The sequence below is a fragment of the Oncorhynchus mykiss genome, chromosome 30 (genome assembly GCF_013265735.2).
Source record: "Oncorhynchus mykiss isolate Arlee chromosome 30, USDA_OmykA_1.1, whole genome shotgun sequence".
NCBI lineage: Eukaryota > Metazoa > Chordata > Actinopteri > Salmoniformes > Salmonidae > Oncorhynchus > Oncorhynchus mykiss.
Genome location: NC_050570.1, coordinates 46154480 through 46226568, shown reverse-complemented (window position 1 = coordinate 46226568; position 72089 = coordinate 46154480). Strand labels below are relative to the sequence as shown.

At 43.4% G+C, this 72089-nt stretch overlaps 2 protein-coding genes and 1 pseudogene across 8 annotated transcripts in view; all 3 read right to left on the bottom strand.

Annotated features, from left to right (window-relative positions):
- Nucleotides 1-11802: 11802 nt before the first annotated feature.
- Nucleotides 11803-40106, bottom strand: LOC110521021 (annotated as a pseudogene).
- Nucleotides 35914-65397, bottom strand: LOC110521020 (serine/threonine-protein kinase BRSK2). Of its 7 annotated transcripts, none has more exons than XM_036968883.1 (19): nucleotides 63978-65397; nucleotides 62568-62662; nucleotides 61936-62021; nucleotides 59030-59170; nucleotides 52636-52752; nucleotides 52504-52537; nucleotides 52298-52366; nucleotides 52068-52214; nucleotides 51769-51800; nucleotides 51213-51377; nucleotides 50214-50311; nucleotides 49564-49726; nucleotides 45479-45539; nucleotides 44239-44851; nucleotides 41688-41736; nucleotides 41376-41499; nucleotides 40930-41143; nucleotides 40442-40531; nucleotides 35914-40361 (listed from the first exon to the last, which is right to left on the bottom strand). In XM_036968883.1, exons 1-19 carry the CDS (start codon nucleotides 64063-64065, stop codon nucleotides 40153-40155), a joined length of 2595 nt encoding a protein of 864 aa, XP_036824778.1. In that variant the 5' UTR covers nucleotides 64066-65397; the 3' UTR covers nucleotides 35914-40152. The 7 variants fall into 7 exon arrangements, with proteins under 7 accessions (XP_036824778.1, XP_036824779.1, XP_036824782.1 ...); XM_036968884.1 differs by having other exon boundaries at nucleotides 40933-41143; XM_036968887.1 differs by having other exon boundaries at nucleotides 44239-44527.
- A 3814-nt stretch (nucleotides 65398-69211) lies between these two features.
- The window catches only part of LOC118945812, a 3976-nt gene continuing 1098 nt past the window's right edge, over nucleotides 69212-72089 (bottom strand). Inside the window, exons 1-2 of the mRNA XM_036969312.1 lie at nucleotides 69753-72089; nucleotides 69212-69338 (exon numbers count right to left, since the gene is read on the bottom strand). The exon at nucleotides 69753-72089 is cut by the window's right edge and continues 1098 nt beyond it. Of these exons, the coding sequence (XP_036825207.1) occupies nucleotides 70561-72089 (1529 nt within the window). The 3' untranslated portion in view covers nucleotides 69212-69338; nucleotides 69753-70560. The remainder of the gene's footprint in view (nucleotides 69339-69752) is intronic.

Genomic DNA, 72089 nt, shown 5'->3' with positions numbered 1-72089 from the left:
AGTCGATTATGCCATCACTGACATTGACCCCTCCTCCATTAGTGCATTCACTGTCAGACCACAGACACCATTGTCAGATCACAGTCAGATCAACGTGTTTCTGAAGAAATTAACCAGCAATATTCATTAAAAAAACAGCCCAATAAACTTTACAACATAAACCAATCGTACAGATGGGCTCCAAACAGTGCAGAGAGATTCATTGAAACATTGAACTCAAATGAAATGATGAACTCTATTCAGTTTTTCAATAACTCACGGTAGCAAAACAATAAAGATGGTGTCAATTCAGCTACTCAAAACATCAACTGCATATTCCAAAAAGCAGCATCGAAAGCAAATTTGAGAAAACCAAAGAAATGCAACATCAGAAGCAAAAATCAAAATGTTTCTGACAAATGGTTTGATAATGAATGTAAAACAATTAGAAAACACTTAATTAAAACAATGAGGATGTTTTTTTTTGTCTTGGATGAATTTACTGTATGCTGTGGCCTCGTGTATGGTGAAGGTGGGTGGTGGTTTGAGTTGCCCTATCCCTATCCAAACGGGCATCAAGCATGGATGCCCAATTTCAGGGCAGTTATATAGTCTGGCGATTGAACCAATGCTTTGTTTTTTAAGAGCGAAGCTTACTGGTTTCTCTGTGCCAGGTGTAATGAAGGGTCCCACAATAGCACTGTCTGCGTATGCAGATGATGTGACAGTTTTATTACAGAGGGTGAGGATGTTAAGGTTCTCTCAAACGCTTTTAAGGTTTATGAGGGGGCCTCCTCAGCTAGAGTAAATTGGGGAAAGAGTGGAGCGCTGTGGGCAGGTCGGCTTCAAACGGGGTCCGCTCCATGGTTACCAGGGGGGCTTCAGTGGGGCAGAGATGGGATGAAGACTTTGTTTTTTTTCTAGGCTCCGATGTCTTTCAGAAAAAGAACTGGGAGGGTGTAGCAGAGAAAGTGTGTGCCAGACTGTCAAGGTGGAAATGGGTGGAAATGGGTGCTGCCCCAGCTGTCTGGTAGCTAATAATCTTGCTGCCTCTATCCTGTGGCACAGAATAATGATTTTGCAGCCACAAAAGGGTCTGATACAAGAGCTTCAGAGGACCCTTGTTAATTTCTTCTGGTCTGGACAACACTGGATTAAAGCTACAGCCCTGTACCTGCCACTGCACGAGGGTGGGCAAGGCCTGGTGGACATTTCCTCTCGAATCATGGCTTTCCAGCTCCGAGCAGCCCAGAGATTGTTGTACAGAAGCAGCCTACAATTTGATGAGGAGAGCGGGCTGTTTGGGCTTAGACAAGCACCTTTTCCTCTTAAATCTGGACGGGGGTGATTTGCCTGGCCTGACTCCATTTTATGAGTCTGCTATGCAGGCTTGGAGAGTCCTTGTCAAGTCCCGTAAGGCCAGCACGCCACTAGGGATGTGGCTTTTTGAAGAGCCTCTTTTTCACAACACTGCCATCCAGTCCCGTGTTCTGGGTTCAGCCAGCCTACGTTCATGCCTGTTAGGCGTGGGGTGTACAAAGCTGGGTCATCTGATGCAGAGCAGGAACAGATCGTTGGAGGAGCTGGGAGAAAGAGCGGGGATCCGTCTACTGAGGAAGGTCGTCGCTGAGGTCTGCGACTCCTTGCCAGTGCTTCATCTGCAGTATGTGACTGACACTTCCAATTCTGATCGGTGAAAGGAGGGTCTGGATTATGTGTTCCCTGCACTGATTGTTAGTGCTGCGATGGGGGCATTCGAGGAGGATGTGGGGATGCTGCTTTCCTTCGATACCCCGGAGCTGGGGGAGTTCAAGGAGGTGGGAAAGAAGGCCATGTACAGAATATGTGTAAAGGTGTCCCATGCCTCTTCCCTGGAAGGGGTAAAATCGACGAGGTGGGCGGGTGTGCTTGGTCTCTCCAAAAGGCTGTTGGCGATCATTATACAAACTGCCTATTGATAAGAGGACAGCTGACCTCCAATGGAGGATACATGGAGCTATAGCCACCAACATGCATCTGGTACACCTGGATCCTACTGTTGGGGAGGGGTGTCCATTCTGTGCTGAGTCTGAATCTGTTTTTACTGTGTCCCAGGTTGGTTGGGATGATTGAACTGATCACTGATTGGTTCTCAACGTTGGGAGAGGTTTTCTCTTCCCAACTGTATATATTTGGGCCAAAGTACAGGTTCAGTCAAAAGGGTGTAGTTGTGTTGCTTAATTTTGTGTTAGGGGCAGCAAAATTAGTGATATGGAAGACCCGAAAGAACAGTATTCGGGGACAGGGGTCTGTGGATGTGGTGGGAATGCTGGAGGGAATGTTGGCAGCGAGACTAAGGGTTGAGTTTGCCTATTATAAACTTGTCAACAATATCGATCTGTTTTTGAGTATATGGGGTATTCAGAGGCTGTTGGGTGTAGTTACTGTGGAGGAGGAATTGGAGTTGTGTTTTTAATTGATGTGTAACTGTGGTTTTGTAGATACACTTCCGGCGCCGACAGAGATGGCCGCCTCGCTTCGCGTTCCTAGGAAACTATGCAGTTTTTTGTTTTTTTACGTGTTATTTCTTACATTAGTACCCCAGCTCATCTTAGGTTTCATTACATACAGTCGAGAAGAACTACTGAATATAAGATCAGCATCAACTCACCATCAGTACTACCATCAGTACTACCAAGAATATGTTTTTCGCAACGCGGATCCTGTGTTCTGCCTTACAAACAGGACAACTGAGTGGATTCCATGCAGCGACCCAAAAAAAAAACAACTCCGAAAAAGAGGGAAACGAGGCGGTCTTCTGGTCAGACTCCGGAGACGGGCACATCGTGCACCACTCCCTAGCATTCTTCTTGCCAATGTCCAGTCTCTTGACAACAAGGTTGATGAAATCCGAGCAAGGGTAGCATTCCAGAGGGACATCAGAGACTGTAACGTTCTTTGCTTCACGGAAACGTGGCTCACTGGAGAGACTCTATCCGAAGCGGTGCAGCCAACGGGTTTCTCCACACATCGCGCAGACAGAAACAAACAACTTTCTGGTAAGAAGAGGGGCGGGGGCGTATGCCTTATGACTAACGTGACATGGTGTGATGAAAGAAACATACAGGAACTCAAATCCTTCTGTTCACCTGATTTAGAATTCCTCACAATCAAATGTAGACCGCATTATCTACCAAGAGAATTCTCTTCGATTATAATCACAGCCGTATATATCCCCCCCCAAGCAGACACATCGATGGCTCTGAACGAACTTTATTTAACTCTTTGCAAACTGGAAACCATTCATCCGGAGGAACCGAGAGACTGAAAAACAGCTTCTATCTCAAGGCCATCAGACTGTTAAACAGCCACCACTAACATTGAGTGGCTGCTGCCAACACACTGACACTGACTCAACTCCAGCCACTTTAATAATGGGAATTGATGGGAAATGATGTAAATATATCACTAGCCACTTTAAACAATGCTACCTTATATAATGTTACTTACCCTACATTATTCATCTCATATGCATACGTATATACTGTACTCTATATCATCGACTGTATCCTTATGTAATACATGTATCACTAGCCACTTTAAACTATGCCACTTTGTTTACATACTCATCTCATTTGTACATACTGTACTCGATACCATCTACTGTATCTTGCCTATGCTGCTCTGTACCATCACTCATTCATATATCCTTATGTACATATTCTTTATCCCCTTACACTGTGTACAAGACAGTAGTTTTGGAATTGTTAGTTAGATTACTTGTTGGTTATTACTGCATTGTCGGAACTAGAAGCACAAGCATTTCGCTACACTCGCATTAACATCTGCTAACCATGTGTATGTGACAAATAAAATTTGATTTGATTTGATTTGATTTATTTATTGTGTGATGGGCCCCCAGACCCAATAAAGAGTATTTAAAACTCAAACTCTCTCGCTCTCTCTCTCGCTCTCTCTTTCACTAAATTAAATACAAAAATAATAACAATAAAATGGGAACAGTCAATAGTAGAAATGTAATAAATATAAAATCAAATTATGGAAAATGGAACTATAACTAACTTATAACTAAATAATGGTCATCTTCTTCTTTATATCAGTACTACAACTACAATCATCATTACTACGACTACTACTACCATCACTAAACTGTTATCACTACCATTACCACCCATATTTGGAATGATAAACATGAATAATAAGTAAGTTACTGTTTACGATGCAGATGTTATCATTCAGTGTCCCTCAGGCTATGGCAGGAAAATACATATTTGGCTGCAAGAGGAGCCATTGCTCCTTCGCCCATGAGTATTCTTAGTTTTTCCCCTGGGTTCAATTTGTAAAAATGTGGAATATATGTAGTCATTTCTGTGAATAATGAATCTCTTTGTGAGGAATATTTATCACAGTAAAGTAAAATATCTTTCTCTCTTCCACTCTTTCGCTCTCTTTCTCACTCTTTCACTCGTTTTCTTTCTCTCTCTTTTTCTTTCACTGTCTCGCTCTCTTTCTCTCTGTCTTTCTCTCTCTTTTTATTTCTCTCTCTCTTTCTCTCTCTCGCTCTCTCTCGCTTTCTCGCTCTCTCGCTGTCTCGCTCTCTTTCTCGCTCTCTCGCTCTTTCTCACTCTCTTGCTCTTTCTTTCTCTTTTTTGTTCACTCTCTCTCTTTTTTGTTCACCCACTCTCTCTCACTCTTTCTCTCGCTCTTTCTCTTTCACTCTCTTTTGCTCTTTCACTCTTTCAGTCTTTCTCTCGTTCTCTCTCCTTTTTTCATACTCTTTCTTGCTCTCTCTAGCTCTCATTCTTTCTCCATTTTTCTCTTTCTCCTTTTTTGTCTCTTTCTTTCACTCTTTCTCTTTTTCTTTCTTTCACTCTCGCCCACTCTCTTTCGTTCTTTCGCTCTTTCTCTCCTTTTCTCTCATTCGCTCTCTTTCCTTTTCTCTTTCTTTCTTTCTTTCTTTCTTTCTTTCTTTCTCACTCGCTCTCTCGCGCTTTCTCTCGTTCTCTCTCTTTCCCTTGCTCTCTTTCACTCTCTCTTTTTCTTTCTTTCTCTCTTTCTTTCTCTCTCTCATTATCTCTCTTTTGCTCTTTCTCCCTCTTTTGCTCTCTTTCACTCTCAACTCTCTCTCTCGCTCTTTCTCTCGCTCTCTTTCGCTGTCTCTCTCTCTCTCTCTCTCTCTCGCTTTTTCTCTTTCACTCGTTCTCTCTTTCCTTTTCTCGTTCTTTCTTTTTTCTCTTTCTCCTTTTTTCTCTCTTTCTCCTCTTTCTTTCACTCTTCTTTCTCTCACTCTCGCCCACTCTCTTTCGTTCTTTCTCTCTCCTTTGTTCTCTTTCCTTTTCTCTCTTTCTTTCACACTTTTTCACTCGTTCTCTCTCGCTTTCTCTCGTTCTTTCTTTCTCTTGCTCTCTTTCACTCCTTCTTTCTCTCTTTTTCTCTCGCTCGCTCTCTTTCTCACTTTTTCTTTCTCTCGCTCTCTTTCTCTCTATTTTTCTTTCTCTCTCTTTCTCTTTCGCTCTCTTTCTCTCTCTTTTTCTTTCTTTCTCTCTCTCGCTCTCTCACTCTTTCTCTCTTTCTTTCACTCTCTCTCTTTCGCTCTCTCTCGCTGTCTCTCACTTTCTCTCGCTCTCTCTCTTGCTCTCTTTTGCTTTCTCTCGCTCTTTCACTCTCTCTCACTTTCGCTCTTTCTTTTTTACTTTCTCTTTCTCTCCTATCCTTCTCTTTCTTTTCGTTATCTCTCTTTTGCTCTTTCTCTCTCTCGCGTTTGCTTTCACTCTTTCCTTTTCTCTTTCTTTCTCTCTCTTTCACTCTTTCTCTCGTTTTCTCTCTTTCAGTCTTTCTCTAATTCTCTTTTTCTCTTTCCTTCTCTCGCCCTTTCACCTTTTTCTTTCTCACTCTCGCTCACACTTTCGTTCTTTAGCTCTTTTTTTTCTCTCTTTTTCTCTCCTTCACTCTCTTTCCTTTTCTCTTTCTTGCTTTCTCTCGCTCTCTTTCTCTCTTTTTCTTTCACTCTCTCTCTATCGCCGTCTTTCGCTTTGTGTCGCTCTCTCTTGCTTTCTCTCGCCCTCTTTCGCTCTCTCTCGCACTTTCGCTCTCTCCTTATTTCTCTTTCTTTTCACTTTCTCTTTCTCGCTTTTTCCTTCTCTCATTCATTTTCTCTTCTCTCTCTCATTATCTCTCTTTTGCTCTTTCTCCCTCTTTCGCTCTCTTTTACTCTTTCTCTCTCTTGCTCGCTCTTTCTCTCTCTCGCTCTCTCTCGCTTTCTCGCTCTCTCGTTGTCTCGCTGTCTCGCTCTTTCTCACTCTCTCGCTCTTTCTCTCTCTTTTTTGTTCACTCTCTCTTTTTTGTTCACACACTCTCTTTCACTCTCACTCTCTCCCACGCTTTCTCCCGCTCTCTCTTGCTTTCTCTCGCCCTTTTACGCTCTCTTTTTCTTTCTCTCTTTCCTTTTCTCTTTCTTTCTCTCTCTCGTTATCCCTCTTTCGCTCTCTCTCACGCTTTCTCTCTCTCTCTCTTTCTCTTTCACTCTCTCTTTTGCTCTTTCACTCTTTCAGTGTTTCTCTCGTTCTCTCTCCTTTTCTCATACTCTTTCTTGCTCTCTCTCGCTCTCTCATTCTTTCTCCTTTTTCTATTTCTCCATTTTTCTCTCTTTCTTTCACTCTTTCTCTTTTTCTTTCTCTCACTCTCGCCCACTCTCTTTCGTTCTTTCGCTCTTTCTCTCTTTTTCTCTCATTCGCTCTCTTTACTTTTCTATTTCTTTCTTTCTTTCTTACTCTTTCACTCGCTCTCTCTCGCTTTCTCTCGTTCTCTCTCGCTCTTTCTCTCGTTCTCTTTCGCTGTCTCTCTCTCGCTCTTTCTCTTTCGCTCTCTTTCACTCTCTTTCTCTCTCTCTCTCGCTCTTTCTCTCGCTCTCTTTCGCTGTCTCTCTCTCGCTCTTTCTCTTTCACTCTCTCTTTCGCTCTTTCAGTCTTTCTCTCGTTCTCTCTTTCCTTTTCTCGTTCTCTTTCTTGCTCTCTCTCGCTCTCTCGTTCTTTCTCCTCTTTCTTTCACTCTTTCTCTTTTTTCTTTCTCTCACTCTCGCCCACTTTCGTTCTTTCTCTCTTTCTCTCTTTTTCTCTCCTTCGCTCTCTTTCCTTTTCTCTCTTTCTTTCTCACTTTTTCACTCGCTCTCTCTCGCTTTCTTTCGCTTTCTCTCTCTCGCTCTCTCTTGCTCTCTTTCGCTTTCTCTCGCTCTTTCACTCTCTCTCTCTTTCGCTCTTTATTTTTCACTTTCGCTTTCTCTTCTATCCTTCTCTCTCTCTTTCTCCCTCTTTCGCTCTTTCTCTCTCTTGCTCACTCTCTCTCGCTCTCTCTTTTGCTTTCACTCTTTTCACTCAGGATACAGGAAGAGAACCCTCATGAAAAGATTCACACACCACTTCATAAAAATCCTCCCCAATAGACCCCCAAAAGTGCTTATAAAACTCAGATGGTAAACCATCGATGCCAGGGGCTTGGCCTGTTGAGACCTGCATAACTGCTGTGGACAGCTCTTGCAGTGTAATGTCAGAGTCCAATGCGACTCTCTGCTCAGGTCCCAATTGAGGAAGACCGTGTAACAACTGTTCAGTACACAGAGAGTCACAATCCTCCGCCTTATAGAGGGCCGAGTAGAAATCCACGGCATGTTGACGCATTTCAAAGTCATCCGTGGTCACCTTCCCATCAGGGAGACGAAGGCAGACCATCTGTTTACGTTTAAATGTCGACTGTCCTAGGTTTTTAAAAAAGTGCTAGGAGCATCCATATCCTTGAGGGAAGCGAAACAAGACCTAATCAAGGCACCCTTCACTCTTTCATGCAGAAACGACCTCAGTTCATGTCTCTTGTCCTGTAAGTTCATGACTAGTCCAGGGTCGTTCTGAGTGAGCAGCTTCAATTCAATAGATTTGATGTCCTGTTCAAGGGCCTTGATAGTCTCTTTAACTTCAATTTGAGACAGATCAGTATACTGTTGACAAAATACTCGTATTTGGGCCTTCCCAACCTCACACCATTGTCCCAAGGACTCGAAATTCCCTTTTATAACCCTCCATTTTTCCCAAAACAACAAAAACCTGTCACAAAACATGACATCATGTAACAATTTAACATTAAAATACCAGTAAGGTGATGACCTTCGTGGACAGGACAAGTGAATATCAACAGTAACAATATGATGATCAGAGAAACCCACAGGAGTAATGGCACACTTTCCAACCCTACTACAGTATTGCTCAGATACATACAACCTGTCTAACCTTGCTGCACTGACACGACCTTCATTAATTTTTAGCCATGTGTACTGCCTAACTTTTGCATTCCTTACTCTCCACACATCAGAAAGCTCAAACTCAGTTAATAGGCCAGACAGGCAAGTGGCTGACGGCAGGTGAGGTTCTTCAGCGGTGCGATCAACAGTAAAATCCACAGTACTGTTCCAGTCACCCCCTAAAACCATACACCCCTCTTGATCACACTGTCTTAAGGTTTCCTTTATTTGATCAAACATAGCAATACGCTCTGTACTCTCATTAGGAGCATAAACATTCAAAAAAACAAACAAAAACCCAATAACATCCACCTTGACCAATAAAACCTGACCCTTGACAATCTCTGTTGTAGATACCACAGTCACCCCTAAGCCTGAGGAAAACAAGATTGCCACCCCAGCACAGAAATTAGTACCATGACTGAGTACATGCTGCCCCTTTCACCACATACCCCAGTCAACCTCATTTTCCTCATCACTATGTGTCTCCTGTAGGAAAACTACATTAAGCCTTTTCTGTTTTATTACTTCTAATACCCAAGCCCTCTTATTCCTGTCCCTTCCTCCATTAATATTGAGAGAACCTACCCCTAGTACCTCCATATAGAAAAGAGAAAAGAAAAGCAGAACAAACCACAGAGAAACCAAGGAGAAAAATGACACCCTATGAAGCATGGTCATCATCATTTTTTTTCTTCTCTTAACCTGACCACGTTTCCCACCACCTTTTGCTGCTGCAACAGCAGTAATACATTTCCTCAAGCGAAACCGCTTCTTCTCACTGAATTGGTCTAACCCCACCGTCTTCTGTAACATCACAGCTGACCTAACAAACTTATCAACATCAATATAATCTGCCAATTTGACAGATTTCCCAAAAGTCTCATCCAGAAACTCATTTACCTCCTCTAGATCATAAACTGAGTCCTCACCAGCAGCTGTCATATCAAAAGAGATATCCATATCCTTCTCCTGATCCTCAGCTGAGACCACAGACAACTGACTCCCCTCTACCACATCCCTTTCAACACTCCCCACTTGCACCTCATCACTCGTACCAGGCATCTCCTCCACTACCTGGGAGACTATCCCCACCTGAACATCATTACTCATAGTGGGCATCTCCTCCACTAACTGGGAGCCTAGCTCCACATGAACCCCAGCACTCGTAGTGGGCATCTCCTCCACTACCTGGGAGCCTAGCTCCAAATGAAAACCCTCCTGTACCTCATTACTTGTAGGGGGCATCTCCTCCACTACCTGGGAGCCTAGCTCCACATGAACCCTAGCACTCGTAGTGGGCATCTCCTCCAGTCCCTGGGAGTCTAGCTCCACACGAACCCCCTCCTGTACCCCGTTACCCGTAGTGGGCATCTCCTCCACTACCTGGGAGCCTAGCTCCACATGAACCCCCTCCTTTACCCCAGCATTCGTAGTGGGCACCTCCTCCACTACCTGGGAGCCTAGCTCCACATGAACCACCTCCTTTACCCCAGCACTCGTACTGAGGAACTGGTTCTTCAGATACATCCTTACCTTCTACAACAATACTTTTCTGTAGCATAACATTTCCCTCTAATACAAGTTGCAACTCCGTGCCCTCAACACGGATAACTTGTTCATCAGCAACAGGTGCTTTTGGCTGCTCTACCGCTGTCGGTCCACCTCTCCCTACATCAGTGGGCCCAGGCGTTACGAGGACCACCTGCGCCCCTCCCTCGGCCTTCTCCCTTTTCGGGCAAGCATGTCGCTTATGACCAACATCCCCACACTCAAAACACCATTGACTACCCGTACTAGCATAAGCCATATACATTCTATTGTCATACTTGATTTTAAACGATAACTCTAAAGTCTGCTCCGGTGAGTCCAAAAACATAAACACCTGTCGCCGAAATGACATTACCTGTTTCAACGCCGGGTGTTTGCAACCCAACGGGACAACCTTAATCGAACTGGCGAACTTCCCAAAGCGCAATAACTCGCGCTCCAATAGCTCATTTGGAATAAACGGCGGTACATTTGAAATCGTTACCCTTGTTGACGGAGAAAAAAGCGGCGTAACTTGAATAAACATTCCTTTAAGAAGTATGCCATATTCAACCATCTGATCAACAAGACACTCTTCTTTTAGAAATACCACCACCGCTCTATTCATCCTGGATGCATAAGCTACATTCTCATAGCCTACCTTCTCACCAGCGACCAGAAACTCCTCCACCGTGACAGTAGCTTCAGTAACACACCTAAAGCCATGCCGAAGTGACAGGGACGGCATCCACATTCGGGCTGCCATCCCTGCCAAAATCAGGGTAATTTCGATACGAAAAACAAAATACTTAATTCTACCACAACAAAAAATAATAACCTTGATCATGCATAGAAGAATGTCACCAAGAAATAGAAAACCGAAAGAAAGTTGTGAATATCTAACTCTCCACAACACTCCTTCACTCAAACAATTCCCAGCATGCACCAAAAAAAGCCCCCTCCTGTACCCCGTCCTTTTGCTTGAATTACAGCCATGAGTCTCTTTGAATATATCTCTACTAACGTTGCACACCTAGACTGTTCAATATTTGCCTATTCTTCCTTGCAGAATTGTTCAAGCTCAGTCAAATTGCATGGTGACCGCTCATGGACTGCATTCTTCAAATAATTCCACAGATTCTCGATGGGATTTAGGTTGGGGCTCTGACTTGGCCACTCAAGGACATTCACCTTCTTGTCCTTCAGCCACTGTACGGTTGCTTTGGCGGTGTGCTTTGGGTCATTGTCATGTTGAACCGTGAACCATCGTCCCATTTTCAACTTCCTTGCAGAGGGCTGCAGGTTCTCCTCAAGAATCTGTCAGTATGTTGCACTGTCTATTTTCCCTTCTATCCTGACAAGTGCTCCAGTCCCTACTGAAAAGAAACACATCCACAACAGGATGCTGCCACCGCGTGCTTTACTGTAGGGATGGTGTTATTTGGGTGGAAAGATGTATTGGGTTTTCGCCAGACATATCGTTTTGCATTCAGGCTAAAAAGTTCAATTTTGGTCTCGTCTGACCACAGCACCTTTTGCCACTTTGCCTCAGAATCTACAAATGAGCTTTTTGGCAAAGCTCAAACAAGACTTGATGTGGCTTTTTATCTTGCCACCCTCCCATGGAGGCCAGATTTGTGGAGCACTTGTGATATTGTGGTCACATGCACATATTGACAAGTCTTTGCCATAAAGGCCTGAATCTCCATCAAAGTCACCACTGGCTTCTTGGTAGCCTCCTTTCTGCACATGGTGGATTCTTTGCATTTAATTGCACTACTAAGCAGTGGAGTCCTCTACGAACAACTGTTTTTATTCTGAACTATTCAGAGTCACTACAATTGATCACAGATGGAAGCCAATTAGCCTGATTTGTGATTTGGAAATAAACTCACATTTTATGTGTTTTCATTTCAGGCTGCAAGGCAAAAAAAGGTGAACATTTCAAAAGGGGGTGGTGACTTTCTACACCCACTGTATATGTGTACTAGTAGCAGTAGCAGTACTCACAGGTTTGAGCTGCTCACTGTTGACAGTGAGCAGTGACAGTGAGCAGTGATGGTACTGCCGGCCCTCGCTGCCTGGATGGGCATGGGAGTCGCATACAGAAAGTCCTAGTGGAAAAGGGGGGACGGGTCAGAGATGGAGGTGAGAGAGAAAAAAATAATAGAAATAGAGAGTGTGAGAGACAGAGAGACAGTCAGAGAGACAGTCAGAGAGACAGTCAGAGAGACAGCCAGAGAGACAGTCAGAGAGACAGTCAGAGGGAGAGACAGCGAGACAGTCAGACCGAGTCAGAGGGAGAGAGACAGAGTATTTTGTCTTGCCCATTCACCCTCAATGTCATGCATACACATCTCATTTGTCGAGAGCCATGCGTCCTCCGAAACACAACCCTGCCAAGCCGCACTGCTTCTTGACACACTGCTCGCTCAGAAGCCAGCCGCACCAATGGGTCTGAGGAAACACCATACAACTGACTGCCGAAGTCAGGGTGCATGCGCCCGGCCCGCCACAAGGAGTCGCTAGAGCGTGATGGGACAAGGACATCCCGTCCGGCCAAAACCTCCCCAGACGACCCTGGGCCAATTGTGCATCGCCTCATGGGTCTCCCGGTCACGGTCGGCTGCGACACAGCCCTCAGTCCGGAGCTGCCCCTCAGTCCAGTGGGGTCCTTTAGTAGGGTTGCCAGTCCAAGGTCGGTGGCGAGGGTTGCCGTTCCTAGGAGGACACTAAAGCGGACAAAGACTATGGTGGAGTGGGGTCCACGTCCTGCGCCAGAGCCGCCACCGCGGACAGATGCCCACCCAGACCGCACCTTGGGGGGGGCGGGGTACTGTCATGTTCTGACCATAGTTATTTTGTGTTTTCTTTGTTTTAGTATTGGTCAGGATGTGAGCTGAATGGGCATTCTGTTGTGTCTAGTTTTCCCGTTTCTATGTTTGGCCTGATATGGTTCTCAATCAGAGGCAGGTGTTAGTCATTGTCTCTGATTGGGAACCATATTTAGGTAGCCTGTTTTGTGGGTGGTTGTCTTCTGTCTTCGTGTCTGCACCAGACAGAACTGTTTCGTTTTTTTTCACATTTGTTGTTTTGTATTTTGTAGTGTTCACGTTTATCGTCTTTATTAAACATGATGAACACTAACCACGCTGCGCTTTGGTCCTCTCCTTCGTCCACAGAAGAAAGCCGTTACAACTATCCTATTGCCGCATTCTAGCGCCATCTGCATATTTCCATTTGGGAACGCCCACTCTGAAGTACGTGTGTGCAGTAACTCAATACTTTGTTACTGTACTTAAGTAATGTTTTGGGGTATCTGTAATTTACCATTTATATTTCTGTTGACTTTTACTTTACTACATAACAAAAGTATACTTTTACTCCGATACATCTCCCCTGACACCTTCATTATACACGCAACAAAATCAAATCAATCTGAAGCTGGTATCTAAAATAAATGTTTCCTTTTCTCGGAATGAAGGATTCATCCTACCGGATAAAATGTCTTATGTTTACCAAAAGTTTAGGAAAGACTAATGTTAGCGTTCAAGACCTCGCTGTCGAACCTAAAGAAACACATTTGAGGTACGTCTACTGTTAGCATGACAGCTAACCTAGCTAGCCCACCTTTTCTAATGCAACAAGCAGTGTTAGTTAATGCTAGGGAATCCTATAGCTAAATTGTTCACTAGCTAGTAACTACCTACTTTAGCTGGCTAAAATGTGCTCTAACAGACTCTAACTAAACTGACACGAGCTAACTTGGTAGTTTCCGAATCTGGGCACATTTTAGTCAGCTAACGTTAGTCTAGCCAAATACCTTCTCTAAACAACTGGCCAAGCTAGCTAACTAATGTTAGTTTTCGAATGTTAGCCAACACTCAATTAGCTAGCCATTTTATTCCTTGTGTTGATAAAGTTACTGTAGACCTACTAGCTAGATCAATTAACAGTTCTCATTGTAATATTAAAGTATCCTGCTAAAGTACCCAGTAAATCAAACTTAACTAATGTAGTTTATAGCTTTAAAATTGGGATCCTATACCTTAAGTATTTGGTGATGGTAGTTATCTAGCTAAGTAACTGTTTCTCTTATCCTTTTCTTCTTATTTCAGAGAAAGCATGTACACCATCTTAAGTATAGAGAACTGACGGCAAACATGCCCATAAGACTCCCTCCACCATCAAGCACAGCACATTACTGAAGACAGTGTCTCAAAAATCCATCGACAAAGCTGTGGTGAAGTATGTGGTCCAAGGACTCCAACCATTTGCTGTTGTAGAACCGTTCAGAGAGTTTGTCCAGGATCTGCAGCCTAACTCTAAAGATCTTATCAAGGCTGAAATCCAGGATTGATGAAGCCTCCAAGTAAATGAAGGTGACTGAGGCCATGAGAGGACCATGAGAGGACCACATCACCACAGACTGCTGGTCTGCAAGAAGACGGAGCTTCATTGGTGTTACAGCCCACTGGATAGACCCAGATAGATGCAGATGCTCTGCAGCCCTGGCCTGTAAATGGTTGAGAGGATCGCACACCTTTATGTTGGCAAGCACATTAAATTACAAGCATTCTGAGTTTGAAATCCGGGTTAAGATTGTGAGAACAACAGCTCTAACTTCTTGAAAACTTTCCAAGTTTTTGGAGAAGATGAAAACAACGAGACAGTGGGTGGTGAAGCAGCTCAGCCAGGACAGGAAGATGGTGACAAGGAATAAGAGGAGTGAAGAATTGTAGTTTGTTGATGTGGCAACGATCCTAAATGAAGATTATGGTTTTGAGTACCAGATGCTGAAGCACCAGCGCTCTGCTTGCCACCTACTCAACTTAGTATCTACATTCGATGCCCTGAAAGCAACATTCAATGAGGCTTACAAAAAAGTGTCCCATTCAACATTTGGCAAGTGCCAAGCACTTTGGAACAAATGCGGAAGATCCACACTTGCAGCCGAAATGGTTGAAGATGCTTGCGACCTCCAGCTGCTGCGCCCGAATGCTACAAGGTGGAACTCTTGGTTCATGGCTGTATTATGTATTATTTTGTCATAATTTAAGGTCTTGAATGTTGTCTAAATCTGTTGCAGTGGTTCCTGAGCCTTTGTTTGGGGACTAATAATGGTTTCACATGTTGTAGCCATACACTATCATTGATCCATTTATTCAACTACTCATCCAGCCATTGATTACTGTAGTTCAAATCAGGTGAAATGGTTAGTGGTCCCCTTTTGTATGGGGTTAGGAAACACAGTATTATTATATATATATATTTTCATAGGTTCAATCCAGCTGAACTCGCCCTCCTCACAGAGTATGCTGCCACCATGAGCCCAGTCGCAACGGCCATCAACATCCGGCAGGCTGAACCAATGTCCAGATGGGATGGCTACTTCCAACTATCAACCTGCTGATCACAACTTGACCGAATCAAGTTGTCCCTGAAGTACTGTAAGCCTCTGGTGGATGCGTTACAACTGGGACTGAAGAAGCACTTCAGCCACATGTTTCAAGACCCTGAACTGATAGCAGCTGCGATCCTTCTCCCCAAATTCAAAACAACGTGAACAAAGGATGACGCCACCATCAGAATGGCTAAGACAGCATGTGGTTAATTAACAGTATTTTATTATTCATAAACCACTGTGTATAGTGTACATTTTGACACTTCATAGATTTAAGAACCACTCATTTAAACTACATTCCTGACTTTGTGGTTCAGTCCAATGGGTAGCCTACTTAGCCCAGTTCTTTAGTTTATATGGATGGGGATGGATTAATATAGGCTCATAACTGCATGACTTCTATTGTAATCTTCCTTGTATTTCAGGAATGGACTACATCATGGATCACCTGGAAGAACCCTTGCTGCAGCTAAGTGATGGCACCAGTTCATCAGATGCCATGAAAATGTCTCCAGCACAAGAAAGCTCCAAACAGCTGGATGGATACCGGTTCAGCTGATCATATGGAGTCCTTCCCAGCAGTCTGTAAGCTTTCTCTGAGGTTAAACACCCTTACCTGCATCAGCTGCCTGTGAAAAGCTGTTCAGCATTGCAGGACTTGTTTTCTGAGGTCTTTTCAGAAAAGCTCAAACCAAATAAAAGGTCTAGCTGTTTTGCTTTTTGGATTTTACTTTTGATACTTAAGTACATCCACCACTGCTTAATATAAGGAATTGAATGTATAAAATTTACTTTGTACACCACTGTACTTAAGTACATTTAAAACCAGATACTTTTAGACTTTTACTCAAGTAGTATTTTACTTGAGTAATTTTCTATTAAGGTATCGTTACTTTTACACAAGTATGACAATTGAGTATTTTTTCCCACCACTGCTCAATTTGCCTTTGCACTCCTAAACAACACAAATAAAAAATGATGCAACGGGTAAAGTCCACAAAACCTAGTCCATTCTGTTCATACCATATTTCAGTTTTGGGAACAGAAAACTGTATTTGAGATCACCGATGAGAAAATGTGCAGAATGACGGCCATAATCCATCTTCTACATTTACCAGCTGCTGGGCTTGCTCGCACTACCATATTTGGTAGTGAGTGGAAACGCCAAACGGATGCTTCACATTTATACGTCCAGTGAAATATTTGTTTCATTGTTCTGTGGTACAACTGCAGCTACCTCTCCTGTTAATGATTTTGCCAATGCATGTACTATTGCCACAAATACCATTACCAGCAATTACAATACCACTATTATATATATATATATATACACACTGCTCAAAAAAATAAAGGGAACACTTAAACAACACAATGTAACTCCAAGTCAATCACACTTCTGTGAAATCAAACTGTCCACTTAGGAAGCAACACTGATTGACAATAAATTTCACATGCTGTTGTGCAAATGGAATAGACAACAGGTGGAAATTATAGGCAATTAGCAAGACACCCAAAATAAAGGAGTGGTTCTGCAGGTGATGACCACAGAACACTTCTCAGTTCCTATGCTTCCTGGCTGATGTTTTGGTCACTTTTGAATGCTGGCGGTGCTTTCACTCTAGTGGTAGCACGAGACGGAGTCTACAACCCACACAAGTGGCTCAGGTAGTGCAGCTCATCCAGGATGGGACATCAATGCGAGCTGTGGCAAGAAGATTTGCTGTGTCTGTCAACGTAGTGTCCAGAGCATGGAGGCGCTACCAGGAGACAGGCCAGTACATCAGGAGACGTGGAGGAGGCCGTAGGAGGGCAACAAACCCAGCAGCAGAACGCTACCTCCGCCTTTGTGCAAGGAGGAGCATTGCCAGAGCCCTGCAAAATGACCTCCAGCAGGCCACAAATGTGCATGTGTCTGCTCAAACGGTCAGAAACAGACTCCATGAGGGTGGTATGAGGCCCCGACATCCATAGGTGGGGGTTGTGCTTACAGCCCAACACCGTGCAGGACGTTTGGCATTTGCCAGAGAACACCAAGATTGGCAAATTCGCCACTGGCGCCCTCTGCTCTTCACAGATGAAAGCAGGTTCACACTGAGCACATGTGACAGACGTGACAGTCTGTAGACGCCGTGGAGAACGCAACATCCTCCAGCATGACCGGTTTGGCGGTGGGTCAGTCATGGTGTGGGGTGGCATTTCTTTGGGGGGCTCGCCTCCATGTGCTCGCCAGAGGTAGCCTGACTGCCATTAGGTACCGAGATGAGATCCTCAGACGCCTTGTGAGACCATATGCTGGTGCGGTTGGCCCTGGGTTCCTCCTAATGCAAGACAATGCTAGACCTCATGTGACTGGAGTGTGTCAGAAGTTCCTGCAAGAGGAAGGCATTGATACTATGGACTGGCCCGCCCGTTCCCCAGACCTGAATCCAATTGAGCACATCTGGGACATCATGTCTTGCTCAATCCACCAACCTCACGTTGCACCACAGACTGTCCAGGAGTTGGCGGATGCTTTAGTCCAGGTCTGGGAGGAGATCCCTCAGGAGACCATCCGCCACCTCATCAGGAGCATGCCCAGGCGTTGTAGGGAGGTCATACAGGCACGTGGAGGCCACACTGAGCCTCATTTTGACTTGTTTTAAGGACATTACATCAAAGTTGGATCAGCCTGTAGTGTGGTTTTCCACTTTAATTTTGAGTGTGACTCCAAATCCAGACCTCAGTGGGTTGATACATTTGATTTCCATTGATAATTTTTGTGTGATTTTGTTGTCAGCACATTCAACTATGTAAAGAAAAAAGTATTTAATACGAATATTTCATTCATTCAGATCTAGGATGTGTTATTTTAGTGTTCCCTTTTTTTTGAGCAGTGTATATATACTACAGAAAAATGAACACCAGTGCTAGAGTGAGAAGTATAAAGAGCGTTTCCACCGTCTCTGGCATAGCTTACATACCACCCAGACTTTGGTGGTGATGTGTCCGTGTTGCTCGAACATCCAGCAGTGGTAGGAGAGCAGCAGCTTGAGACAGCCACAGCAGGGCACTGAACACCAGCACTGACAGCATGGTCTGGCCCTGACCACTCAGAGAAAGACAACTGGTGGGGGAAGTGGAGAGAGGATACATACAATTCATACATTATAGTAGTAGACTGGTTGTCAGTATGGCTGTCAGTCTGTGAGAGACTAAGAAAATATCACAGGATAAAAGAGAAACAAGTAATATGGGGACCTCTATTGGTCAAATGTAGAAGATTAGAGCCCTGTACTCGCATGAATTTTAAGAACGAGCCCTACCCATGTCACCCGGTTATTGTCATGAAAAAGACTGCCAGTCTAATGGTAATTGACTGTTAATTAATATAATCACATTAGGCATCGCCAGACTACCATGCAATTCAACATCACAATAAATCCATTATTTTAATCAGGTCTAAAGAAACATGATATTAAGAAAATGTATTTCAGAAGAACAGAATATGCGTTGGCTTACTGTATGTTTTCTGGATATGCTCCATGCCATAGGCTGTAGTCGTGTTCATTTAGCTGACAAGATATGCTAAAAAGTCCCGTGCCATTATAAATCAAATAACATTTTATTTGTCACTAACACATGGTTAGCAGATGTTAATGCAAGTGTAGCGAAATGCTTGTGCTTCTAGTTCCGGCAATGCAGTAATAACCAACAAGTAATCTAACCTAACAATTCCACAACTACTACCTTATACACACAAGTGTAAAGGGATAAAAAAATATGTATGTAAAGATATATGAATGAGTGATGGTACAGAACGGCATAGGCAAGATGCAGTAGATGGTATCGAGTACAGTATATACAAATGAGATGAGTAATGTAGGGTATTTAAACAAAGTGGCATAGTTTAAAGTGGCTAGTGATACATGTATTACATAAAGATGCAGTAGATGATATAGAGTACAGTATATACATATGAGATGAGTAATGTAGGGTATGTAAACATTATATTAAGTGGCATTGTTTAAAGTGGCTAGTGATACATTGTTTACATCAATTTCCATCAATTTCCATTATTAAAGTGGCTGGAGTTGAGTCAGTATGTTGGCAGCAGCCACTCAATGTTAGTGGTGGCTGTTTAACAGTCTGATGGCCTTGAGATAGAAGCTGTTTTTCAGTCTCTTGGTCCCTGCTTTGATGCACCTGTACTGACCTCGCCTTCTGGATGATAGCAGGGTGAACAGGCAGTGGCTCGGTTGGTTGTTGTCCTTGATGATCTTTATGGCCTCCAGTGACATCGGGTGGTGTAGGTGTCCTGGAGGGCAGGTAGTTTGCCCCCGGTAATGCGTTGTGCAGACCTCGCTACCCTCTGGAGAGCCTTACGGTTGTGGGCGGAGCAGTTGCCGTACCAGGCAGTGATACAGCTGTTGGAATTATTATGAATAAACAATATCCCCATTTTAAATAGAATTGTAACTAAAAAAACTTATACTCTGTTTTATTATATCTGATTAACAATATGAGTTCATAAGAAGGGATTGTGTGACACGGACAAGGAGTAATTAAAGTTAATGAACACCATTCCAACTAAGAAGAAACTAATGGGTTGGGGACTGTGTAAACAAATAAGGTCGTTAACCTAACGTTGAACCTACAGAAACTTAGCTCTGGGGTTTTTAGATAAGGCAGTGAGTGCATTCCTAGGTTTTCTGTTAATTAGAACTGTCAGCTCAGTGGTGATCGATAATGTTGAGGGGTCAAAAGTTACCTGGGAGTGTGTTAGTAAGTTAGAATGAACTTTTCACCTCACTTTGTCCCGGTCGAGAGGAGGGGATTCTGTTAAAGCAATTAAATGACGTCATGATCTGTATATAAACTGTTGCTTGTGGTTAAGTGGGAGCGTGCTCCGAGAATAAATTCTGTTACCTATTATTGAAAGACTGGTCTGCGTCTATTTTATGCAAACAAGAATCTTAGAAATTCTCATAAAATATATTAAGGGTTTTCAATTGATGAAAGCACATTGGCATAATTAAATGACACTAACAACAGCCCGACAGGATGTTCTCGATTGTGCATCTGTAGAAGTTTGTGAGTGCTTTTGGTGACAAGCCGAATTTCATCAACCTCCTGAGGTTGAGGAGGCGCTGCTGCACCTTCTTCACAACGCTGTCTGTGTGGGTGGACCAATTCAGTTTGTCCGTGATGTGTACGCCGAGGAACTTAAAACTTACTACCCTCTCCACTACTGTCTCTTCGATGTGGATAGGGGGGTGCTCCCTCTGCTGTTTCCTGAAGTCCACAATCATCTCCTTTGTTTTGTTGACGTTGAGTGTGAGGTTATTTTCCTGACACCACACTCCGAGGGCCCTCACCTCCTCCCTGTAGGCCGTCTCGTCGTTGTTGGTAATCAAGCCTACCACTGTAGTGTCGTCCGCAAACTTTATGATTGAGTTGGAGGCGTGCATGGCCGCGCAGTCGTGGGTGAACAGGGAATACAGGCGAGGATCAGCGGAGTGGAGATGTTTTTACCTACCCTCACCACCTGGGGGCAGCCCGTCAGGAAGTCCAGTTCTCAGTTGCACAGGGCGGGGTCGAGACCCAGGGTCATAAACAGTATGGGGATGAGGTAGGTACAGTGCCTTGCGAAAGTATTCGGCCCCCTTGAACTTTGCGACCTTTTGCAACATTTCAGGCTTCAAACATAAAGATATAAAACTGTATTTTTTTGTGAAGAATCAACAACAAGTGGGACACAATCATGAATTGGAACGACATTTATTGGATATTTCAAACTTTTTTAACAAATCAAAAACTGAAAAATTGGGCGTGCAAAATTATTCAGCCCCTTTACTTTCAGTGCAGCAAACTCTCTCCAGAAGTTCAGTGAGGATCTCTGAATGATCCAATGTTGACCTAAATGACTAATGATGATAAATACAATCCACCTGTGTGTAATCAAGTCTCTGTATAAATGCACCTGCACTGTGATAGTCTCAGAGGTCCGTTAAAAGCGCAGAGAGCATCATGAAGAACAAGGAACACACCAGGCAGGTCCGAGATACTGTTGTGAAGAAGTTTAAAGCCGGATTTGGATACAAAAAGATTTCCCAAGCTTTAAACATCCCAAGGAGCACTGTGCAAGCGATAATATTGAAATGGAAGGAGCATCAGACCACTGCAAATCTACCAAGACCTGGCCGTCCCTCTAAACTTTCAGCTCATACAAGGAGAAGACTGATCAGAGATGCAGCCAAGAGGCCCATGATCACTCTGGATGAACTGCAGAGATCTACAGCTGAGGTGGGAGACTCTGTCCATAGGACAACAATCAGTCGTATATTGCACAAATCTGGCCTTTATGGAAGAGTGGCAAGAAGAAAGCCATTTCTTAAAGATATCCATAAAAAGTGTCATTTAAAGTTTGCCACAAGCCACCTGGGAGACACACCAAACATGTGGAAGAAGGTGCTCTGGTCAGATGAAACCAAAATTGAACTTTTTGGCAACAATGCAAAACGTTATGTTTGGCGTAAAAGCAACACAGCTCATCACCCTGAACACATCATCCCCACTGTCAAACATGGTGGTGGCAGCATCATGGTTTGGGCCTGCTTTTCTTCAGCAGGGACAGGGAAGATGGTTAAAATTGATGGGAAGATGGATGGAGCCAAATACAGGACCATTCTGGAAGAAAACCTGATGGAGTCTACAAAAGACCTGAGACTGGGACGGAGATTTGTCTTCCAACAAGACAATGATCCAAAACATAAAGCAAAATCTACAATGGAATGGTTCAAAAATAAACATATCCAGGTGTTAGAATGGCCAAGTCAAAGTCCAGACCTGAATCCAATCGAGAATCTGTGGAAAGAACTGAAAACTGCTGTTCACAAATGCTCTCCATCCAACCTCACTGAGCTCGAGCTGTTTTGCAAGGAGGAATGGGAAAATATTTCAGTCTCTCAATGTGCAAAACTGATAGAGACATACCCCAAGCGACTTACAGCTGTAATCGCAGCAAAAGGTGTCGCTACAAAGTATTAACTTAAGGGGGCTGAATAATTTTGCACGCCCAATTTTTCAGTTTTTGATTTGTTAAAAAAGTTTGAAATATCCAATAAATGTTGTTCCACTTCATGATTGTGTCCCACTTGTTGTTGATTCTTCACAAAAAAAATACAGTTTTATATCTGTATGTTTGAAGCCTGAAATGTGGCAAAAGGTCGCAAAGTTCAAGGGGGCCGAATACTTTCGCAAGGCACTGTGAAATTGGGTAGGGCTATTTACCGATAGACTATGTACAGCTGCAGCGATCGGTTAGCTGCTCAGATAGCAGATGTTTGAAGTTGGCGAGGGAGATAAAAGTCTCCAACTTCAGCGATTTTTGCAATTCGTTCCAGTCACAGGCAGCAGAGAACTGGAACGAAAGGCGGCCAAATGAGGTGTTGGCTTTAGGGATGATCAGTGAGATACACCTGCTGGAGCGCGTGCTACGGGTGGGTGTTGCCATTGTGACCAGTGAACTGAGATAAGGCGGAGCTTTACCTAGCATGGCCTTGTAGATGACCTGGAGCCAGTGGGTCTGGCGGCGAATATGTAGCGAGGGCCAGCCGACTAGAGCATACAGGTCGCAGTGGTGGGTGGTATAAGGTGCTTTAGTAACAAAACGGATGGCACTGTGATAAACTGCATCCAGTTTGCTGAGTAGAGCATTGGAAGCTATTTTGTAGATGACATCGCCGAAGTCGAGGATCGGTAGGATAGTCAGTTTTACTAGGGTAAGTTTGGCGGCATGAGTGAAGGAGGCTTTGTTGCGGAATAGAAAGCCGACTCTAGATTTGATTTTAGATTGGAGATGTTTGATATTAGTCTGGAAGGAGAGTTTACAGTCTAGCCAGACACCAAGGTACTTATAGATGTCCACATATTCTAGGTCGGAACCATCCAGGGTGGTGATGCTAGTCAAGCGTGCGGGTGCAGGCAGCGAACGGTTGAAAAGCATGCATTTGGTTTTACTAGCGTTTAAGAGCAGTTGGAGGCCACGTAAGGAGTGTTGTATGGCATTGAAGCTCGTTTGGAGGTTAGATAGCACAGTGTCCAAGGACGGGCCGGAAGTATACAGAATGGTGTCGTCTGCGTAGAGGTGGATCAGGGAATCGCCCGCAGCAAGAGCAACATCTTTGATATATACAGAGAAAAGAGTCAGCCCGAGAATTGAACCCTGTGGCACCCCCATAGAGACTGCCAGAGGACCGGACAGCATGCCCTTTTAAAGAATGACCAGGCATCCTCAACTGACGGGATGAGGTCAATATCCTTCCAGGATACCTGGGCCAGGTCGATTAGAAAGGCCTGCTCACAGAAGTGTTTTAGGGAGCGTTTGACAGTGATGAGGGGTGGTCGTTTGACTGCGGATCCATAGCAGATACAGGCAATGAGGCAGTGATCGCTGAGATCCTGGTTGAAGACAGCGGAGGTGTATTTGGAGGGCCAGTTGGTCAGGATGACGTCTATGAGGGTGCCCTTGTTTACATATTTAGTGTTGTACCTGGTGGGTTCCTTGATGATTTGTGTGAGATTGAGGGCATCTAGCTTAGATTGTAGGACTGCCGGGGTGTTATTAAGCATATCCCAGTTTAGGTCACCTAACAGAACAAACTCTGAAGCTAGATGGGAAGCGATCAATTCACAAATGGTGTCCAGGGCACAGCTGGGAGCTGAGGGGGGTCGGTAGCAGGCGGCAACAGTGGGAGACTTATTTCTAGTTCGAACTGTTTGGGTATGGACCTGGAAAATATGACATTACTTTGCAGGCTATCTCTGCAGTAGACTGCAACTCCTCCCCCCTTGGCAGTTCTATCTTGACGGAAAATGTTATAGTTGGGTATGGAAATCTCAGAATTTTTGGTGGCCTTCCTGAGCCAGGATTCAGACATGGCAAGGACATCAGGGTTAGCAGAGTGTGCTAAAGCAGTGAGTAAAACAAACTTAGGGAGGAGGCTTCTGATGTTGACATGCATGAAACCAAGGCTTTTTCGATCACCGAAGTCAACAAATGAGGGTGCCTGGGGACATGCAGGGCCTGGGTTTACCTCCACATCACCCGCGGAACAGAGGAGGAGCAGTATGAGGGTGCGGCTAAAGGCTATCAAAACTGGTCGCCTAGAGCGTTGGGAACAAAGAATAAAAGGCACAGATTTCTGGGCATGGTAGAATATATTCAGGGCATAATGCGCAGACAGGGGTATGGTGGGGTGCGAGTACAGCGGAAGTAAGCCCAGGTACTGGGTGATGATAAGAGAGGTTGTATCTCTGGACATGCTGGTTGTAATGGGTGAGGTCACCGCATGTGTGGGAGGTGGGAAAAAGGAGGTATCAGGGGTATGAACAGTGGAACTAGGGGCTCCATTGTAAACTAAAACAATGATAACTAACCTGAACAACAGTATACAAGGCATATTGACATTTGAGAGAGACATACAGCGAGGCATACAGTAATCACAGGTGTTGATTGGGAGAGCTAGCTAAAACAGTAGGTGAGTCAACAACAGCTAATCAGCTAGCACAACAACAGCAGGTAAAATGGCGTTGACTAGGCAGAGAGGGTCGGATTAACTACACAGAGCCTGAGTGCGGCCGACAGATAAAACATAAACATGCGTCGTCTGTGGACCTATTGGGGCGGTAAGCAAATGGGAGTGACTAGTCTCTCAAAGCACTTCATGATGACGGAAGTGCTACGGGACGGTAGTCGTTTAGCTCAGTTACCTTAGCTTTCTTGGGAACAGGAACAATGGTGGCCCTCTTGAAGCATGTGGGAACAGCAGACTGTGATAAGGATTGATTGAATATGTCCGTAAACACACCAGCCAGCTGGTCTGTGCATGCTCTGAGGACGCGGTTGGGGATGCCGTCTGGGCCTGCAGCCTTGCAAGGGTTAACACGTCGGCTGTAAATGTTTTACTCACGTCGGCTGCAGTGAAGGAGAGTCCACAGGTTTTGGTAGAGGGCGGTGTCAGTGGCACTGTATTGTCCTCAAAGCGAGCAAAACATGTATCTAGTTTGCCTGGGAGCAAGACATCCTGGTCCGCGACGGGGCTGGTTTTTGCTTTGTAGTCCGTGATTGACTGTAGACCCTGCCACATACCTCTTGTGTCTGAGCCGTTGAATTGCGACTCTACTTTGTCTCTATACTGACGCTTAGCTTGTTTGATTGCCATGCGGAGGGAATATTTTATATTATATGATTTTATAGTGAGATGTAGTTAACATGATCTGTAGTCAGTCAGTCAGTCAGTCAATCAATGTGTATAGCATCTACTACACAAAGTAACTATCCCCCCTCCCCCATCTCACTCCCTCCCCCTACTTGCCTCTTTCTTCCTAATCTTCCTATTTAGTACAGTGTATGATGTAGTTACCGCACAGGCAGAGGTAGTGAGTGATATAGCTAGTTACCTGAAGGGCAGGTGCACCTGGATTTTGGCAATGATGCCCATGGAGGTGTTGGTTCCACTTTTCTGGGCTCCATTATTTACTTAACAAATAAGGAACACTCAAAATGTGCACATATAAAATTAAGATATTTTAATTAGAATACAGCTGTAGACAGAAGTCAAAGATCAAACATACTGATAATTCTCCTGAGTTCTGCCCATTACAAAAGACAGCATCTTATATACCCGAGATCACACCTTATGGTATGATCTCATGTAAAATCCTGCATGTGCAGCTAAAAGAACAAGTTATTCTTAACACAAGGTTTCTGAGAACCTGTCTCAGTGGCATGCAAATCTGCCCTTTTTTTCAGAGAAAAACAGACACTGTCGCTCTGTGTCTCGCTATCATCCTCAATCCCTTTTCTCACCTTCTCTCACAGACATGGGGCTGCAGGTTTTGGCAGAGAGCTAGACACAGACAGAGGCCTCAATATTCACCTATACAGTGAGCATAATTAAAATGGCACGTTAGCAAACTAATAACAACATAATCAATGGTGGGGGACAATTTGAATCCTTCAGAGGGGTCAGAGCACATGTACATGGTGGCCAGGATTGCTATGACATCAAACAGCCAGAAGGAAGGGCTGGCGGGGTACACCCCTTTGATCAACCTGTTCTGTCACCACAGAAGAAGGCCACAGTATGAATATACTGTATATAGAATATGAAATGGTAGGACTGGTAGAAAATACACAGGTAAAGGTCAGTGTACAGGATACTTAAAGACCAGTAGAAAAACATACAGTGTCAGTATATAGGATGAATTGGATATGGTTACCTGAGGAAAAGTAAAGAAAGTATTAAATATGTATAATGGTGAAATAGTGAAGAACCCATAAAGGTGGTGATATAAAATATACATATATATATATATATATATATATATATATATATATATACACATATATATGTATATATATATATATATATATAACAAAAGTTGGAGGTCACCTAGAAATGTCCTTGTTTTTGAAAGAAAAGCTCATTTTTGGTCCATTAAAATAACATCAAATTGATCAGAAATACAGTGTAGACATTGTTAAATGTTGTAAATTACTATTGTTGCTGGAAACGGCTGATTTTTAATGGACTATCTACAGTTGTGGCCAAAAGTTTTGAGAATGACACAAATATTTAATTTACACAAAGTTTGCTGCTTCAGTGTCTTTATATATTTTTGTCAGATGTTACTATGGAATAGTAATTACATGAAGTTGATGCAAATAATCAATATTTGCAGTGTTGACCCATCTTTTTCAAGACCTCTGCAATCTGCCCTGGCATGCTGTCAATTAACTTCTGGGCCACACTGATCAGCCCATTCTTGCATAATCAATGCTTGGAGTTTGTCAGACTTTGTGGGTTTTTGTTTGTCCACCCGCCTCTTGAGGATTGACCACAAGTTCTTAATGGGATTAAGGTCTGGAGAGTTTCCTGGCCATGGACCCGAAACATCTATGTTTTGTTCCCCGAGCCACTTAGTTATCACTTTTGCCTTATGGCAAGGTGCTCCATCATGCTGGAAAAGGCATTGTTCGTTACCAAACTGTTCCTGGATGGTTGGGAGAAGTTGCTCTCTGAGGATGTGCTGGTACCATTCTTTATTGATGGCTGTGTTCTTAGAAAGAATTGTGAGTGAGCCCACTCCCTTGGCTGAGAAGCAACCCCGCACATGAATGGTCTCAGGATGCTTTACTGTTGGCATGACACAGGACTGATGGTAGCGCTCACCTTGTCTTCTCCGGACAAGCTTTTTTCCGGATGCCCCAAACCATCAGAAAGGGGATACATCAGAGTAAATTACTTTACCCCAGTCCTCAGCAGTCCTATCCCTGTACCTTTTGCAGAATATCAGTCTGTCCCTGATGTTTTTCCTGGAGAGAAGTGGCTTCTTTGCTGCCCTTCTTAACACCAGGCCATCCTCCAATAGTCTTTGCCTCACTGTGCGTGCAGATGCACTCACACCTGCCTGCTGCCATTCCTGAGCAAGCTCTGTACTGGTGGTGCCCCGATCCCGCAGCTGAATCAACTTTAGGAAATGGTCCTGGCGCATGCTGGACTTTCTTGGGTGCCCTGAAGCCTTCTTCACAACAATTGAACCGCTCTCCTTGAAGTTCTTGGTGATCCAATAAATGGTTGATTTGGGTGAAATCTTACTGGCAGCAATATCCTTGCGTGTGAAGCCATTTTTGTGCAAAGCAATGATGAAGGCACGTGTTTCCTTGTAGGTAACCATGGTTGACAGAGGAAGAACAATGATTCCAAGCACCACCCTCCTTTTGAAGCTTCCAGTCTGTTATTCAAACTCAATCAGCATGACAGAGTGATCTCCAGCCTTGTCCTCATTAACACTCACACCTGTGTTAACGAGAGAATCACTGACATGATGTCAGCTGGTCTTTTGTGGCAGGGCTGAAATGCAGTGGAAATGTTTTTTCGGGAATCAGTTAATTTACATGGCAAAGAGGGACTTTGCAATTCATTGCAATTCATCTGATCACTCTTCATAACATTCTGGAGTATATGCAAATTGCCAGCATACAGACTGAGGCAGCAGACTTTGTGAAAATTAATATTTGTGTCATTCTCAAAACTTTTGTTCACGACTGCACTGAAGTCGGAAGTTTACATACACTTAGGTTGTAGTCATTAAAATTTGTTTTTCAATCACTCCACAAAATTTCTTGTTATAGTTTTGGCAAGTCGGTTAGGACATCTACTTTGTGCATGACACAAGTCATTTTTCCAAAAGTTTACAGAAACTAAGTTGACTGTGCCTTTAACCTTTCTAGCGCAACGGTTCCTTGACAACATTCCGCTGAAAAGGCAGCGAGCAAAATTCAAAAATATTTTTGAGAAATTTGTAACTTTCACACATTAACAAGTCCAAACCAGCAAATGAAAGATACACATCTTGTTAATCTACCCATCGTGTCCAATTAAAAAAAAAAACATATGTTAGGTCATAGCCAAGTCAAAAAACCACAGCCATTTTTCCAGCCAAAGATAGGAGTCACAAAAAGCAGAAATATAGATAAAATTAATCACTAACCTTTGATGATCTTCATCAGATGACACTCATAGGACATCATGTTACACAATACATGTATGTTTTGTTCTATAATGTGCATATTTATATCCAAAAATCTCAGTTTACATAGGTGCCTTACGTGCAGTAATGTTTTGATTCCAAAACATCTGGTGATTTTGCAGAAATTCTCATAATAAACATTGATAAAAGATACAAGTGTTATTCACGTAATTAAAGATTGACTTCTCCTTAATGCAACCGCTGTGTCAGATTTTAAAAAAACTTTACGGAAAAAGCATAATCTGAGAACGGCGCTCAGAACCCAAAACAGCCAGAGGAATATCTGACCATTTTGGAGTCAACAAAGTTAGAAACAACACCATAAATATTCACTTACCTTTGATGATCTTCATCAGAAGGCACTCCCAGGAATCCCAGGTTGACAATAAATGACTGATTTGTTCCATAAAGTTCCATAAAGTCAGTAATTTATGTCCAAATAGCCACTTGTTAGCGTGTTCAGCCCAGCAATCCATCTTCATGAGGCGCAGGCACTTCATCCAGACAAAAACTCAAAAAAAAGTTCCGTTACAGTCCCCTAAAAGTTCCGTTACAGTCCCTTAGAAAAATGTCAAACGATGTATGGAATCAATATTTAGGATGTTTTTAACATAAAACATCAATAATGTTCCAAACGGAGAATTCCTTTGTCTTCAGAAAAGCAGTGGAACGAGAGGTAACTCTGTCAGGAGCGTGCGTCATGAGACCAAGGCACTCTGCCAGACCACTGACTCAAAGAAGTCTCATGAGCCCCTCCTTTATAGTAGAATCCTCATTCAAGTTTCTAAAGATGGTTGACATCTAGTGGAAGCCGTAGGAAGTGCAACTTTATCCATATCTCAATGTGTATTCGGTAGGAAAAGCTTTGAACAACTACAAACCTCAGATGTCCCACTTCCTGGTTGGATCTTTCTCAGGTTTTCGCCTGTCATATGAGTTCTGTTATACTCACAGACATCATTCAAACAGTTGTAGAACCTTCAGAGTGGTTTCTATCCAATACTAATAATAATATGCATATATTAGCATCTGGGACAGAGTAGGAGGCAGTTCACTCTGGGCACGCTATTCATCCAAAAGTGAAAATGCTATCCCAAAAAGGTTAAACAGCTTGGAAAATTCCAGAAAAAAGATGTCATGGCTTTAGAAGCTTCTGATAGGCTAATTGACATAATTTGAGTGAATTGGAGGTGTACCTGTGGATGTATTTCAAGGCCTACCTTAAAACTCAGTGCCTCTCTGCTTGACATCATGAGAAAATCAAAATAAATCAGCCAAGACTTGTAGACCTCCACAAGTCTGGTTCATCCTTGGGAGCAATTTCCAAACGCCTGAAGGTACCATGTTCATCTGTACAAACAATAGTATGCAAGTATAAACACCATGGGACCACGCAGCCGTCATGGCCCTCGCTTCATACTCGTCGCCAAACCCACTGGCTCCAGGTCATCTACAAGACCCTGCTAGGTAAAGTCCCCCCTTATCTCAGCTCACTGGTCACCATAGCAGCACCCACCTGTAGCACGCACTCCAGCAAGTATATCTCTCTGGTCACCCCCAAAACCAATTCTTCCTTCCGCCTCTCCTTCCAGTTCTCTGCTGCCAATGACTGGAACGAACTACAAAAACACTTATCTCCCTCACTAGCTTTAAGCACCAGCTGTCAGAGCAGCTCACAGATTACTGCACCTGTACATAGCCCATCTATAATTTAGCCCAAAGAACTACCTCTCCCCCTACTGTATTTATTTATTTTGCTCCTTTGAACCACATTATTTATATCTCTACCTTGCACATTCTTCCACTGCAAATCTACCATTCCAGTGTTTTACTTGCTATATTGTATTTACTTTGCCACCATGGCCTTTTCTTTGCCTTTACCTCCCTTATCTCACCTCATTTGCTCACATTGTATATAGACTTATTTTTCTACTGTATTATTGACTGTATGTTTGTTTTACTCCATGTGTAACTCTGTTATCTTGGCCAGGTCGCAATATTAAATGAGAACTTATTCTCAACTTGCCTACCTGGATAAATAAAGGTGAAATAAAAAATACAGCTCAGGAAGGAGACGTGTTCGGTCTCCTAGAGATGACCGTACTTTGGTGCGAAAAGTTCAAATCCAAGTGCAAATCCCAGAACAACAGCAAAGAACCTTGTGAAGATGCTGGAGGAAGCGGATACAAAATTATCTATATATACATTAAAAAAAGTCCTATATCGACATAACCCGAACGGCCGCTAAGCAAGGAAGAAGCCACTGCTCCAAAACCTTCATAAAAAAGCCAGACTACCGTTTGCAACTGCATGGGGAAAAATATCATACTTTTTGGAGAAATGTCCTCTGGTCTGATGAAACAAAAATAGAACTGTTTGGTCATAATGACCATCGTTATGTTTGGAGGAAAAAGAGGGAGGCTTGCAAGCCTGAAGAACACCCTCCCAACCGTGAAGCACGGGGGGTGCAGCATCATGTTGTGGGGGTGCTTTGTTGCAGGAGGGACTGGTGCACTTCACAAAATAGATGGCATCATGAGGAAGGAAAATTATGTGGATATATTGAAGCAACATCTCAAGGCATCAGTTAGGAAGTTAAAGCTTGGTCGCAAATGGGTCTTCCAAATGGACAATGACGCCAAGCATATTTTCCAAGTTGTGGCAAAATTGCTTAAAGACAACAAAGTCAAGGTATTGGAGTGGCCATCACAAAGCCCTGACCTCAATCCCATAGACAATTTGTGGGCAGAACTGAAAAAGCATGTGCGAGCAAGGAGGCCTACAAATCTGACTCAGTTACACAAGCTCTGTCAGGAAGAATGGGCCAAAATTCACTCAACTTATTGTGGGAAGCTTGTGGAAGGCTACCCAAAACATTTGACCCAAGTTAAACCATTTAAATTCAATGTTACCAAATACTAATTGAGTGTATGTAAACTTCTGACCCACTGGGAATGTGATGAAAGAAATAAAAGCTTAAATAAATCTCTCTCTACTATTATTCTGATATTTCACATTCTTAATATGAAGTGGTGATCCTAACTGACCTAAAACAGGGAATTTTTACTAGGATTAAATGTTCGAAATTGTGAAAAACTGAGTTGAAATGTATTTGGCTAAGGCGTATGTAAACATCCGACTTCAACTGTAGGCATACAGATGCCCATTATCAGCAACCATCACTCCTGTGTTCCAATGGGACGTAGCTACTCCAAGGTTATCATTTTAAAAGGCTAATTGACCAATAGAAAAAAACTATTTTGCAATTATGTTAGCACAGCTGAAAACTGTTGTTCTGATTAAAGAAGCAATAAAACTGTCCTTCTTTAGACTAGTTGAGTATGTGGAGCATCAGCATTTGTGGGTTCGATTACAGGCTCAAAATAGCCAGAAACAAAGACCTTTCTTCTGAAACTCGTCAGTCTATTCTTGTTCTTGCAAGAAATTGCCAAGAAACTGAAGATCTCGTACAACACTGTGTACTACTCCCTTCACAGAACAGAGCAAACTGGCCCTAACCAGAATAGAAAGAGGAGTGGGAGGCCCTGGTGCACAACTGAGCAAGAGGACAAGTACATTAGAGTGTCTAGTTTGAGAAACAGACACCTCACAAGTCCTCAACTGGCAGCTTCATAAAATTGTACCCGCAAAACACCAGTCTCAACGTCAACAGTGAAGAGGCGACTCCGCGATGCTGGCCTTCTAGGCAGAGTTGCAAAGAAAAAGCTTTGGTATGAACTTTGAACTCTTACTCACTAAAGAAGTGATACCCTCTCCGCCCGATAAACGTGGGCTAGGAGAGGACAGACAGAGTATTCTTTCTACCACGCTCCAGCTGACCACTAGACATTCTTCAGAGGACCTGAGATCCATGCTGGACCACCCCGCCTTCTATCTACGACCAATCTACCGATGCGCAGCTCAGAGTAAATATTTATTGCATTTTCCTTTTTCAAATGGGCGGTTATTTAGACTGCATAAGATACTGCATTTACGATAGCATAGCTGCCTACGGCCTGATAGAGACACAAAACCTTTTTGCTCCTCAGTCTTCCCACACTTTCACTCAAACCAAACACCCTTTCTTTGTGTAACCAGCTGTCATACCTGTTCCGTCCGTTTTCCTTTATGACATAATTTGTAATCAATGTATGATCCATTCTGTGTAGATGTAATTCTGTGTGATTATTTAGGTATTTAGTAAATAAACAATTAAACCACATTTTGTATTGCTGATTCAACTTGTTAGCCAGGGTTCGTGAAGATAACCAAAAATGTACAACATTCAGATGAGACTAAATAAGGTGACGATTAAATATTGACTGCTATTGACGCAAAAGATTACCAGGTCTTTAAGAGTTTATTCAGAAGATAACAGCTCTATAAACATTCTTTCGTGGTGCCCTGACTTTCTAGTTAATTACATTTACATGATTAGCTTAATCAGGTAATATTAATTACAGAGAAATGATTTTATAGAATAGCATGTCATATCACTTAATCTGGCATAGCCAAAAACACGACACGTTACAAGTGGATATAGATACAACTCCGTCCTTATCGAATTCCGAGGCGCACATTGAAGATGTTAGAAGAACACATTTCGTATTCATCAGCCAATAAGATGAGTCGGCCTAATGAACAGCATAACCACTAGCATATATCAATCTACTATCCCCCATAGTATATAAATTGACCTATTCTAAGGCTCTACACCGGTTGTAAAGCGGATTAATGTGCTTCATTTTAAGAAGTTATTTGTCCACTTTAGTTGTGATACAAACCTTATCAAAACACATAGGCCTATTGCCTAGGCTACATGAGGTGTGCAACTATGATTTGAAAAAGTCACAAAAAAAGGCATGCACTCTTTCTTGCCTTCACAAGTGATACAATTAAATTAAGAATAGTCTGATAGGTGACAATATTATTACTTGTGAATGATGTATTATTAATATTGTCACCTGTCAGACTATTCTTAATTTAATATTGTCTTTACATAGACTAAATAATATATGTGTGAAATTAGTTTTGATTTAGAATGAACCAATTTCATGCACCTATCTCTGCACAGGGCCAGGGGGGGGGGGGGGGGGGGGGGGGGGGTGGAAACTGTGTACTTAAATAGCAAATGGAGGATGCTTTTTCAGTGGTTCATTTTCATGCCAGCCAGTCAGGCTATACTCTTGTTGTAAAGTGGATGTTGGGTAATAATGCAAGATACGTTCTGAGCAAATAATGTAAGAAATAACACACACAAAAATACTGCAAAGATGTCTCAGCACCATTATTATCTGACACCCACAACCTCCCTAACCCTCCTTGGTCCTTCCTTACCCTCATGCGGCTGATCCAGGAGCGCAGGCCAGAGAGGTAAATCTGGGACAGGGCCTCTTAGTAAAGGCGCAGGCCAATCCCCTCGGGGGTGATGGTGAACTGGAACGCCACTGCCTGGTGGGCCTACGCAATTTCTATGGAAACAGGACCAGAGTTGCATACAATAACCTGCTCTACTTAGTCACATTCACATATTTCACTCTACTAGTAGTCTAGAGTCACAGATGGCTTCTGCCATCGCTATGGAAACAGGACCAGAGTCACATACAATCATCTATTAAACAGGAAATTACAGTTAGAACTACAGTACCATCACTATAGAAACAGGACCGTACAGTTGCATAAAATAGTTTACTGATGGACTACCTCAGGGCTCTCCAATCCTGTTCCTGGAGATCTACTGTCCTCTAGATTTTCACTCCAACACTAATCTAGTGCACCTGATTCTAATAATTAGCTGGTTGATAGGTTGAATCAGGTTAATTACAACAGGGGTTGGAGCGAAAACCTACAGGAGGGAAGCTTGCCAGGAACAAGGTAGGAGAGCCCTGGTCTACATCTTCAAGTTCAAGGCAGATAATGTTTTTAGAAAGCAAGATTCCCCATTATAGTCAATGGGAGTATGGCGGTCTTAGTGGTCAATATTTGTGGATATACATATATATTTATTATATATTTCTTGAATTCAACCATTATTGGATTCACATTTAGATGTGTGAACAGCCATCCCACAATAACCACAATCTGTAAGGCGCAAATAGCTAAATGAGAGCAGCACTGTGATTTACATGGACTGTAGCCTACAAACGCCTATTCCTGCTCTTTTCCCACGTTCCATCAAACACGTTTGGTGTGTTTCATAGTGGTCTCTGATTTGTGGTCAGACTCGCCCAGGTGGAACAAACTTACATATGCGCCTTTTTTCAATGCTGAATTGGATGGCATTGAAAAAACAGAAGTGTTTCGCAAACATCCCTTTTGAAATGAAAAAGTAATCTAGTTTTTCAAAAGTATCTGTAATCTGATTACAATGTTTTTGCTGGTAATGGATTACAATTACCGTTTTGTTTTTGTAACGGTAATCCGTTACAAAAAGTCATCCGGTGCTCCCCAACCGTGGTTCTGCGTCCCTAGAACGAATGGTGGGTTCATTCAATATCGTACATCCATCGCTCGCTACACACAAAAGCCAACAAAAGCACAGCTGCTGGTGCAGGAATTAAATGTGTGTATCCAAGCACACTGGAAACCACGCACAAAAGAAAAACAACACGGATAGCAACAATTTTTATATAAATACCTGTTTAATCCTGAAATGTCTTGTCATAAAAGCACACCAAATAAGAAGTTATTCAAACACCGAATCTCTTTTTTTTCTTCAACCACTCCTGTCATTTCCAGTGAAAACAGACTGGAGTAGGTGGGCAGTGGCGCCAGAGAGCCACATACATGGATGACTTAACTCTCACAACCCTGTATCTTTTTTTTGTCACATGGCACGTGGTAAACACCCTTTGCGAGTGTATTTACACCCTTTGCGAGTCAATACAGTAAATGATCAATCAATTTACACATCCAAAAAACAGACCCGGGATCTGTCCTGTTGCTACACGGTATAGTCTACATTTGGCAATATTATATATATATATATATATATATATATATTTATCTTTAAATACTATTTTTGCTAAAGAAAATTATTCTGTTCAACCATAACAAAACGCAGATGATGTTTGATCACAATTTATGGTCAGTAATCCTAATTAATAGAAGAGTAGGAATTGAGGCACCGTTTCTTTACTTCTGATGTAGTTTATTGTTCTTTATTTATCACAGGCAATAATAATCATAATAGTGCACTTTCATTTTTTTTTTATATAATACAGACATTTCTTATATAATCATCCTCATCATGTTTTTTCCCCCCACATTACTGTTTTAAATATTTACGAATTGTTTTGTTCTACTGTGTATGAAGGGGGGATTACAATTTTACAATCTTGGAATGATCAATAATGATGACAATAATCATATTGTGAGTACAGTGTGAATAAAGAATCAAGATATGGTTTCATACTTACTGTATACAATGGATAGGGGTGTGATTATATAAGGATGGGGTTGGGTTGAGGTATTTTCATCTGGATGAGAGGGTGGGGGGGTTTAAGAAGAGATAGAGGGGGAAGAGATGAGGGTGTAGGAAGGGGGCAAGGAGGGAGTTGGGGTGGTTGCAGTAAGATTCACCCACAATGGGGTTGAAACAGCTCCCCTCATCCCATCGTTTACTTTGAACGGTTATTTACACAGAATGTCTAAGGGTTTCGCTCTAGTTGTGTCTCCAGCAAGCATTTCCCCTAGTTTTTGTTTTCAGGCGAGGCAAGGCGGGGTGTCAAATCTCTCAGTAACAGCAACGTCCAGGCCCTCTGGCCTCAACAACGCCAATTGAAACCAATAGAAGCCAAACTCTTTTAAACGTGAAGCAACAGAGCTGGGCAGGGAGGCCTACCCCACCTATACAAACGGTAAGGGTAACACGGTCTCCCACTAACTCTGTTTTTTAGCACAGGGTAATGGAAAATTAAAGACTGTGGGGTCGTGGGTCTTGTGTCACATCTATCTCCCATTCAAATGACCCTGACCTCTGACCTAGAATGTGGCGTGGGGGAGGATGAGGGCTCTGAGTAGTCGTGCACACACAATCTCACAGACACCGGGGACACACACTGACAGGTCGAGCAAATATAACAGACATGTACCTCCCTCCGTACGCATCATCTTAAGGCGCTCAAACAAATTCCTGGCGATTCAAACTCTTACTACTACTATTCTGTGCAGGACGGTGCTGGATCCACCTATATTAATGCAGTAAAAAAAACATTCACTGTCATCATCACCTACGGGGCCACATTGCTTTCGAGTAGTGTCATGCAGCATTTCATTGGCGACTAGCTCGGCTAGCCTGGTTACACATTCACAATAGTTCCTGGAACCATGCTGGAAAGGACTATGTGAAAGGAAAATATCCAAGACAGCACAGTACAGTACGTACGGTTCGTCACGATAGTAGGAAAATGGGTACATGATTCCTGCCAAAAGGCCTTGAGTGAAGGGTGTGAGCTACAATGAGAGGTGAGCTACTAAAGTCAACAATAAATAACCATGTTCTTTGCTGTGGGGAAGGGGAGCGAGACGAGCCCTAGGCAAGGAAATCGAGGAAGACTGCCTCCCACTCTTTTCGTATTTCATGGTAAATGGCCGATTCACACCAATTAAGTATACAGTACAGCTGTTATAGACAGAGTATGATAAATAAAGAGTTACAATAATCGCCCTGTTTGCTGTACAAGCAGTTGTTTCCTACGGTAGCAGTGTGTTGACTCCGACTGATATGAAGTGTGATGATGGCTGATGGGGACGTGGTATAACTTGCAGCGGTGATTCTTAGTCACTGGTGCTGTGGTCACAGCCAAGGAATGGTGAGGCAGGGTGAGACTGATAATAGGTGCTTAATGGTAGTGGCATGAAACAACAAGGTGACGACGAGGGACTAGGGAGGGACTAGGGGAGCGACTAGAACGAAACTTGTGTTTTCTTTTGGTGCTCTGTGCAAGGGGAAGGGGTATGAGGGGGGTCGTAATGAAGGGGTTGGGGGGGCATGGCAGTGGCCAAGGGCGAAGGGATGGTAGGGGGAAACCACTTTATTTGTTTTGTGTCTTTTAGGACAGTGCATTCCAATTTTAAGGTCAAATTTATAATAGTTTTTTTTTTCTCTGAAAGAACAGGAGGGTCCGTGTGTATGTGAATACTGCTTGTGTTCTGCACGTGGTGTTGGGCCCTCAGTCAGTGTTTTTATGTGGTGTGTCCATATCTTTGTACGCTTAAGTAACAACATTCTAGCAGAATATGACAGAGAAGGAATTAGAGATTACTATCCCTACCCTTTCCTGCTCTCTGCTTTTTCAAATGTCTATGAGATAATTTTTTATTTACTTCATGGAAGATTTTCATATTTTTTGCCATCCCAGAAATTCCCAAAGCATCAAATCTATCCTTGGTTCATTTCTTAAAATTAGTTTTGTTTTGTTGCTTTAAATGGGAAATCTTCATTATACCAAACAAAGACAAATCAACAATAAAGACATCAAAAAGAGCTGGAAGAAATTTTGCAGCATTGGTTTCTAAAACATTGAGGAATGAATGGACAAGAGGTTGTTTTCTGACTCGCTCTGGAAAAGAGGGTTCAATCTGGTTTCAACTACAGCAGCCATTTTGTCAGTTTCAATGCTGTTCCAATATTCCAACAGAACTTTCCCCTCTATTTTTGTCAGCATCTTCCCTTTCCACTACATTTCCTCTTTGCAATATATAAATCAACAAATAAATACATAAATAAATATTAAATAAATCTACGACATAAAATGAAATAAATAAATATTGTCACAATAGTGTTTGTTTTTGACATTCACTTGGTTAGCGTTATCTCCATTTTGTTGGCGGCAAACATCAAACTCATTTGTGCTCAAATCACATAAACAAAAGGTGAAAGGAAACAAAAAACTAAATGGATTTCATTATTTTTGTGTGGTCTGTTCCTTTCCTCTCCTGGGAATGAGTGTGCAGCCGTTTCAATGTTTTTCTCTCTGTCATCCTTAAGTCAAAGTCTCTTTTTGTTTCTTGAAATGAGCTTTTCCACCTCCTCACCACCCTCTGCTCTCTTAACAGAACAAGTCAGTTTAGGGCCTTTTCAAAAGCCGCATCATTCAGTGCCCCATGTCGGCCATATTGTGAATGTAAGGGAGGGAGGAGGGAGGGTTGGTTGTTTTCTGTAGAAAACAATAATGTATGTGGAGTGCTTGGTTCAGTCCTCCTGGAATAAACAACCGATGAAGGTAACTTCCTGTGAACTACATCTTCTTCATCTTCCATTGGACTGAAGTGAACAGAGCTCATCATTCAGAGGATCTGCTGAGGGTTCCATTCATAGTATTACTCTAATGATTCTAGTTATATCGTTCCATTATCTGTTTGAAATCTCTACATATTCCAGATGTCAGTTGTAGTGGGGGCGTTGAGACTTTCTTCCATGCCTCGTCTGTTATTTTTCTTCAACTTGGGTGATATCTGTAGAGATATCTGTTGCTTAATCCTCATTTAAAGGCAAGATGGTTTTCATAAGTTTGTTTCAATTGCATTTTAGGAATCATACAATTGTGGTGCTTAGTTATAAAGAAAAACAGATATTTGTCTTTATTTTGTTCAAATAGCTGTATTGACATCTTTGGAGCTACTTGGATGCAAAGATGCATTTGGACGCTTCATTCTGATTTTGATGCAGTCTTCCTCATCATTATCTTAAATTCTACCATGTTTCTGTTCTCGTAACTTATCGTTAATGAGAATCCAGTGAAAGGACCCAACCTGTCTGTTTCCTTGATATCCACTGAATTGACTTGACCCGTAATATTTCACTCTCACTGTCCCAAAAAGCGATGTTAGGTAAAACTTAAAAGTGGATCCACGTCAACTGGGAAACACTGTTATAATTGTTGATATTATTTCGGAATTTTCACAATGGTTTTCATCTTATTGGTTGTAGACCAGATAACTTAACAAAACATTTTTTTTTAGCCTTTAACCATTCAGAGCCTGCCATTCCCCATATAAGTCTGCCCGCTTATTTTACTGGCTACATATTGTTGTTGACAGTTGCATGATGTGTTGTACTTCAAACGTACAATTAGACATTTTTCTGATCTTGTCTTCTGTTCTGAAGCTAATCTGAGTGACACCGAGTGACACACTGAGTGACATTTACTCTCATCCGCTATTTTCTTTCTTCCATCTTGGTGGCCAACTATCTTGTTGGGCCCGTTTCAGGTTGAAGCAGTGGTTTGTGATGATGATTGCTGGGTCAGGTGGTTTGGTAGATGTGACGGTGGTAGTGGTGATAGTGGTAGTCTGAGGGGGTTTGTCTGTGTTGTTCTCTAGGGTCATCTCTCTCTATCTGTCCTATCCTGTTGTCTGTTTCCAGAATGTTCCCTCAGGGCTGGGACTGTGTCCCGTTGGAGGAAAGGAGTCTGGTCTTGTCTTTGCCCGAGCTCCTCCTCTGAAGCACGCTCCCACTGCCCCCAATCCCTGCGTCACCACGGTCACACCTCTCGCCCCGGTCCCCGCCTCCTTCCGAACGTCGGGAGTTTTGCCGGGTCGGGGTGCTGGGCGGACGCGAGGTCAGCTGCCCATTCTTCTCATCTGGGGAGAAAAATATAAAAAGACATGAGTTTGATGAAGACAGAGATATAAACAGTGTGTGTGTGCGTGAGGAGACTCACCAGCCAGTGCCTGCACAGATGGCTGATCATGAGTACTAAGTAGCTGGGCTTGAATCGTTTCCACCACTCTCTTGAACCTGCGACTTGGACCTAAGGAAAAAGACAAACACTCAGTCAAGGTATACACTGCCCCGCATCAATATTTTAGATTAATTACCTACATGTATAATGAGTTCTGTTAACTGTCTGGACAGTTTTGTGGTATATGTTGGGGATATATTATAGGCTCAAATCATGCCAAACATTAGTTACCAAACACTGATTACACATTTTTGCCAATAAATGTATCATAGACTAAATTAAACTGTAACTTCAAGCAAATCATACTTTCCGCTTAAGGCACATTCTCTCTTGAAAATCCTACTCCCATTGAAATCAAATGCATAACGAAGTGACAATACGTCTTAAGTGAAAGTTAGGATTTGCCCCTTGGTTGTTTGCAAGAACACAAAAAGTCTTACTGTAACACAAACAGGTTTGGGAACCACTACCTGATATGAGGGTGAAAGTCACACTGTAGATGCCATTTTCCCTCTTTCCTTCCCTCTCGGCTCGTTCCTTTTCTCTGTCCCTCTCTCCCTCAGAGAAGGCAATGTCCACCTGGAACTTAACAGGCTTCTGGAAGACGGAGGGGCCACCAGAGGACTTATATTCTGCTCTGAAGCTGGTCTGGGAGACGACGCTGTGACTCAGGGACGGGATCTGGACAGATGTAATGTAACAACACAGCATTGGAAACAGAGGTGGAAACAGCTTTACAAGCTTTCCATCTATGTTTAATTGTTTATGTTTTATGACTGTGGTTGTGTATCTTTGTATCATGGCTGTAAAGGCCTTTCACTGAAACCGAGTAGGGGAAGGTACAGAGGAGAGGAGAGAGTTGTCAGAGAGAGACAGAGAGGAAGAATGAGTGAGAATAGACAGAGATACTCACAGACAAGAAGGCATGGACTATATCAGCTTTGATGGAACTAAGCGGTTTGTCTCTAATGACAACAAATATCTGTTCCTCCTTTTCCAGGCTGATGAAGTTCCCAAACCACGACTTCTTGGCCAGCCTGCCAGGCAGAAATAACAGTCATATAGTATTTTGATTTAAAGTTAGAAGTTGATTTAAAGTGTTACCTAAACATGCAGCATAGAAATGTGCTACAGGCTAGCAGATAGCATTTTACATGACAGGCAGGACAGTCATTCTTACGGATATAGATAGACCAACTGTGTATGTCTAGAATTATCTACTTACTCTGGGCTTGATTCTGGAGTTAGACTGGACATGTCCTCCGGTGTTGGAACTACAGGAGAGCAAAAGGAGAGAGATGGAGAGAGAAAGGAGAGATGGGGGAGTTATATATAGAGGAAAGATAGAAAAATAAGGAGAGAGGGTGGGGAGGGAGAAAGTAGAGTGGACTGGAGAGGGGGAAGTAAAAATTTGATGACACCACTTGATGAGGTTCAGTTTCATTGATTTAATTACCAATCTGTCTAATTAATTTGAGCACCGTATAGTACACTACGGTCTTTCTGCAATGGTAGCAGAGACTGTGGCTACTTTGAGAACAGAATATGCACATACTCGTAATAATGTTTACATACTGTTTTACACAATTCATATGTATAAGCTGTCATGGCCTATCCTATATACAGTGCTTTCAGAAAGTATTCACACCCCTTGACTTTTTCCACATTTTGTTGAATTACAGCTTGAATTTAAAATGAATTAAATATCTTTTGTTTTACTGGCCTTCACACGACACCCCGTAGTGTCAAAGTGAAATTATGTTTAGACATTTTTACAAATTAATACAAAATTAAAAGCTGAAATGTCTTGACTCAAGTAATCAACCCCTTCATTTTGGCAAGCCTAAATTGTCACACATTGATGTTTCACTTGTCTTTGTGATTGTTTCCACACCCCTCCAGGTGTCGCCCATCTTCCCCATTATCCACTGTGTATTTATAACTGTGTTCTGTTTGTCTGTTGCCAGTTCGTCTTGTTTGTCAAGTTAACCAGTGCGATTGTTCTTCGCTCCTGTTTTTCCCAGTCTCTCTTTTTCTCGCCACCCTGGTTTTGACCCTTGCCTGTCCTGACTCTGAGCCCGCCTGCCTGACCACTCTGCCTGCCGACCTGTACCTTTGCCCCACCTCTGCCTACCCTGAGCCTGTCTGCCGTCCAGTACCGTTGCCCCACCTCTGGTTTACTGACCCCTGCCAGCCTTGACCTGTCTACTGCCTGCCCCTGTTGGATTATTAAACCATTGTTAATTCGACAATGTCTGCATCTGGGTCTCACTTTCTAACCTGATATAAATAAGTTCAGGAGTAAAAATGTGCTTAACTCACATAATAAGTTGCATGGACTCACTGTGTGCAACAATAGTGTTTATACCATGATTTTTGAATGACTACCTCATCTCTGTACCCGACACATACAGATAATTGTAAGGTCCTTCAGTCGAGCAGTGAATTTCAAACACAGATTCAACCAAAGACCAGGGATGTTTTCCAAAGCCTCGCAAATGGGACCTACTGGTAGATGGGTTAAAAAAGCAGACATTGAATATCCCTTTGAGCATGGTGAAGTTATTAAGGACACTGTGGATGGTGTATCAATACACCGATTGACTACAAAGATACAGGCATCCTTCCTTACTCAATTGCCGGATATGAAGGAAATCGCTTAGGGGATTTCACCATGAGGCCAATGGTGACTTTAAAACAGTTAGAGTTTAATGCCTGTGATAGAAGAAAACTGGGGATGGATGAACAACGTTGTAGTTACTACACAATACTAACCTAATTGAAGCCTGTACAGAATTTTTTTTTTATTATTCCAAAACATTTGCAACAAGGAAGTAAAGTAATACTACAAAAAGTATTGTTTGGGGAAAATCCAATATAACACATTACTGAGCACCACTCCATATTTTCAAGCATAGTGGTGGCTGCATCATGTTATGGGTATACTTAAGGACTGGAGAGTTTTTGAGCATAAAAAAAAAAGAAACGGTATGGCGCTAAGCACAGGTGAAAACCTAGATCAGTCTGCTTTCCACCAGACACTGGGAGATGAATTCACCTTTCAGAAGGACAATAACATAAAACTCAAGGTCAAATCTAAACTGGAGTTGCTTACCAAAAAGACCGTGAATGTTCTTGAGTGGGCGAGTTACATTTTTGACTTAAATCTGCTTGAAAATCTATGGCAAGACTTGAAAATGGCTGTCCAGCAATGATGAACAATTAATTGGACAGAGCTCGAAGAATTTAGAAAATAATGATAGGCAAATGTTGTACAATCCAGGTGTGCAAATCTATTTAGAGACTTACCCAGAAGGACTCAGAATCACCTTTGGCAGTGATTACAACACTCATGGGTGTGAATATTTCTTTTAAATTGAATAAAATGTCTAAAACACTTTTTCACTTTGTCAATATGTGTTATTATTGGTAGATGGGTGCGCAAATAAATATATTTAATCAATTTTTAATTCAGGCTGTAACAACAAAATGTGTAATGAGTCCAGGGATATGAATACTTTCTGAAGACACTAACTACTGATGTACACATTGAAAATATGAATCACAATGCATATAATTGTTTATATCGTATACTTTCGATATCCAAACATCAAGGTTTGGCCCAAATCTGTTTTGACTCCAAATGAAATGAAATACATTGAATTGCCAAATTCCTGAATTGAAATAGAATTGACCTCTCTCCCCCTGCAGTTTGCCAATAACCCGTCCCACTCTCATACTACAGCTTGCACACACTCCCCTCCTCTCTCTCTTACCCTGCAGTTTGCGTCGGTGGAAGCGTGGCGATCCCAGCAGGTTGTTCTTAAAGGAGTTGAGACGTGTCCTCCAGTGGGCGGAGCTACTGGCGGCCATCCCCCCGCTGCCTCCAGGGCTGGAGGGCGGGGTTAGGGAGAGGGATCCGCCCCCGCCCACACCCCCGCCGCCTCCCTCCGCCCGCGAGGAGGAGGAGGATGAGGAGGAGGAGGGAGGGGTGGGCGGGGGGTGCTGGGGGTGGTGGACGGGGGTGCCCAGGGGGGTGGGGAGTGGAGACCCCTGAGGGGTGACCTGTGGCACAGGGGCAGAGTTAGGATAGATGTTCTTAGTGACTGACTTAAAGACGGAGGGGGCGGGGAAAAAAAAGAAGCGAGGGATGGGGGAGAGGATGGGTGAGGGGGACGGAGAGGGGGGAGCTTGGAGAGGTAGTGACTTCATGGACTGGAGGTGAGGGCGATCGGAGAGCCCTTTGGAGGGCAGAGTCTGGGTTTTGGGGTCAGGCACGGTCGTCCGTTGTGACGGCCGGGGAGTGGTGGAACTTCCTGGTTTGGGGTCTTTGGAGTGGGTGGTGGAGGCGGAGGTGACTTCTGATTGGCTGAAAGTGAAAACTGGGCTCTGATGCGTGGGAAGAGAAAGGACAGAGGGATGGAGAGGAAGGAAGGAGGGAAGGAAAGATGAAGAGAGCAATGGTCATGAGTTATGATTTATGAATATACTATAGACTTCTGATTGTACTTGCATTTGTAATTGTAGGGATTTATCAAATGAATATTCTGATATTCATCTTATTATGTAAATGTAATAGCGTCCATTTTGAATAAAGGTCCAGAGACCCTTTCAATTTGATGGCTAATATGTGATCTTATCAATGTGTGCCTCTTCTCTTGTGTGCCTCTATTTGGAATGTGTATGTGTGTCTCTAGTGTTCCTCTAGGCCCTTACTATTGGTGTGTGTGAGTATCGATGTTATGGGTAATGGCTCAGAATGGGACAGTATGAGGGTGATGGACAGTCTCAGAAGAACAGTTACAATCACACTTCAGTACAGAGAAACACAATCAAATCACAGTAGTGTAGATGTGCAGTAGCACATTTCACCATGAACAAAAGGTAGTCTGTACAAAAATATACTGATATTACAGGTATGGTATTTTATAAATTCTTCAGTAGAACCACCTCAATAACAATCAGGTAGTGTAAATGTGTGTCCATTTGTAAAAAAGTTGGCCAAGCGTGACTTACCCTGGGACTGCTGAGAGGACTTGATGAGAGCCCTGTTGAAGCTCCACTGACTGAACGAGACCTGGTGGACAAAAATCCTAGTATCAGATAACACTGGTACAGTAACATATAGCATAGTCTCCCTTATGGAAAAAACACATGAATTTCACGTGATCTTATGTGAAGTTAATGTGATAACATGTGGCAACATGTGATAAAATGAAACTACACGTCACAACATTTAAAAGTGTTCCACATGTGAAAGTGCAAATTCGATTTTCACGTGAAAGTTTTTCACATGTGAAAATGCAATTCCTCATATGAGAGTTTGATTTTCACAAGTGAAAACTGTTTACACATGAAAGTGCAAATTTGTGAATCTGCAATTCACATGTGAGGCAAAAACATTTTACTCTTCTCACATGTGAAAGGGTGGTGTTAGCATGTGAACTCTATATTGAATACATGTGAAGAACTGATCTAATGTGCCTAATTTTATCCATGTAAAAATGTCAGCTCAATTTCAGCTTCACATTTTTTTTTAAAGGGAAGTAAATAAATGGTATGGGGGTTTTAAGGTAAGTGGTACGTTGTGAAGCTAAATTGTGTAATAAAAAAAGGTGTACAAATCTTTCATCAATGACAAAATGCTTACATTTGACATATTCACTTAGTACTGACTTTTCAATATGACCCAAGATTGGTTTTGAACTCACAACCTCTGGATTACGCTGATCTTGCTGCTGCACCACAGAGTCTGTAGCAGTCTAAGAAGTCACATACACATTCATTACCTATAATACATTTCTGCACATAGAGTGTCATCTGCACTGCTATTTTAGTTATCTGACTATTCTCTCATCATTGATATAATTTACTTTTTTCAGCAATTTGAGGGTTTTCTGTATAGTTGTCTAATGTTGGTGGGGTATATTATTCTGTATTAATGTTACTCCTGAATATAAATATAATCGTTTTTCTTGACCCTATTATACAAAACTGAGATTTACCTTTAAATCCAAAATGTAGGAATACATGTGAAATCAGTCATTGACACAGACAATGTGGTGTAACAGGAAGATTGTAATACTGTGACCCACGGGATCGTGAGTACAAATCCCAGTTGAGGACCTGTTGTAAAATAATTACTGTTTAAATAACCATACACAATGTAATCAAGTGTGGAAACCACTGCAGCAATTTTGTGACATCCTATTAACTTTTCATTTGCAGGTCATCATGTGAAAGGTTATATGATCACGTGAAAATCCACGTGAAACTTTGTGAAATATCACCACATGTGTAGTGTTCCAAAACCACATGGTTTCACATGTGAAATAGAATTTTGCATGTGCAAAACATGTGGAACTTTCACATGTGAAATGATGTGGAACTTTCACATGTGAAATTATGTGATTTTCCACATGTGAAATTATGTTTTTTCTATGACAACATTGGTACAGTAACACATAGTATGGTCCCCTAACAGGCTACACTAGTACAACACAAAGTATGTGTGTATTATATATATATATATAATACACACACATACATACATACACACACACACAGTGCTGTGAAAAAGTATTTGCCCCCTTCCTGATTTCTTATTTTTTTGCACATTTGTCACACTTAAAGGTTTCTGATCAAACCAATTTAAATATTACACAAAGATAACTGCATTTTGTGTTTACTTGGGTTAAGTGATGATTTTATTTATTAAGGGAAAAAGCTATCCGAACCCTATGTGAAAAAGTAATTGCCCCCTAAACCTAATAACTGGTTGTGCCACCCTCAGCAGCAATAACTGCAATCAAGCGTTTGCGATAACTGGCAATGAGCCTTTCACATCGCTGTGGAGGAATTTTGGCCCACTCTTCTTTGCAGAATTGTTTTCATTTCAGCCACATTGGAGGGTTTTCGAGCATGAACCGCCTTTAAGGTCACGCTACAGCATCTCAATCGGATTTTAACTAGCATCTCAAAGTCCGGACTTTGACTAGGCCACTCCAAAACCTTCAATTATTTTTTTTTAAGAGGTGGACATGCTGGTGTGTTTTGGATCATTGTCCTGCTGCAGAACCCAAGTGCACATCAGCTTGAGGTCACGAACTGATGGCCGGACATTCTCCTTCACAATTTTTTGGGAGAGAGCAGAATTTATGGTTCCATCAATCACAGAAAGTCATCCAGGTCCTGAAGCAGCAAAGCAGCCCCTTTTGTCTCGTCAGTCCACAGAATATTTTCCCAAAAGTCTTGGGGATCATCAAGATGTTTTTTGCCAAAAGTGAGATGAGCCTTTGTTCTTTTTGGTCAGCAGTGGTTTTCGCCTTGGAACTGCCATGGATGCCATTTTTGGCCAGTCTCTTTCTTATAGTTGAGTCATGAACACCGACCTTAACTTAGGCAAGTGAGGCCTGCACTGCAAGCTTTAGAAATGGCTTTGTAACCCTTTCCAGACTGATAGATGTCAATTACTTTGTTTCTCATCTGTTCCTGAATTTCTTTGGATCGCAGCATGATGTCTTGCTTTTTGAAATATTTTGGCCTACTTCACTTTGTCAGACAGGTTCTATTTAAGTGATTTCATGATTCAACAGGTCTGGCAGTAATCAGGCCTGGGTGTGGCTAGTGAAATTTAACAAGCGGGGGCAATTACTTTGTCATATAGGGCTATGAAGGTTCGGATAATTTAATTAAGGGAAAAAAGCTATCACTTAACTGCATTTTGTGTTGACTTGGGATATCTTTGTGTAATATTAAAATTTGTTTGATGATCTGAAACATTTAAGTGTGGCAAATGTGCAAAGAAATAAGAAATCAGGAAGGAGGCAAATATTTTTTTCACAACACTGTATATATGGTGCATATGTGTGTCTTTATGTGTGACCTGAGTGTGTGTGTATGTGAGTTCTTCAAATAGCCACCCTTTGCCTTTGACAGCTTTGCACACTCTTGGCTTACTCTCAACCAGCTTCACTTAGAATTCTTTTCCAACAGTTTTGAAGGAGTTCCCACCTATGCTGAGCACTTGTTGGCTGCTTTTCCGTCACTGTGTTGGGTCATTGTTCTGTTGAAAAACAAATGATACTCCCACTAAGCACAAACCAGATGGGATGGCGTATCGCTGCAGAATGCTGAGGTAGCCATGCTGGTTAAGTGTGCTTTGAATTCAAAATAAATCACAGACAGTGTTACCGGCAAAGCACCCCCACACCATAACACCTCCTCCATGCTTACGGTGGGAAATACAGATGCAGAGATCATCCGTTCACCCACACCTCGTCTCACAAAGACACGGCATTTGGAACCAAAAATCTTCGATTTGGACTCCAAACTAAAGGACAAATTTTCACTGGTCCGTTGCTAATGTCCATTGCTCTTGTTTCTTGGCCCATCAAATCTCTTCTTAATGGTGTCCTTTAGTAGTGATTTCTTTGCAGCAATTTGACCATGAAGGCTTGATTCACACAGTCTCCTCTGAACAGTTGATGTTGAGATGTGTCTGTTACTTGACCTCTGTAAAGCATTTATTTGGGCTGCAATTTCTGAGGCAGGTAACTCATGAATTTATCCTCTGCAGCAGGGGTAACTCTGGGTCTTACATTCCTGTGGCTGTCCTCATGGGAGCCAGTTTCATCATAGAGCTTGATGTTTTTTGCGACTTCACTTGAAGAAAGGTTCAAAGTTCTTGAAAATTTCTGTATTGACTGACCTTCATGTCTTAAAGTAATGGACTGTCGTTTCTCTTTGCTTTTTTGAGCTGTTCTTTCCATAATATGGACTTGGTATTTTACCAAATAGGGCAATCTTCTGTATACCACCCCTACCTTGTCACAACACAACTGATTGGCTCAAATGTATTAAGGAAAGAAATTCCACAAATTAACTTTTAATAAAGGCACACCTTTTAATTGAAATGCATTCCTCATGAAGCTGGTTGAGAGAATGCCAAGAATGTGCAAAGCTGTTATCAAGGCAAAGGGTGGCTATTTGAAGAATAGTTTTGATGTCTTCACTATTATTCTACAACATAGAAAATAGTAAAAATAAATAAAAACCCTTGAATGAGTAGGTGTTCTACCGGTAGTGTATCTATGTCTAACCTCTGGCTGTGTGCGGAGGTGTCTAGCGCCCTGCGCGTGGGTGTGGGGGAGCCCTGCTCCGTCACACTCAGCACCTCCAGACTCTTCCTCTCCGGCCGGCACCGGCCATGACGGGTCAGCATGGGAGAGTCCACCCGTTTCCTAGGGGGATCTGCTGGGAGACCTTAGAAAGGTTAGAATCCAGGTCTCAGAGGTACACAAAGGTTAAAGCACCTCTAACTTATGTTAAATAAAGCACTGGTGCTTTGTCTGGAGGTTTTGAGATGCTGACATGTTGGACATGTTTCCAAAAAAACTGCAGACCAACATGAATTTTTTGTAAAATTTTGTCACAGGACAATTATTTTGAAAAGTTTAATTGCAGCTCTTTTATTTTGAAACAGAATCGCCAGATGTTGCTTATTGTCGCTAGCTTCACAGATACCTATCAGTAAGTCCAAGTTGGCTAGAAAAATAATGTTCCAAATTATTTCTTAGAATGTTATGTTAGAATTGAAAATGAATAGAATATTTCTGGGAGTGCTCAGAACACATGGTGGACACTTTGGAGAAATCAGAGTGTCCAATAAGTGTAGGTTAGGAATGTTGTTCCTTTCTAATATATGTGGTCTAAAGGTTTACCAATGTTGTCTAAAGGTTTTCTTTCTAACCTATATCATTCCTGGGCGGCAGGTCTTCGTCCTCACAGCTGGGGTAACGCTCTTTCCTGTCCAAGAGGAGGTAGTAGATCATCTTCTCCTGGTTGTCTCTTGGAAAACAAGAGAGAGAGAGCGAGAGATCGTAAGAGACATTCAGGGATTGAAAAAGAGTGTTGCGATATCTGGGGTTAATATCTGACCAGAATATAATTGTTTTATTAACAATAACGAAACAGTTGTAGTAGTATAGTTACAGCCTGAATAGTTCACTTAGAACTAGAGCATAATGTGAATGTGAGAGTTGGAGGGACAACAGTAGAAGGAGAAAGAGCCATTGTTAATATCTTTGGTCATGTTTATGCTTTGCCAGAGTGATGTAACATTTGACGTGCCAAAAAAGCAGATTAGATTGGTCAGGCAGTCAGTCAGTCAGTCGGGAGAGAGAGAGAGAGAGAGAGAGAGAGAGAGAGAGAGAGAGAGAGAGAGAGAGAGAGAGAGAGAGAGAGAGAGAGAGAGAGAGAGAGAGAGAGAGAGAGAGAGAGAGAGAGAGAGAGAGAGAGAGAGAGAGAGAGAGAGAGAGAGAGAGAGAGAGAGAGAGACAGAGACAGAGACAGAGACAGAGACAGAGACAGAGAGAGAGAGAGAGAGAGAGAGAGAGAGAGAGATTAAAAATAGGAAGAGGAAGGACCCTGTCCAAATACTCCACAAAGTCCTATTTCCAAAGGTCAGATTACCTTTACTTCTCCAGAGAGACAAAGAGAAAAATACTAGGATAGAGAGAGGCAGGAAAACACTAGTAGGGAGCAAGAGAAAGAGAGAAAGAGAGAAAGAAAATAATTATCCTATTCCTACTTCTAATAGAGGTGCCAGAGACACTAAGAGAGAGATCAAGAGTTTGTTTCCACAGCAACCAGTAAATGGTGACACTACAGGGGCCACATCAAGGGACACTCAGCGCAGGTCCCGGGTCAGCTTTCCCCCGTCTCTAAAAGCACCCCAGACAGTACTCACTCCTCACACTGCAGGTCCTGGGTCAGTTTTCCCCGGTCTCTGAAGCAGCCCAGAGAGTGCATGCTGTCCAGTACATCGGGGTCCAGCTCTGTCAGCGACACAATCCTCTTCACACACACACGCCTGGGAGGAGGCTGCTCCGGACACGGCTCGTTACGACCACCACTGAAAAGGGAGAAATACGGAAAGGGGGAAAGAGATACAGACACAGAGATCGAGAGAGAAAGACAAATGGAGGGGAGAGAGTACAGATAAGTAAAGAGTTCCGTGAACAAGGTCACATACACAAGCAACTCAACTGACTTTCTTTTATTCTTCTATTCAGAGAGAAGACTGATACATTTTTTAAATGTAACCTTTATTTAACTATGCAAGTCAGTTAAGAACAAATTCTTATTACAATGACAGCCTAGGAACAGTGGCTTAACTGCCTTGTTCAAGGGCAGAACGCTCTAACCAATGCTCTAACCACCAGCCTCCCTGACTAGTGTCAGAGAATACCAGCTGTGGGTGAGAAAGTAGAGAAAATAGAGTCGAATGGGATGAGTGTACTTACAGATACCATGAGTGTTTTTGTATTGCTTCTAGCTGTAAGAGAACACAGACACAGTCAGTTAGTTACCTAAACAGAACACAGGGTACTCCTACATCTAGTCAGTACCGTGAGTCTTTCCCCCCCCACCCTTTTTTCCCCCTCTCCCATACCGTGAGTCTCAGGGTTGACCTCGATCATGCCTTTGAGCAGGGTCTGGCTCTCCTTCGCCCCATCATCATCATCCCTCTCTCCATAATCCCCTTCCCTCTCCTCTCTCCCTTCCACCATCCTCCCCTCTATCCCCCTCTCCTCCCCCGTACCGTGAGTCTCTTGTCAGGGTTGACCTCAATCATTCCTTTGAGCAGGGCCTGGCAGTCTGGGGGGATGAAGTGGGGCATGTGGAACACCCCACTCTTCACCTTCTCAAGGAGCTGGCGCAGGTTGTCATGGTCAAAGGGTAGAGCTCCCTATACACACAGGAGAGGAGAGAGGGGAGTTACAGAGCGAGAGACAGAGGGGAAGAAAGATGGAGAGAGGAAGAGGTTCTTACCACCAGCAGTGCAAAGAGAATAACGCCACAGCTCCATACATCTGCCCTGCGACCATCATACTTCTCCCCCTGCAATACAAGACGGCACTACACTCACTTAGGATAAAATATATTCACTGTTCAATCATACAGTATATACACACACATATTGTAGGTGCATGCACCTTGACAATGACCACAGACATACAGAGAGAAAGGGAACTTACCCTGATAACTTCTGGACATGCATAGTGAGGAGATCTGAAATCATTCAGAAGAAAGAAAATAACATTCTTAACATTCATAAACATACTGTACATCACTAAGGACACCCGCATGCAGGAACACACAGTACTCACCCACAGCTGGTCTCTAGCAGGCTGTCCCCCACCTGTAGGGAGGCCATGCCAAAGTCAGCGATGCGGATGTTGTTCTTCTCATCCAGGAGCAGGTTCTCAGGCTTCAGGTCTCTATGACTACACACACACACACACACACACACACACACACACACACACACACACACACACACACACACACACACACACACACACACACACACACAGGTTAGAGAAACAGGTCTGTTCTCTTCTTTCACCTATTTTCTAACCTCTCAATCTCTCTAGTTTTAAATGGATTTATTTAAAATTGAGGCTGTGTATACAGTTGAAGTCGGAAGTTTACATACACCTTAGCCAAATGTCGATATAGGACTCGTTTTACTGTGGATACAGATACTTTTTTTCAGATACTGATACAGATATCATCACAAGGTCCTTTGCTGTTGTTCTGGGATTGATTTGCACTTTTCCCACCAAAGTACGTTCATCTCTAGGAGACCGAACGCGTCTCCTTCCTGAGCAGTATGACGGCTGCTTGGTCCCAGGGTGTATATACTTGCGTACTATTGTTTGTACAGATGAACGTGGTACCTTCAGGCGTTTGGAAATTGCTCCCAAGGATGAACCAGACTTGTGGAGGTCTACTATTGTTTTTGTTGACGTCTTGGTTGATTTCTTTTGATTTTCCCATGATGTCAAGCAAAGAAGCACTGAGTTTGAAGGTAGGCATTGAAATACATCCACAGGTACACCCCCGATTGACTCAAATGATGTCAATTAGCCTATCAGTGTTACGGTGCGTGAATGAGGACCCAAAAGCGAATCAACTTAAACAGAGCTTCTTTAATCACCAAACATAGGTAGGCTCAGATGGACCGGCAGATTCCGACAGGACAGGACAAGGTTACAGCAAACATGACGACAGTCTGGTTCAGGCATGAATGACACAAACAAACAAGAATCCGACAAGGACAGGAGCAGAAACAGAGAGAGATATAGGGACCTAATCAGAGGGAAAAAAGGGAACAGGTGGGGAACGGGGTGAATGGGTAGTTAGAGGAGACAAGGGACAGCTGGGGGAAAGCGGGGGAGAAAAGGTAACCTAACACGACCAGCAGAGGGAGACAGGGTGAAGGGAAAGGACAGAGACAAGACAACATGACAGTACATGACAGTACCCCCCCACTCACCGAGCGCCTCCTGGCGCACTCGAGGAGGAAACCTGGCGGCAACGGAGGAAATCATCAATCAGCGCACGGTCCAGCACGTCCCGAGAGGGAACCCAACTCCTCTCCTCAGGACCGTACCCCTCCCAGTCAACTAGGTACTGATGACCACGGCCCCGAGGACGCATGTCCAAGATCTTACGGACCCTGTAGATAGGTGCGCCCTCGACAAGGATGGGGGGGGGGGGGGGGAAGACGAGCGGGGGCGCGAAGAACGGGCTTAACACAGGAGACATGGAAGACCGGGTGGACGCGACGAAGATATCGCGGAAGAAGAAGTCGCACTGCGACAGGATTAATGACCTGAGAGATACGGAATGGACCAATGAACCGCGGGGTCAACTTGCGAGAAGCCGTCTTAAGGGGAAGGTTCTGAGTGGAGAGCCAAACTCTCTGACCGCGACAATACCTAGGGCTCTTAGTTCTACGCTTATTAGCAGCTCTCACAGTCTGCGCCCTATAACGGCAAAGTGCAGACCTGACCCTCTTCCAGGTGCGCTCGCAACGTTGGACAAAAGCCTGAGCGGAGGGGACGCTGGACTCGGCGAACTGAGATGAGAACAACGGAGGCTGGTACCCGAGGCTACTCTGAAAAGGAGATAGCCCGGTCGCAGACGAAGGAAGCGAGTTGTGGGCGTATTCTGCCCAGGGGAGCTGTTCTGACCAAGACGCAGGGTTGCGAAAAGAAAGACTGCGTAAGATGCGACCAATAGTCTGATTGGCCCGTTCTGCTTGACCGTTAGACTGGGGGTGAAAGCCGGAAGAGAGACTGACGGAAGCCCCAATCAAACGGCAAAACTCCCTCCAAAATTGAGACGTGAATTGCGGACCTCTGTCCGAAACGACGTCTGACGGAAGGCCATGAATTCTGAAAACATTCTCGATGATGATTTGTGCCGTCTCTTTAGCAGAAGGAAGCTTAGCAAGGGGAATGAAATGAGCCGCCTTAGAGAACCTATCGACAACCGTAAGAATAACAGTCTTCCCCGCTGACGAAGGCAGTCCGGTGACAAAATCTAAGGCGATGTGAGACCACGGTCGAGAGGGAATAGGAAGCGGCCTGAGACGGCCGGCAGGAGGAGAGTTACCGGACTTAGTCTGCGCGCAGACCGAACAAGCAGCCACGAAACGACGCGTGTCATGCTCCCGGGTGGGCCACCAGAAACGCTGGCGAATGGAAGCAAGCGTACCCCGAACGCCAGGGTGGCCGGCTAACTTGGCAGAGTGAGCCCACTGAAGAACGGCCAGACGAGTAGGAACGGGAACGAAAAGAAGGTTCCTAGGACAAGCGCGCGGCGACGGAGTTTGAGTGAGTGCTTGCTTTACCTGCCTCTCAATTCCCCAGACAGTCAACCCGACAACACGCCCCTCAGGGAGAATCCCCTCGGGGTCAGTGGAGGCTACTGAAGAACTGAAGAGACGAGACAAAGCATCAGGCTTGGTGTTCTTAGAGCCCGGACGATAAGAAATCACGAACTCGAAACGAGCGAAAAACAGCGCCCAACGCGCCTGACGCGCATTAAGTCGTTTGGCAGAACGGATGTACTCAAGGTTCCTATGGTCAGTCCAAACGACAAAAGGAACGGTCGCCCCCTCCAACCACTGTCGCCATTCGCCTAGGGCTAACCGGATGGCGAGCAGTTTGCGGTTACCCACATCATAGTTACGTTCCGACGGCGACAGGCGATGAGAAAAATACGCGCATGGGTGGACCTTGTCGTCAGAGAGGGAGCGCTGAGAAAGGATGGCTCCCACTCCCACCTCTGACGCGTCAACCTCGACAACGAACTGTCTAGAGACGTCAGGTGTAACAAGGATAGGAGCGGATGTAAAACGATTCTTGAGGAGATCAAAAGCTCCCTGGGCGGAAACGGACCACTTAAAGCACGTCTTGACAGAAGTAAGGGCTGTGAGAGGAGCTGCCACCTGACCGAAATTACGGATGAAACGAAGATAGAAGTTCGCGAAGCCGAGAAAGCGCTGCAGCTCGACGCGTGACTTAGGGACGGGCCAATCAATGACAGCTTGGACCTTAGCGGGATCCATCTTAATGCCTTCAGCGGAAATAACAGAACCGAGAAATGTGACGGAGGAGGCATGAAAAGTGCACTTCTCAGCCTTCACAAAAAGACAATTCTCTAAAAGGCGCTGGAGGACACGTCGAACGTGCTGAACATGAATCTGGAGTGACGGTGAAAAAATCAGGATATCGTCAAGGTAAACGAAAACAAAGATGTTCAGCATGTCTCTCAGGACATCATTGACTAATGCCTGAAAGACAGCTGGAGCGTTAGCGAGGCCGAAAGGAAGAACCCGGTATTCAAAGTGCCCTAACGGAGTGTTAAACGCCGTCTTCCACTCGTCCCCCTCCCTGATGCGCACGAGATGGTAAGCGTTACGAAGGTCCAACTTAGTGAAAAACCTGGCTCCCTGCAGGATCTCGAAGGCTGAAGACATAAGAGGAAGCGGATAACGATTCTTCACTGTTATGTCATTCAGCCCTCGATAATCTATGCAGGGGCGCAGAGACCCGTCCTTCTTCTTGACAAAAAAAAACCCCGCTCCGGCGGGAGAGGAGGAGGGGACTATGGTACCGGCGTCAAGAGCTACAGACAAATAATCTTCGAGAGCCTTACGTTCGGGAGCCGACAGAGAGTATAGTCTACCCCGGGGGGGGGTGGTTCCCGGAAGGAGATCAATACTACAATCATACGACCGGTGTGGAGGAAGAGAGGTGGCCCTGGACCGACTGAACACCGTGCGCAGATCGTGATATTCCTCCGGCACCCCTGTCAAATCACCAGGCTCCTCCTGTGAAGAAGAGACAGAGGAAACAGGAGGGATAGCAGACATTAAACATTTCACATGACAAGAGACGTTCCAGGAGAGGATAGAATTACTAGACCAATTAATGGAAGGATTATGACAAACTAGCCAGGGATGGCCCAAAACAACAGGTGTAAAAGGTGAACGAAAAATTAAAAAAGAAATGGTTTCACTATGATTACCAGAAACAGTGAGGGTTAAAGGTAGCGTCTCACGCTGAATCCTGGGGAGAGGACTACCATCCAGGGCGAACAAGGCCGTGGGCTCCTTTAACTGTCTGAGAGGAATGTCATGTTCCCGAGCCCAGGTCTCGTCCATAAAACAGCCCTCCGCCCCAGAGTCTATTAAGGCACTGCAGGAAGCTGACGAACCGGTCCAGCGTAGATGGACCGACAAGGTAGTGCAGGATCTTGAAGGAGAGACAGGAGTAGTAGCGCTCACCAGTAGCCCTCCGCTTACTGACGAGCTCTGGCCTTTTACTGGACATGAAGTGACAAAATGACCAGCGGAACCGCAATAGAGACAGAGGCGGTTGGTGATTCTCCGTTCCCTCTCCTCAGTCGAGATGCGGATACCTCCCAGCTGCATGGGCTCAGCACCCGAGCCGGCAGAGGAAGATGGTAGTGATGCGGAGAGGGAGGCGACGGAGAGCGCGAGCTCCTTTCCACGAGCTCGGTGACGAAGATCAACCCGTCTCTCAATGCGAATAGCGAGTTCAATCAAGGAATCCACGCTGGAAGGAACCTCCCGGGAGAGAATCTCACCCTTTACCTCTGCGCGGAAACCCTCCAGAAGACGAGCGAGCAAGGCCGGCTCGTTCCAGCCACTGGAGACAGCAAGAGTGCGAAACTCAATAGAGTAGTCTGTTATGGATCGATTGCCTTGACATAGGGAAGACAGGGCCCTGGAAGCCTCCTCCCCAAAAACAGATCGATCAAAAACCCGTATCATCTCCTCCTTAAAGTCTTGATACTGGTTAGTACACTCAGCCCTTGCCTCCCAGATTGCCGTGCCCCACTCACGAGCCCGTCCAATAAGGAGAGATATGACGTAGGCGACACGAGCAGTGCTCCTGGAGTAAGTGTTGGGCTGGAGAGAAAACACAATATCACACTGGGTGAGGAACGAGCGGCATTCAGTGGGCTCCCCAGAGTAACACGGCGGGTTATTGATTCTGGGCTCCGGAGATTCGAAAGCCCTGGAAGTGGCCGGTGGATCGAGGCGGAGATGGTGAACCTGTTCTGTGAGGTTGGAGACTTGGGTGGCCAGGGTCTCAACGGCATGTCGAGCAGCAGACAATTCCTGCTTGTGTCTGCCTAGCATCGCTCCCTGGATCTCGACGGCTGAGTGGAGAGGATCCGAAGTCGCTGGGTCCATTCTTGGTCGGATTCTTCTGTTACGGTGCGTGAATGAGGACCCAAAAGCGAATCAACTTAAACAGAGCTTCTTTAATCACCAAACATAGGTAGGCTCAGATGGACCGGCAGATTCCGACAGGACAGGACAAGGTTACAGCAAACATGACGACAGTCTGGTTCAGGCATGAATGACACAAACAAACAAGAATCCGACAAGGACAGGAGCAGAAACAGAGAGAGATATAGGGACCTAATCAGAGGGAAAAAAGGGAACAGGTGGGGAACGGGGTGAATGGGTAGTTAGAGGAGACAAGGGACAGCTGGGGGAAAGCGGGGGAGAAAAGGTAACCTAACACGACCAGCAGAGGGAGACAGGGTGAAGGGAAAGGACAGAGACAAGACAACATGACAGTACATGACAATCAGAAGCTTATTTTTCCGCTAATAGTGTTTCAGTCGGTGACATCACTCGCTCTGAGACCTAGAAGTAGTTGTTCCCTTCTAGAGAAGGATTTTTAAGTATTGAGACAACTGAGACATGGATTGTGTAGGTGTGCCATTCTGAGGGTGAATGGGCAAGACTTAAGCGCTTTTGAATGGGGTATGGTAGTAGGTGCCAAGGGCCCTGGTTTGAGTGTTTCAAGACCTGGAAAGCCTTTCTGGGGTTTTCACGCTTAACAGTTCCCCCTGTGAATCATGAATGGTTCACCACCCAAAGGGCATCCAGCCAACTCGACGCAACTGTGGGAAGCATTGGAGTCAACATGGGCCAGCATCCCTGTCGAACGCTTTCGACACCTTGCAGAGTCCATGCCCCTACGAATTGAGGCTGTTCTGAGGGAGGTGCAACTCAATATAGGGAAGGTGTTCCTAATGTTTGAAATACTCAGTGTTAATCGCTATATACAGTATATTGCTGTATATACTGCATTGCTGTAGTGTCTGACTATCGAGTGGCTGTGTATATATTGCTGTATACAGTATATTGCTGTAGTGGCTGACCATATAGAGTGGCTGTGGCAGAAGTCCAGCGCTGAGATGATCTGTCTGAAGAACTTCCTGGCCTCTTTAGGTGTCAGTCTGCCCTTCTTCACCAGGTAGTCAAATAACTCTCCTCCTGAAACATGCTCCAACACCAGATACCTGGGAGAGGGGGATAGGGAGGGAGAGAGAGAGGGATAGAAAAAAGGTGGGGTGATTGAAGGAAGTGGGAGAGAGAATGACAGGGAGGGAGGGAGGGAGGGAGGGAGGGAGGGAGGGAGGGAGGGAGGGAGGGAGGGAGGGAGGGAGGGAGGGAGGGAGGGAGGGAGGGAGGGAGGGAGGGAGGGAGGGATCAAATGCTATATGTTCAAGCATTTAATAATAACAAACTATATACCCACTGTACATGCTCATACTCATGCTCATTGGGGCGGCAGGGTAGCCTAGTGGTTAGAGCGTTGGACTGGTAACTGAAAGGTTGCAAGTTGAAATCCCCGAGCTGACAAGGTACAAATCTGTCGTTCTGCCCCTGAACAGGCAGTTAACCCACCTAGGCCGTCATTGAAAATAAGAATTTGTTCTTAACTGACTTGCCTAGTTAAATAAAGGTAAAATAAATACAAATACATACACTCATGCAATCTGACGTGTACATGCTTGAACATAGTCCTGTATAGGCCTGTTCATATGCTCACACTTTCAGTACAGCAACAATTATCACTCACACATTGATGCGCGCACACACACATACAGTTGAAGTCGGAAGTTTACACACACCTTAGCCAAATAAATTTTAATTCAGTTTTTCACAATACCTGACATTTAATCCTAGTAAAAATTCCCTGTCTTAGGTCCGTTAGGATCACCACTTTATTTAAAGAATGTGAAATGTTAGAATAATAGCAGAGATAATTATTTATTTCAGCATGTATTTCTTTCATCACATTCCCAGTGGGTCAGAAGTTTACATAATTAGTATTTGGTAGCATTGCCTTTAAATCGTTTAACCTTTCTGGCGCAGGCGTTCCGCTAGCGACCCACCTCGACAACATCCTGTGAAATTGCAGAGCGCCAAATTCAAAATACAGAAAGTCTTAATAAACATTCATAAAAATACAAGTGTTATACATCGGCTTAAAGATTAACTTCTTGTTAATCCAGGCACTTTGTCAGATTTCAAAAAGGCTTTACGGCGAAAGCATACCATGCGATTATCTGAGGACAGCGCCCCGCTTACAAAAGCATACAAACATTTTCCAACCAAGTAGAGGAGTCACGAAAGTCAGAAATAGCAATAACTTACCTTTGAAGATAATAGTACCGGGAAAGTTTGTTGAAACATGTCAAACAATGTTAATAATTAATCCTCAGGTTGTCAATTGTCTAAATAATCGATAATATTTCAACCGGACAATAGCATATTCAATCGAAAGGAAAAAAAACGAAGGGCGCGTACTCGGTCACGAGCGCAAACCAGCACTGCATGATTCTACAGTCCAATGACAGAAAGGTCTCATTCTTCTTCATTTTTCAGAAAACAAGCCTGAAACAATGTCTAAAGACTGTTGACATCTAGTGGAAGCCATTGGAACTGCAATCTGGGTCCTAAACCCATTAAATACTCTAAAATACCCACATCAAAAAAATCCCAATTCCTGGATAGATTTTCCTCAGGTTTTCACCTGCCATATCAGTTATGTTATACTCAGATATAATTTTTAAAAGTTTAGGAAACTTTAGAGTGTTTTCTATCTAAATATACCAATTATATGCATATCCTAGCTTCTGGGACTGAGTAACAGGCAGTGTACTTCGGGCACGCATCTCATCCAGACGTCGAAATACTGCCCCCAAGCCATAAGAAGGGTCAAACGTTTCGGGTAGCCTTCCACAAGCTTCCCACAATAAGTTGAGTGAATTTTGGCTCATTCCTCCTGCCCGAGCTGGTGTAACTGAGTCAGGTTTGTAAGCCTCCTTGCTCGCACATGCCTTTTCAGTTCTGTCCACAGATTTTCTATAGGATTGAGGTCAGGGCTTTGCGATGGCCACCCAATACCTTGACTTTGTTGTCCTTAAGCCATTTTGCCACAACTTTGGAAGTATGTTTGGGGTCATTGTCCATTTGGAAGACCTATTTGCGATCAAGCTTTAACTTCCTGACTGATACCTTGAGATGTTGCTTCAATATATCCACATAATTTTCCTTTCACATGATGCCATCTAGTTTGTGAAGTGTACCAGTCCCTCCTGTAGCAAAGCATCCCCACAACACGATGCTGCCACCCCCTGTGCTTCACGGTTGGGATGGTGTTCTTTGGCTTGCAAGCCTCCCCCTTTTTCCTCCAAACATAACGATGGTCATTATGGCCAAACAGTTCTATTTTTCAACAGTTCTATTTTTCAACAGTCAACTTAGTGTATGTAAACTTCTGACCACTGGAATTGTGATACAGTGAATTATAAGTGAAATAATCTGTCTGTAAACAATTGTTGGTAAAAATTACTTGTGTCATGTGTGGCCGATGTGAAATGGCTAGCTAGTTAGCGGTGGTGCGCGCTAATAGTGTTTCAGTCGGTGACGTCACTCGCTCTGAGATCTAGAAGTAGTTGTTCCCCTTGCTCTGCTGTGGCGCGATGGGTAACGATGTGTGCAGAGAGTCCCTGGTTCGAGCCCAGGTTGGGGCGAGGAGAGGGACGGAAGCTAAACTGTTACACATGCACATGACCGACTTGCCAAAACTATAGTTTGTTAACAAGAAATTTGTGGAGTGGTTGAAAAACGAGTTTTAATGACTCCAACCTAAGTGTATGTAAACTTCAGACATCAACTGTACATGCACACACAGTATATTATTGAGTTTTAGTACAGTACAAGAGACAGACGAAAGAGAGGGAGAAAGAGTGAGAAAAGAGGATAATATACTTACAGGTATTTGTTATTCTCATAAACATCATGCAGCTTCAGCACATGAGGGTGCTCTATTAGTTTTAGAATAGCTATCTCCCTCTCCACCTGGAGATATAGAAAGAGATCGAGAGAGAGAGAGAGGAGGTATGAACAGAGAGAAGGTAGAGAGAGAAAAAGAGAGTGAGGAGATAAAGATAGCAGGAGCAAGAGGGGAAGAGAGAGAGCAAGAGATAGAGAGAGGGAGAGCGAGCGAGAGTGTGTCTGTGAATGAATGTGACAGAGAGTTTGTATACACACGGTGCATAGCCTATACACACCTCAAATAACCCAGAAGTAGAATACAAAGAAGAACCAAAGAGGAAGAAAAAGCTGATGATATATTGTATATCAATACCTTAATTAGTAACGACAGCACGCTGGATGTCTATATAATGTGCTTCTACAAATTCATATTAGCAGGCTCATGGCTCTCTCTGTAGGCTACTGGACCTTCAGAAGGACAGACTCAGAGAGCGTCTGAGTCCCAATTGGCACCTTACTCCCTATAAAGTGCACTACTTTTGACCAGTGCCCATGCTCTGGTCAGAAGTAACATATGATGTAGGGAATAGGCTGCCATTTGGGACGCAGGCAGCTTCTCTGGGTTCATACCTTCATAAGGACAGACTCAGACAGCTTCTCTCGGTTCACAATCTTTATGGCCACCTTCTGTCCCGTAATACAGTGGACTCCCAGCTTCACCAAACCTGGGAGAGAGAGGGTGGAGGAGGAGATGGGGGGAGAGTGAGATAAATAGAGAGAGACAAAGACCGAGATAGAGAGAGCAAAATAGAGCAGAAAGAAAGAAAAGCTTTGAGTTTGTCTTGTTTGCTTTAGTTACCTTTATTTTCAACACAGCTCAATTCTCATTCATAACAAGTGAACCAGAACCAGACCATACAGGAGACACAGGTGGAGCATGACCTCACACATACCATATTGACTTGACTATGCAGAACCTAATGGCCTAATTCAGCGACTGCAGTCTACATCAATCTGTTTACAGTTCAACCAGTTCAATCCACTAAGGCTACACCAGCCTGTTTCCAGCATTGACATCTGATATGATAAGTCTACCACTTACTCATCAAAGCCTCTATAATAAACCAAGCAATTATAGTCTTCTCTATCGATTTAAATTCAAGTAAACTGGTCACATTACACAGGTCTAAAAAAGTTTCCCGAGGGCCAGACTCCCAGACCAGGATTAAGTCTACTCCTAGATTAAAAAGCATGCTCAGTGGAGAAACTATTGTTTAGTCCAGGAATAGAGAATAGACTTAATCTGGGACTGGTACATCAGCACTTAATAGATCAGTTCAATCTGCTAGTCCAGTCTCCGCCGTCTAGTAGCCTACTTTACTATGGTGGAGGGTCATTTAACTCCAATATAAAGGTCCGGTTTCCCAGACACAAATTCTACCTAATCTTGGACTAAAAAGGCCGTTCAATAGAGAATGAAGCCCTGGACTAGGCTTAATCTGGACCGGGAAACCACCCTTTATGTTGGAGTTAGTTAGACTTCAGAACACCAGGAGATGAAAGATAACAAGTTATGCCTGACTGTGTCCACAACTGTACTGCATTGTCAGTGAGATCCACACCTCAGAACACATGGATTCATTCATAAAGGACATACACACATACACAAACAGGTAGACACATACATACAACTACTCTCACAATAATATTACATGCAACATTATACACATGTAAAACCTGTGACAGCATGCTTCACATTACTGATCACAGATATTTGTCAATATCAATAATATTGGACATATTGGCCCATTGATGTCAGTTGCTACCACAACTGGGACAATCAAATACACACAAATATCAATACTGAGGACATAATGTTCAGGTGCACAAAGAGTGGACTCTTTAGATGACCAATTGTATTTCTCGGCCTAATATACATAAATAGCTATAGATATGACTATTTTCATCTACCATGCACTAATATTAGCAGCTTTTTCGCGTGATGGTGCGTTTAAAGGGAGCGGTGCAAGTATTGCTTACCTGTCTGCCCCTTCCCAAGGGTTTTCTCCAACCGGTAAGGCCCGACGTATTGGGCCGACTGGCCTACGGACAGCTCCTTGCTTGTCATGATGTCCGTGCGTTGAAGGCGAAATTATATGATGATAAGGAGATCAAATCACTGTTGTTTTCAATAGGAATTTATAGCTATCGGTCCTCGGTGTAGAACGGCTCCACGGTAATAGCATTACAGACGCCTAGCGATATTGTCACAGGGAGGAATGGAGAGAGCGGTTGTAGTCGTGATGACAATTTCGTGGCCTATCGTCTAGGCTGGGCTACTCCCATGCACTTGCCTTTTTCTATGCGGTTACCGTGATATAAATTCGGTAAACTCCAGTTTATTATCAACGACCGTGAATTAACTAAACAGGAATGAAATAATGGGATGTTAGAAAGTGGAAGAGAGAAATTCGTAGGGAGATTGGCAGGTGCATATTTGAGAAGTCCAAAATGATGCCAGTTATTATGAATTACAATTATTATTAACAGTATACGAAATAAATGTGTCCTATTGTTAATATTAGTACAGGCAGATAGATGTAAGGAGCTGCAATAGCCTATCAAAAATGATTGAATCAGATAGGCTCCATGTAACGGCTAGATTGCACACAATTCTGCACCCCATAGCCTACACCCGTTACTGCCATCAGTGATCCTTATAATAACATACTAATGGCATTTGTAAAGAATTTTATTATCGTAACATATTTTAGTCTCCCTCCACCTCTTGTTATCCCATTTTGGTATGTAAACTATCTCTGCTCCGCCCTTTAGGCTATATGAATAGTAATATTCCGTTTTAGCCTCAGAGGGGTGGTTTTCCCAATATCCGGTGCACTCTTCGGATTATCCCAGGGCCTGGTATCAGGAAATAGAGGGGAACAGAGAGTCAAAACAGCCACCCTGCTATCCACACCCGTTCGGACTAGCCTACACTTCTTTCAATCTGTATTCTCCAGTCAACGTCTGTCAACAATTTCACCTTGCGTTTCTGTTCAGACCAAAATATATTTTTATTTCGAGAAATAATCGTTTTCTCTATTATGTAAAATGCTCGATTGGATGGTTGTAATAAATCGTGGTTCTACAAAAAATGACAATATTTAGCTGGCGTAGTACTCTCCTCCCTCCTCCCTTCTATCCCTTGCTCTCTCCCTCCCTCGCCGTCTATGGACATATCACAGCATCCCCGTTCGCGCTCCTGCCGCCGCTGGTTTCAAGATTCATCCTTCACCGGTGTCCTTGTACAGAAAGATGTAGCTTCAGAAGCGATTCAAAAAATATCTGCTTGTCTGTCGAAGTTCTTTGCATCCACAATCCGTTACGGGATAGCCTCCCTTCTGGCCGCAAAACCGTTTTATTTTTTCTCTCTCCCCTCTTCCTTCTCCTCATCCGATACGGCAGCATCAGCATCCGGGTTCCGCCCCCCGCTCTCTCCCCCATCCTTTCCTTGTCTACCTCTCCTTAAAATATTCTCTCCGTCGCCTCCTATCCGCTCACCTACTTCTCTTTTCAAACACACCAACTTTTGGGCTGAGGGGGAAACGCATGAAAAAACTCTTTCCATCATCTAATGGTGTAAAGAAAAGAAGATACACTTGTTGTTGAATGTTCTTGTAGAATAGAATATTATAGTATATAATAACAAACCGATTAAGTTACTTCCTTTTAATAGTATTTGTACGTCCCTCTGTGATCCATTTCCACGTCTTTCTTATTTCATCCCAGGCAACACAAAATGTAATACACAACTTTACTAGTGTTTAACTAAAAGTAGGTTTCTCTTGATCTAGCCTATTGATTGGTAAAATCAGACAGATATTATTAATCTCACGTCGTCTAGTTTCTCTCATAAATTGCAACAACAGTCGTAGCGAATGGATACCAGTACCCATTAATAATTAACACTCTATAGGCCTAGCATGTTGTCACACCATCATGCAGTTCCGCACTTGCACATTGGGCGGCAGTACTTGTTCATGGTCCTGACTTGGCAGAAAGTAACATACAACATGAATTTAATTGCATGATTTAATTAGATTATTTTTGATTTATTTATTTGGCCAATTATTATTATTTGGTATGATGGATTAATTATTAGAGTGTCTTGCGTCATCAAGATGCCCGGCCCATATATGGGCTTATTATACGACACTAAGCTTATTCAGTGTATCGTTTACAGTGTGTGAATATAATGGTGATATATATTACATGGACTTACTGCGTCTTTCTTTATCCCAACACAGTTAAGCCAAAACCTGGCCAAGGCTTTCGACTCTGTCAATCACCACATTCTTATTGGCAGACTCGACAGCCTTGGTTTCTCAAATGATTGCCTCACCTGGTTTACCAACTACTTCTCTGATAGAGTTCAGTGTGTCAAATTGGAGGGCCTGTTGTCCGGACCTCTGGCAGTCTCTATGGGGGTGCCACAGGGTACCAGCCTCAGGCCGACTATCTTCTCTATACATCAATGATGTTGCTCTTGCTGCTGGTGATTCTCTGGTACACCTCTACGCAGACGACACCATTCTGTATACTTCTGGCCACTCTTTGGACACTGCGTTAACTAACCTCCAGACGAGCTTCAATGCCATACAACTCTCCTTCCGTGGCCTCCAACTGCTCTTAAATGCAAGTAAAACTAAATGCATGCTATTCAACTGATCACTGCCCGCACCTGCTCGCCCATCCAACATCACTACACTCTGGACAGCTCTGACTTAGAATACGTGGACAACTACAAATACCTAGGTGTCTGGTTGGACTGTAAACTCTCCTTCCAGACTCACATTAAACATCTCCAATCTTAAATTAAATCTAGAATTGGCATCCTATATCGCAAAAAGCATCCTTCACTCATGCTGCCAAACATACCCTCGTAAAACTGACCATCCAACGATTCTCGACTTCGGGTGATGTCATCTATAAAATAGCCTCCAACACTCTACTCAACAAACTGGATGCAGTCTATCACAGTGCCATCCATTTTGTCACCAAAGCCCCATACACTACCCACCATTGCGACCTGTACGCTCTCGTTGGTTGGCCCTCATTTCATACTCGTCGCCAAACCCACTGGCTACAGGTTATCTACAAGTCTCTGCTATGTAAAGCTCCGCCTTATCTCAGCTCACTGGTTACCATAGCAGCACCCACTCGTAGCACGCGCTCCAGCAGGTATATTTCACTGGTCACCCCTAAAGCCAATTCCTCCTTTGGTCGTCTTTCCTTCCAGTTCTCTGCTGCCAATGACTGGAACAAACTGCAAAAATCTCTGAAGCTGTCAGAGCAGCTCACAGATCACTGCACCTGTACATAGCCCATCTGTAAACAGCCCATCTATCTACCTACCTCATCCCCATACAGTATTTATTTATTTATCTTGCTCCTTTGCACCCCAGTATCTCTACTTGCACATTCATCTTCTGCACATCTACCATTCCAGTGTTTAATTGCTTTATTGTAATTACTTTGCCACCATGGCCTGTTTATTGCCTTGCCTCCCTTATCTTAACTCATTTGCACTCACTGTATATAGACTTTTTGTTTTCTTTTGTTCTACTGTATTATTGACTATGTTTTGTTTATTCCATGTGTAGCTCTGTGTTGTTGTATGTGTTGAATTGCTATGCTTTATCTTGGCCAGGTCGCAGTTGCAAATGACAACTTGTTCTCAACTAGTCTACCTGGTTAAATAAAGGTGAAATTAATAAAAAAATGTTTTTAAAAAAAGTTATTCAGAGGGGCGTTCTACTACGCTCCCATTGACTAGCTAGCGTTGTCTCACTCACTGGAGATCCGCACAGAGACAGTGACCTTCCAGGGTAAGGATGGAAGGTGTAATTTAACAATTAGCTGCCTACCGTAATGCAGGCCTGTTATTATCATGTTTGGTAACATTTGCCCATGTATTTATTTTCAGAGTTTTCATGAGTTGTAAAATTGTCTCAGAGAACTCTGCTGAATTCCCTCAATTGAAGGTCAGCTAAGTTAACCTAAGCTACTTAACATTACTAGCTCGGTATTTGAAGTTGTTATATTATCATTTGTAGTCAATTATCAGGTAAAAGCATATGTTTATTATTAATAATTTCTCAAATATTTTGGAAACTTGGAGAGCGCTCAAAGCGTTGTAGAACGCCCCTCTGGATAACGGGCCGTGGTTTTGGCTTAACTGCGTTGGGAAAAAGAAATACGCGGACTGACTTCTTAAAATGCCTTACTAGACTAGGGCCTGTATACATTTGAGTGTCTGGGCAGTGGGTGCAATTGTTTTTTCTGCAGTTCTCGTCATAACCACCAGGGGTCAGACTATATGAACAGGCAGATGACATGAAGGTGTAATTCATGGTTACCAACCGGTTGATCGCGAGCCCTGCGCACCATGTAGACAAAGTGGATCCATTTGGAACCATTTCAGTTGTCTGAACACACAAACTCCAGCAGACCAGGAGATCTGTGGAGATCTGCGACCGAGTGTGCCTACTATGCTGGCCAATCGGATAGCTCAAATCACTGTGGCAACCGCTTCGAAGACCCAGCAAAGTTTGATATTAGCCAATTTGAGATTTCATAAGTTTTGAAACCATGACCAGAGAGAGACTGTCAAAGAATACAGCAAATAGCTGCTGTTTTTATGAGCAACTTTTGATTCAGCACTGTCAACACTGTTTTTATTCAACACTATTACAAAATATAAAACAGTTTCTCCCTTCGTCCACTCATGCTGCAGTTGCAATGAATGAGTAGCCAAGTGTATCATTAGCAGCTCATCGCGTCTATTTTAATATCGAGGAATATTTAACTTTCTCTGGTCATAGGAACAACATGAATTTGTGCTTGAGGCAGATGAGGTGCATCTCAAGTTTCGTCATCAGGGGAAGATGGTGTATCCTCTTCTATCATCACTCTCACCGGAGGAAAGGTAGGAGAGAGCAGAGACCCTACCTCCACTGAAACTAATTGTTCAAAACGGGGAACTCGTAAATCTCATACATTCGACTTAAGTGTGTTCAAGACACCTGGGAACTCGGTAAAAAAAACAGATCAGACTGGGAAGAAATAGTTTTGAATGGTCATCCAACTCAGAATTTCAAGTCGGAAACTCAGGCATCTTTTCTAGAGCTCCGACTTTCCGACCTGAATATCATTGATGTCATGATTTGACCTCGTTTTTCTACAGAGTTCCCACTTGTCTTGAACGCACCATGACTATTCTGCCCTTGAGTTGCGTTCCCATGCAAAACTAGACAGATAGCTAACAACTAAGTCTTCAATAAAACTCCCAAGGCGTGACTTTTCTTGAATGAATATATTGAAAACGTTTATGTTGTGAAACTGCAAAATACAGAAAACAATATACTTTAGTATTCAATTCACACCGACAGTAGCTGTACATTATACATTTGAAGTTGCATAAATACAAAGCACGCGCTAAGGTACCATGCATCTGGCATGATGCCAAACCATATAGCTAATTGTTACTCATATGGTAATTGGCTCCTTTCATTACTCTAATAATGTACAACCATTTATGTAGAATAACAAAGAATATTACACTAGGAACAGTAACAAACTACAGTATTGTATATTTTACAATTCGTTTGCATGACGCACGAGCAAAGTAATACAGCTAACGACATACATGAAAGACATTGCAATATGTGAGGAAATGCAACCAACATTGATATGTAAGCAACTCTATCAATAACAAGATTATAATGATTAGCTAAATGCTTGAATTGAACTTACAAACAAATATTTTCCAAGGCTGAAGCGTGACAAGAAATAACTACATTGAAAGACCTGCACCGTAGCGTTGTTTGTAGCTGCTTCTATGCCTGCAGAACAAATTCTCTACTTCCTGTTTGCGTAGTCTTTCTAAGTACCAGAAACCTCCACTAGGGGGCAAATAACACAATTGAACACAATGAAAATCCAATTGAACCATTGTAATAAAATAATCTGTTACCTTCTAACAGGATGGCAGCACACTCCCCGCCTGGTATAATGAAATTGTGCCACTATGAAATAAAACATATCAAGAAACAAATAATGTCCTTTCTATTTTTATCTTTTGTCTCTAGGATGCTTCAGAAAGAAGAACAACAATCTGTGAGATTGGTCTCAGAAACACTTTAGCAGCTCCTTGCTTGACTGTTTTTAGTTCGACTTTCCTAACCTTTTTGTCAGTACTGGGAAATGTTTTTACCACAAGCCCAACTGGCCAGTCATTTCTGTGTGCCTGACTGTCTTTCAATAAGACAACATCTCCCACTTTTACATTTGGCTTTTCTGCTGTCCATTTTCTGCGTCTCTGCAGCGTTGTCAGGTACTCCTGTCTCCACCTTTTCCAAAAGGTGTCAGCGAGACACTGGACTTGCTTCCACTTTTTCCATGTCTCTTCTTTTTCTGTGGGAAGAGGGGCATCCCACTCACTCTGATCAGAAGAGAGTTCTCTGATTAAGGCTTTACCTTGCATTGTTATTGGAGCCACGAACCCAAGGGGGTCATAAAGACTATTCACTGTGGACAGGATGCCTCTCCGCGTAAAAGGCTTCTAATTGTGGGACACCTGGAATGAGAAGCTGTCTGTTTCCAGGTTCCAGGAAAGTCCCAGACTCCGTTGAAAGGGGAGAGGATCCACTCCTAGGTCCAGATCTTTTAAGTCTTTCACACGGTCCTCCATAGGGAAAGCTTCCATAACTGTTTTGCTATTGGATGCAATCTTGTGTAGTTTCATGTTGGACTCCGCCAACATTGCTTGTGTTTTTCTTAGAATGTTGATAGCTTCTTCTGTAGTAGCTACTGATGTCAGACCATCATCAACGTAGAAGTTCCTCACTACATATTGCTTGGGTTCTGACCCGTGTTCCTTCTCACCCTGTAGCGCTGCTCGTCTCATGCAGTAGATGGCTACGGCTGGTGAAGGGCTGTTCCCAAATACATGCACTTTCATACCGTACTCGGTTATGTTTCTATCTGGGTTGTTGTCTTCATACCAGAGAAACCTTAAGTAATCTCTGTGATCCTCACGTACACCAAAACAGTAAAACATTTGTTGCACATCTGCTGTTAGTGCAATGCAATCCTTGCGGAAACGCATTAGGACACCCAAGAGTGTGTTGTTTAAGTCTGGACCACTGAGCAGAACATCGTTAAGTGACACGCCTTGACACTTAGCACTGGAGTCAAATACTACTCTTATTTGTTCAGGCTTTTGTGGATGGTAAACACCAAATATGGGCAGATACCAACGTTCTTTGTCTCCCTCTAGTGTCTGTGAAGGTTCGGCTTGGTCGTTATCCAGCATCTTTTGCATGAAGTCAATAAAATTACGCTTCATGTCAGGCTTTTTGTCTAAAGTCCTGCGAAGTGATGTGAGACGGTTCATGGCCTGATCCCTGTTATTAGGGAGGCGACGTATAGTGGGGCGAAAGGGTAGTGGAGCCACCCAGTTGTTTCCATCATCCTGGAAAACCTGTTTGTCCATAATGTCCAAGAAGGCTTTGTCCTCCACTGATGGTGCTGGTTTATCATCGTCTTGTGTTTTGTCGAACACGGAACATCCCAGGCTGTCTGTGTTCACAGTTGTGATTGGATCTCTCGAGTGCACTGTAGAGGGAGAGATGTGTTTCTGAGCTACGCTGTTGTAGTTCTCTTTTACCTGGATGATGTCAGGGCAAGGGCTCAGATAGGATGTGCGACCATTTTGAAGTATGTTTGTCCTGAACACGTTAACATTGGCTGGTCGGTGAGCCGTTCCCAGACAGACCTCACCCACGATGACCCACCCGAGGTCGAGTCGCTGTGCATAAGGAGTGTCGTGGGGCCCATTGATTTGCTCTCGTACCTTGTGTACCCTTAAGATGTCTCGTCCTAAGAGCAGGAGGATGGGCGCGTCTGGGTCCACTGCTGGAATTTTGTCCATAACTGGTTGCAGATGGGGATGATGATACGCAATGTCGGGGGAGGGAATCTCCATCCTATCGTCTGGCATCATATCACACTCTATCAGAGTAGGGAGAGTGAGCTGCATGTGTCCATCTATAGACTCCACCATGAAGTTGACGGCTCTCCTGCCTGAAG

What these genes read in the sequence shown, in the direction of transcription:
- LOC110521020 (XM_036968883.1), bottom strand. Translation starts at nt 64,065, where the DNA reads ATGACAAGCAAGGAGCTGTCCGTAGGCCAGTCGGCCCAATACGTCGGG. An exon ending in ACCCTGACAAGAGACTCACG is followed by an intron (nt 51,801 to 52,067) that starts GTACGGGGGAGG and finishes GTTCTCTTACAG; the next exon opens with CTAGAAGCAATACAAAAACA. An exon ending in ATCTGTGCAGGCACTGGCTG is followed by an intron (nt 40,362 to 40,441) that starts GTGAGTCTCCTC and finishes TTTTCTCCCCAG; the next exon opens with ATGAGAAGAATGGGCAGCTG.